This window comes from Perissodus microlepis, chromosome 2 (assembly GCF_051167445.1).
Source record: "Perissodus microlepis isolate ML-2025 ecotype Zambia chromosome 2, ASM5116744v1, whole genome shotgun sequence".
NCBI classification, from domain to species: Eukaryota; Metazoa; Chordata; class Actinopteri; order Cichliformes; family Cichlidae; genus Perissodus; species Perissodus microlepis.
Genome location: NC_140462.1, coordinates 25,824,376 through 25,893,860, shown reverse-complemented (window position 1 = coordinate 25,893,860; position 69,485 = coordinate 25,824,376). Strand labels below are relative to the sequence as shown.

The following is a 69,485-nucleotide window of genomic DNA, read 5'->3' as shown; positions in this document are numbered from 1 at the left end:
CAGTCAAACTTTAAACGATCTCCGTGTCGCGTGACGTGCTTCCACCTGCTGCTCTCAGCAAACCGTTATCTTATTAATATTAATTATCATTATAATAAAAAAAAAAAACTCACGCACGATCCCTGAAGCCATTGTCTGCGCCCGTGCACGGCGGTTAAACCCGGATTAAACTCAGATTACTGCAGCATATCTGCGCAGACTGAGGCTCGGGATCAAGGAGAAGCAAGCAGAGGCGAGTTTTATAGAAACGTTATAACTTTATTATTTAGTAGAAAAGTGGCACCAAAGCTCCAAGTAAATAGAATAAAATCTCTTTATGTACAAAATACAAATTTCACGTGACAAAACGAAACGAGTCGAATAAATAAAAACACAGCAGAGAGAGGGTGTGTGTGTGTGTGTGTGTGTGGAATACATAATGAATGCGGGCAGCTCCTTTCAGTCTATTGTGGGAGCGTTGAAACTCGATTTCCACGCTCTCTTTTCTGCAGAATCACTCTACTAATTGTAAAATTGACTTTTCACCTCGGACACGAAAACAGAAAAACTGAGACTGACTGTAACCTGCAGACTCTGGGGGAGAGAGGGGGGAGAGGGGAAAGTGCAAAGGTTTTTGGAGAAATTTACAAAACCCAAAACTAATAATAAAAAAACAGATCAAATTCAGTTCCTCTCATTTCCAGTCGATCCGTAGAGGCACGACGACGATGGTGATGAGGTGTGAGTAAGGCAAATAGCGGCTCTCAGTCTTATTCCAGCGGGACCTCCGGGCTCATGGATCAGTAGATGCCCGGCACGAAGCTGCGGAAGCCGTACAGCGCGTCCTGCCGCAGGTAGCTGTAGTCCTCGGGCGCGGCGGGGCTGCCCGGGCTGGAGGCGCAGTAGGCCGGGGAGGAGGAGGACGAGGAGCCGCTGGAGCTCCAGGAGCAGGCATCGCTCCCCGGGCTCGGGGCCTCGGCTAGGCACGGGCTGAGCAGCACAGGCGGCTCTCCAGCCTTGCCCGCCTGCAGGTCCGCGATGCGGATGGTCTCGGACAGCGCCCAGATGTAGTTGTGCGCGAACCGCAGAGTCTCGATTTTCGTCAGCTTCGTCTCGTCCGGGAATGCGGGCAGCACGCCGCGCAGCGCGTCCAGCGCGTCGTTCAAGTTGTGCATGCGGTTACGCTCGCGGTCGTTGGCTTTCAGGCGCCGGTTCTTCTTCACCACCTGCACCGTGGCGTCGCTGCGCGCGCGGCCGCGACGCCGCTGCTTCTTCTGCTGCTGCTCGGGCTGCGGGGACGCGCAGCGCGGGCTGCGGGACTCCTCGTCTTCGCTGTGCGGGAAGAAGTCGCAGCTGTTGCTGTCGATGTCGGAGTAGAGCGAGTCCATGACTGCGGGGAGAGGAGAGGAGGCGTGAGGGATCCACGCGAGAGGAATTCACCTGAAGTCTGTGTCAGTTCGGAGAGGCGCGCGTGTCTCTGCGTGTTTTCTGCTCTGGATCAGCTCGTGCGAGCCGGTGAGCCTGGCACACGACCGGCCTCAGCCCGCTTATATAGCGCGCGGAGGACAATGACCGGCCCCCTGCCCCCGCGCCCCCCTGTGACCCCCCCGGCCTGGCATCAGCGCGCAGGATGAGGGGATGAATGCTGCGGCAGGTCTGCCCCGTGCCGCGGGAGAAGCTCATTAACATAATGACGCCCGCGGTGTTTGTCCGCCCCGCACAGAGAAGCGTGCCGGTAATCACGGCCAGCCAATCAGAGCGCGCGGCCGGCCACGCGAACTACACGCAATGCCCCCCCCCCCCGCGAGACAGAAAGGACCAAACCCACTACGAGAGTTTAAACCAAAAACATGAAAAAAGGTGGAAGAAGAAAGCAGAGGCAGAGAGCCCTCCACCTCCTCCTCCCCGCCGGGCTGAGACACGCTTCGGAGAATCCATCCATCCATCCTCTGCTTACTGCTCCACAAACACAGAAAGAGGAGCAGCAGCAGGAGGAGAAAGGAGCTTCATCCTAACAAAGAAAACTAGTTCTTTCTACCCGGAAGTCTTCGTCAGTGCTCGGCTTTTTTCCTTAACGTGAAGGAAACACGTCTCAAAGTTTAACTTGCACCTGTTCATTCTGTGCACCTCAGTAGCCATACAAAAAACTACTGTTCACCTTTAAATCCGACAGACGTGCAACTATGAAGCCTTTCACAATAAAAGTCTGACCACCAACAGCTTTTAAACATAAGATTAACAACTAAAGTTTCTTTCCCGTCACAGAATATATTTTTTATCTTTACTGGGAAAATGTGAAAAATCAAACCTGATTTCTGCATAAATGTCAGTTTGGATAAAACCAAAAAGTGTATCTCAAGTTTGTTTAATTTCACCAGAGATCATTATATACCCTTGTGTCCAAAAACCTAAAAATATGTGAACAAAAATAATTACAGTCTCCACCAGAATTACAAACATGGCCTCAGAGCATGCAGAGACACTACATTAGCATCACACTCCACAAAATACAATCAAATCATCTCTCTTCTTAAACACTTTAAAAAATATAGAGAGTTTGGTTGACGGGGGGCTCTGCTAGGGGAATATTTGCACTTCTGACCTCGGTGTTTCTAAAACTCTGAATGGCAGCATGTAAAATAAAACGGGAGCTACAACAGCGCCCTGAGGTGCTCCAGAGTTCACCGGCAGACATCACTAAGAGAGCTGCTAGAACGCTTCTGTAAGAGATAAATAGAATGTAAACCACAACCCCAGCATCTGAACACAAGCGTTAAAAATGACCTCGATCTTTGGGTCATTTTTATCTGACATGTCAGGCTTCAGCTGAACTGTTTCACCTTATGAAGTCTGGCTTTTTTGTCCGTCTTTTCATCCCTTCAGGCAGCAGTAAACCCATCCAGCGTGAGCGCATACAGACCAATTTTCTTTAAGTGTTTTTTAAAGACATCTTTATGAGACAGGCATACAATTTTCCATTAATTATTCCATTTATTCAGTATGCAGTCCAGCGGAGGAGAAGCAGAGACCTGCAGAGTCTTTCTGCTGCTTTCTTCTGCATGAGGAGGGGGGGGACACTCATTTATAAATAATTACACAATGTTTAGAGTCTTCAGGCATGTATAATATATCAAAGCGATTATAAGGTGAATTGTTCCATTGTGGCTGTCCGCCCTGCACTTCTTTTCACTCCTCTCCTGGTTTGTCCCTGGTCCAAATTCAGCTCCTCTTGCCTTTTGTGCTGCTTTCTTTCTGCCTCAGCCACTCTATTGGCATCATTCTTATTCAAATGGGCCCCAGCAGGAACAAAACCAAACCCAGGCTGCACACAAATCATCTCTGCCCCGGCTGCAGGGCCGGCACAAGCCTCCGTGAGGCCCCAACAACGAGCCAGCAAATCCTATTTCACCCAAAGAGGATAAAGCACGCTTAATACAAGAAGAAATCCAGTTTTCTGCATTTTACTGAAGTTTAAAAACAAATGTTTCTGAGGGGACATGTCTGCAGAATTTTATAGACTTCATGTTTGCTTTAAGGTTGGAAACTCTTTAAGGAGAAAGAAAATAAAGGAGCCTTCAAAGGAAAGAAAGATGAACCCTTGGGGAAGGTTTTGTTGAATGCAGAAAGAAAGAGTTAAAGAAGGAAAGAAAGGGAGTGGAAAGTAGAGAGGAAATAAAGAAAGGTAAGATGAGTAGAAACCCATGAAGACGAATAAGAGATGAAATTCAGAAACAAACAATTGACTGCAACAGAGAAATAAATCTTCCAGAGGTTAGTTTTATGTCTGCAGAATACAACTCAGGGAAGTTTTTTTATGAAGGAAAGAAAAAAAGAGAATAAAAGAGAGAAGATGAAATATTGTCAGATCAAAAAGAAATAGTGAGAAAAAGGAGTGTAAGTGTACAACAAATCCCTTTCTCTGCAGAATTTGTCATGTTGCTTAGTTTGGTGCATGATTTTAATGAAATTTAAAATTCTGCAAAGTAGGAAGAAAAGAAAGGAAAGAAGGTTGAACCTTCAGTGCTGAAAGAAAAGATCTGAGGACAGAAAAAGGAAAAAGTGGAGTTAAGAAGGATTAAGAAATAGTGACGGAAAAAAGTAAATAATTGAACTTAAAAATAAAGAAGAAAGTGTGGGTTTGAATGAAATAAAAGCACCTGTTTAAGAAGAAGAGGAAAATGGTTTGCAAAAGAAAGAAAGGCTAACCCCTCAGTGAAGAGTTTGACTTTAGATTAACAGAAGAAAGAAAAAGAGTTAAAGAAGGAAACAAAGACAGAAAACAGGAAAGAAAACGATCCAGAGGAAAAGAACAACAAGGAAGGAAAGGAAGAAAGAGAGTCCGATTAATAAGAGATACAAACAGATGATTGTGAAAAACAGAAAGAAGAAATTCTTAAATCAAATCATTAAAACTCTTCAAATAAAATCAGAGGTCTGTGTCACTGACCTGACATGGACTTTATAATTTCCTCCAGGGCGCTAAACACCACCCAGACACCAGCTCTTCCCTGCAGACAGGAAACTCTCACCTTTATATTTTTTACTTCTGATTCACATATAGTCTGTTTAATCGCAAATCAGATTAAGATTTATTTGTTAAACATAAAAAACACTTTGATCCAAACTGAACACAGTTTCTAAACCTCCTACCTCTGAGTACACTCTTTGTAGGTTTCTAAAACAGGACTGTTATCTCTTTGTGGTTGGTACCTTCTCCGTAATGCTGAGACCAAAGACGGATGTAGTTTCCAAGTCTAAAAAGAGAAGCTAAGTGTCTTAAATCTGTTTTGTAGAAAGACTTTGGTCCTATAGAAGTCTGTGGAGAAAACAGTCCTCGGCGCTGACCTCAGTAAAACTTTCCTGATGAGTTTTTGGGCTCAGTCACTGAATAAAACATGAAGTCCATTTTCCACATTTTGGTCATTCGAAGTTTCAGAAAGGAGGATAATCCTGCTCGTTCTCGCTGGGTGAAGACTTTTTGACAACACAGTGGTGAATCTGTTTTTCATAGCAGGATGTAAACATGGCTGTAAATTCCTGTTAATACAATTTTGGAACCAGCGTCATGTGCATATTAGAGGAACTGCAGGGTCTGGGACATTTGGTTGGATAATTTGATAGAAAAAACTAACATCTAAGGTATCTGCAGCTCAATAAATACATATGAGAAGAGGAAACTGAGGGGGATCAGAGTGTAAAAGCTCACTATTGTCCCTGGAGGCAGCTTGACCAAATAAATGTACCATTTTCTAGTTTTTAACCCAGAGTCATTTCTAAAATGGTCTTTTTGATGCAGATGCTGCGCTGCCTTGTCTGAACCACACACAGAGCGGTCCTGCAGTGAGGAGGAGGAGCAGCTTAAACCCCAACAGACTGCAGAAGAAGAACAAGGTGGAGATAGTTTTTTTATTTTACAGCCTCCATCACTTCAAAGTGATCAAACAGCTTGTCGAGCTGCAGTTAAAGTGTATGGAAACACTTTACGGCTGACATCCTTTTGGCTGAGAGCTGATGGACACGTGGGTGGCACAGTTTAGATTTGCATGATGTGGTTTCTGAGTGAGGCTGAAGGATGAAGGTCATCGGTGTGAATATGGAGGGGTTTTTTTGGGGTTTTTTTTAGCTTTAAACAACCTGTTAAACAGCAGTCATGAAATGCAGAGAGGTGGGGAGGACCTGGGTTGACCAGTGACCTCTAAAGCTATACACCTGGAGCTTCTACAGCTCACCCTGGACCACTTCCCAGCTGGCTGTTGCTAATGCACTAATGTAGCACACAAAACACACCTAAAAAAGAGGTACAATGAAAACACTTACCATGCCCAGTGAGGGGATCATCACAGTACGCAGTATAAAGAAGTATATCTACTTCTAATGGGAGGAAACAGCTGTGAAAGTGACCACTATGATTATTTTATTTCAGCACACTTCAGTAATTATTAAAATACTTTTCTCTTTTCTTTCTTTAAAAAAAAAAACAACAAAAAACATGTTTTACAAAGGCTTGCTTTGTAAAATAACAACTAACACGGCTGCTGTAACCTGGCTGTAACTGGTATTTTGTCTGTATATCTGCATGTCGCTAAATGGTAATCCTTGACGTCTTTAAGAAATTAAATTCTCTCGATAATCACAGTAATGTTTTTTTTTAATTTATTTTTCATTTTTATCGTATGATGTGTTTTATGTAAAGTGTGTTTTTTATTATGAATTTGTGTTGATTCAGAAAGAAAACAACACGTACGTTGTATTTTGTGTTGTATTTTGTATGGGAAGGTTCTGTATGAACACAGATGAGGACAGGAGAACAAAAAAGACAGAAGAAAATACAAGTAAAAACAGGAGTGAATGAAAGAAAGGGAGCAGAGTGAGAGGTCCGTCTGGGGTGAAGCTCTGACAGGATTAAGTCTCAGCGACACGAGATGTGATTGAATTTCAATGAAGAGAAACACGTGAGAAAATGACACAGAAAGAAATGAACTAAAGGACCCCCCCGACTCCCAAACACCCTCCAAAAAAACAGAGAAGAGAGAAGCTGGAGGACTCTCGAGGCAAAAGAGGAATCAAAAACAAGTGATTGAGCTGAAGGAGAGAAAAAGTCTAATCTTCTCAGACTCTGATCGAGTAATCCCGTAACACAAGCAGAACAAAATCTATCACTTCACAAACATATTCTGGCTGAGAAAATCCTGCTCACACGACTGTGGAGATGAACACAAAACCTCTGTGTGAGTGAAAGCGAAGAGAAAGGTCGACATCAGTGTTTTTTATTTGTTGCTGCTGCTTTCTATTTTCAGACCGAGAGCTGAAAGGATTAAAAATAAAATCACACGGAGTGCCAAAAGTTTTCACGTGACTGAGCATCAAAACTGTAGTTCCTGGATTTGCCACTAGAGGCTCCAACAGCAAGGTTTCTCCCGTGACGTCATATGCACCTTGTTTGAGAGATATTCGCCAATATGGTTGCTAGGAAACATATAGGATATTCCCATTGTTACTGGTTGGGAGTTTGCGGTTGTACCTGGAGGTTGCTGGCTCTCGCTGGGTTAAATTGGTTTTAAAGACAGTCCTGCACCAAACACCTCACCATGATTGCCACAGTTGACAGCAGATTGCCACGGTTACCTGTAGTTTTACATTTTTGTCTGCAAATACTTGCTAACATCTCGTTGAGCGGTAGTACAGCTTAATAAAGCGCTGCATAAAAGTAGTATAAACTTGTGCCAGAATGATTCAAAGGGTGCAACTTTTACTTTGAAAGTAGATGGTCTATATTTCCGGTTTGCGTCATGCTTTTCACGCCATAGAGTGGACGTATAAACTACAGGCAGTTAGCAATTTGCTAGCAATCAATAGATCAATGATCTCAAGAAGGTTTACTCTGTTTCCCTCACGACAGTAGTTGCCAGATGGTCATGGACCAGTCGCTAGGCCTGTGTAAGGGTGAGGGTGGGAAATTTTGCTCTCAGGAACACAAATCGTAGGATTAGAGGTCTATTTCATGAACTGCTACTTCCTTCTAGTTCAAAGGTGCATCCACCTGCAGAACAAGAGCGCTTTAACCACCAGCAGTAGAGTTGCAACAAGTCATTAATTTCATTATTGGCTTCGTATTCAGAGCCACAAACGTGCTTTTAAATGTCTCCTCGTGTTCAGCTAATGGGGACGAACTCTTAAACATGTAGTTTGCTTTGTAAAATCACAAGAAAAAAGCTGGAATCAGAGAACAGTTTATTTTACTGTTGTTTTCACTTATTTCATCCTTCAGTTGATCTGCTCCAACTTTTTCATTGCAATTTTCTTACGACACATTTCCAACCTCAGGACTTTGAGTTGTAGCAGTCGAAGTGAGGGGAGATTAATTTTGAGCCTCTCATTTTTCAGATGTTTCCTGATACTGTTGCAGTTTCTTTTCTCCTAAAGAAAAAGAAGAATCTCGACAGCTGAGTGAAACAAAACAAAAAAACAAAACAACAGGAGCCACACATACCCTCAAACCTGATGATGCACAGAGCAGTGTGACCCTCCTCCTCCTCCTCCTCCTCCTCCTCCTCGTCCCCCAGCCTTCAGCCCTGCAGCTTTCAGATGCAAACGAAGCAGACATATGGAGAGGAGGTCTCTCTCCGCTGTGGCCCTCCTAAAGATTCAGATTGTATGACAAATCACGTCCAGGGCCGCTCTGCCTCCTCCATACTCCTCCACCCCCTGCACTCTGCAGCACACCCCCAGACAACAGCTTCATTAGCCTGAAAGAAGAGAGTTTTCGCAGCTTTGTCGAGTCAAGACTCACAGCTCCTTCTCCCCTTCTCAATTACTCCTTTGTTGGAGCAAATTCAAGTTATTGCACTCCAAACCATATGGCCTGCTCCTTCTCCCCCTCTCAAACCTCGCTTGTTTACGTTTAACTTCACGGTTAAAATCCTTAATATTGAGTTTGTATCTTCACTTTAACTTTTATTTCCTGAAATGATTAATATTTCAAACTGTTATCTGCGACAATTAACTTAAATATTTATAAGCAGTGACATGTACAAGCTCGTATTGTTCCAGGATTTCTGCAGTTATTTCTTAAAAATAATTATTAAAATACTCTTTCTGCACTACCTGAACAAAAATTTGTAGAGATAAAAAAAATAACCAGAGGGGAAAAGTAAGAAAATGTGTGAGGAACATGTGATTATCAATTACTTTTGATAAATGTCTGGTAAAAAACTGAAAGGTGTTTCCTCCTTCTCTATGTTTCTGCTTCTTTCAGTGCGTAAACCATTCCTATCTACATAAAAAAAATTAAGCTTATTTTTTGAAATGGAGCCTGATGAGTTAACACTTTGCATCTCATACAAATACAATGCTCAAACTGATCGCCACACCCCCAAAAGAGGGTGGAGCTTTGGGTGCCAGAAACAGCATTTGTTCCTGTCACCTTCCCCTCACTGCCGTTGATTCCCCATTAGCAGAACTTAACAGTGAGGCCCAGGAAGTGAAAATCCCATTCATATTCCCCATAAGGATTTTGGATATGATCCATAATGCTGTGACCATTCGGAGGAGACTCAATGATGAGAGAATGTGAGAGAATATTTGCATGGCATTCATTTTCATTCAGGCTTTCTTACTATAAAATTGTTCGAGGCATCTACACAGATGAGCTTCCCGGTTACGGAACAGTAGTAGCAGCACTTGTGGTGCACAAAGACTGAGCATAAAACGTATGGCACTCTTGCAAGACGTGCATATATGGTTTGGAATCATTGTGCATTGCCAGCACCTGCAGGCATTAGTAAAAGAATCGATGAGCTCAGACAAGTACAATTCCGACTCATTGGAAAATATTTATCTACTTCTCAATTTGAAGGGATGAGGTATAACAATGCAGAGGCATTAACAATATAGGTGGCACCATCAAAAACAATAGTTCAAAATCACAATTATTATTAAACCACATTATTAATTCAATATCATGAGAAACCAGCCAGTTAGCTAGATTTAGGCAATAAAAAACTTCTCATTAGGTTTGGTTTAACTCCACAGGTTAACATACATTTCAGTCTTTCCGTAGTGCGCTTAAATATTTTGGTTTCACAGTCATGCTGACTGTCAGGAAAGATGGAACAAATTAAGTCGATGAACATAAACAAGCATATATGGTATAAAGTTTGGGCTTTTATTGTGGAAGGAAGAAACCCATTTCGCACATGCATGCAACAGATTGATGTGTGATAAAGAAGGGACGGCTGCGAGATGTGATTTTCGACTTCTGCATATGCTTTGTCTTTATGTTTTTCACTACCTGACTCTTTATTAAAGACTCTCTATTAAAGAACAAACTGGAAAATGACCTGGTTTTGGAGGATCTAGCGATACAATCAGTTTATCTAGTTTTAATTATTAAAGTGTAATATTTGAAGATTTTTGGCTAAAACTCAAAACAACTGAATTAACTGAATGTATGGTGAGCTTTGGGTTCGGTTTGTAAAAGCTCTTTAAAAACATGCATCAGAACCTTTGTGTCTATGCTTATAGAAGCTCCAGGTCGAAGAGTGATGCTTCAGTAAACACTCTTTACACTCCTCCTTTTCCTCTTCCTCCTCTGCTCCTCCATCACGTCTCTGCGCACAAACACGATCAAATACAGTCCTTTGTCCCATCTGTCTGCTCTTATGAATATCTTCCCCTCTCCTCACAGCCGTCTTGTTGTTCAGGAAGGTTTTAATGTAATGGAACGCCGCCGTGAATCAGGCGCATGAATGCTGCTGCCGCCAGCGCCGCGCGGCCTCCACCTCCATCAATCTGCTGATGCATTCTGGGAGCAGCTTCCCTTTCACTTGTCTGCAGGCTGTTTGCTCAGGGTTATAATTTACCTCTGCTTTAGCAGCCACAAAGGGAAGCAGTTTGGATTTATCTGCGGCTGCCCGGCGTCATGACAACGTCACGACCAGAAAACACAGCACCTGAAAAGAGTCACCGGGCTGGACACCAACTCATCATGGAGCCTCCAATACAGAGTGTGAAGACTGCAGGTTTCCATAAAGAGAAGCCTTCATTTAGCATCCCAGCATCAATCAAACAGAAACACGTGAAAGAGATGTCTAATGGGTCAAACCGAAGCTCTGACGGTTATTTATAAAACCCAGTCTGCACCACACACATTATTCAAAGATGCACGTCAACACTCAGACGTCACCCTTTGGTTTGTGAAGCTTCAGTGGGAATATTTAAGCTGCACCCATGTTGGTTTTTTTCTGAAGCCAGAAGGGACCATAAGTAGAAAAGAGTGCAGACTGCTAAGTTAGCCCCACAATTACCTGTGACATATGGGTAATGGTTGCTGTGGTGACGCTTACAATTAGGCTCTTTCGGTACAACAAGATGCCTGTGAGTCACATAGGCCACACCCCTAAAATGATATGAACTTTAAACTGGAATGCCATTTAAACAGGTGAGTTATAAAAGCATTCGGCCATTGTACAGATGTTATGAAGGGGAAATTGTCCGTGGAGAGTTTTTTATCAGGCTGTAAACATATTTATTTGTGCTGTAAAGTTTTATTTTAGCATGGGAGTCTATGTGGACTGACTCACTCCTGGAGCCTCTAGTGGACATTTGAGGAATTGCAGTGTTTTACAAACGTGTTAATAAATTCTCAATGTTAAATTGTTTTCTCCAAAGTTTGAGTCAGTATTTTGAGATAATAACCTGAAATTTCTAATTATGGATGGCAAAAAAATCCACAGTTTTGATTTTTTTTTTTTTTTATCCACTTTTTTTATCCACTATGTCACTTTTAGAATCATCTGCACTGATAGCTAAGCTATTTATTTCTCAGGATATAGTTATATTGTTACTTGTTACAGTTATTTGATATTATATTTTGCACTATCCTACTGTATATTACTGTATACTTGTATTCTATTGTACATATTGTATATCTTATTCCTCTGCTCCTCTGTCTCTCTTGCTGCATTGAGCATGTGTATGACAAAAGAATTTCCCTCGGGATAAATAAAGTTCTTTTTATCTTATCTTATCTTATCTTATCTTATCTTATCATGTGAAGTTAAAATGGATGAATCCAGTTGTAACTATAGCTGATAAAGTAATTTTACAATGGACAGCTAAGTGACTAAAACAGTTCCGGAGTTCTGAATGTTTACGCCAACCCTCATACACTCAAGATAACATTTTACTAATAAAACCTAATAAAATCTTACAGTTTGACCATGTTAGCAGGCAGGCTAGCATTAGCTTAGTTTAGCAAGAAGAAATATTCTTTCTTTGATCCTGAAAACAGAATAATTCCTCCACGACTTCAGTGTCCTGCTGATGTTGAACCCCGATGTACGGTAAGATGGTTTCACTGGATAGAACAACTTTTTCTTATTATTTCTGCTGCACAATTAATTAAATATAAATCTTGATTGTGATTTTCACTTGACACAGTTAAATTAGCATGACTGTGCAATGTTTAAAGTGTGCGTTTTACCAATTAACACGCAAAGGAAAAGCAAATCAACCGCTCCCCAAATCAATGCTTGATGGTGTGGCTGCATGAGCCAATGACAGCTGTTCTCTGCAAAAGTTTTATTTCCGGCACAGCTTTGATTTTGGGTTTAGGTGCAATTTTTTTTCAAATAACTTCTTTTAAAACCACAGCAGGTAGCTTCCCGTACTGGAGTTGTCAGATTTTCTTAGGCCCATTTACCCTAAAAGAGATTTGTTTTTCCTTCCTTTTTCTCATTGGATGATTTAGGTGAATGAGGATGACCGATAATAAATGGAGTCAACATGAGCACTGAGCATCGCAATGTCCCGTCACTAGAGTCTTTCAAGAAACTTCTCAAAAGTCACCTCTGTGTATTCAGTACTCGTGCTCATTTTAAACTTCAAGTGCACTTGTTGTCAAATGCAGTGATCTGATTGGTCCGAAAAAGGTGAAAAATATTTTTAACGCATTAAATATTCTCAGGAATTTTAGGCGTCCGGTGTGTAAAGGCTATAAGAGTAATTGGAAAGCATGTAACATGAAAAAAGTAACTTAAACCATGTTTCAGTCTGGTCCACTAAAGTTTGATCTGTTTCGTGTTTTGGCTTTTTTGTGGCCCAGATCTGGAATGAGAACCACTCCTTCCATGCGGCGAAAAGGATCACGCCTAACGAATGTAAGAAAAGGTCTCATCGGGTGTTTCTTTGACCAAACCCAACCGCCACGGTTCCTGAACCTGAACCTTCGTCTCGGAGGTGAAGAACAAGCAGCATGATGTTCAGACTCCTCCTCCTCTTCTACCAGAGGAACAATGAGCCTCTGTTGAGGACTCCCAGTCGGACGCTCCGATGGAGATGATGAAGATGATGCTGAAGGTGATCACATGCAGATGGATGGGTGGGGATTGGGCGTCCTGACACCAACATAGGGGTCATGACCTCGCAGCACTTTGCAGACATCTGTGGCTGTTGCACATTCCCCAACATCTCCCTCTGACCAATCAGCACTCGGCGAGAATGTGTGACCTGCCACCCCTGAGGCCACGCCTCCTTTGATACACACACCCTCATCAGCATGCATGGCTGCAGTCCTGGTCTGTATCTGACCTGTCGGGCAACAATGGGGGGCTGCAGCTGATCTATGGCCACCGCTGCTTTGTGCCTCTGTCACAGAAGAAGAGAGAGCAGAGCAAGCAGGAGGAACTTCCTGTCAGATAAATTAGTCCTCGCTCTAAATTCCTGCTCAGACAGCAGCTCTGGAGGTTAGAAACCCTGCTGAGGGCCTACAGGCTGGGCAGACTCTGTCGCCTCCTGCAGGCAGAGCTGCAAAACTCCCTTAAAACACAAGTTTTTAACTTTCAGTGAACTATTCGAGGTCAAGTGTCTAGCATATAAATAAAATATGTATATTTATTTTTAAAAATTAGTATTTAACAATTTTAAAGAACATTCTAAAAAACGTAAAAAATTATATATTTTTTACTTTATAAATGACCATACTTACATAAATCATATACTGCATCTCCATGTATGTTTACGTTTCGCTTGATCGCTGCACTTTTGGGGTGGTTCAAGACTTTTGCCCAGTCCTTTTTGCTCTCCTAGCTGTGTGGATGCTTTTTATTAACAGACAAACACTTTTTTTTCCTTTCATAAACATTTATTTCAAGTAGTATAAGAAAAAATAGATTTTTTTTACATTGTTTTTGTTTATATGACTTTTTATACAGTACTTTCTGTGCATTTAGAAAAAAAGTCAACACGAGTTATTTGATGTAGGCAGCAGAGCGAAGACAAGTCAGAGCTGACAGAAACGCCAAGGATGCTGGGAAAAAGAGCAAGAAACAGCAGAACAGCCAGCTAAACAAACCACGACCGGAAAAGTGCTTTTAGACGCCACGAGGCGGCGAAGGCGACCCTCTGAACAGGAAGTCGAATTTAAAAAAAAAAACAAAAAAAAAACAAACAAACAAAAAACAAGCACACAGTTTGATTTCAGGTTTTATAAAAGTGCCCCAAAAATAATAATTAAAGTGGAGACAGGAAGCAGTTTGTTCTGATTTAGAGTCATACAAACACTCCTCTCAGCTGATGTACATTCAGAGAGTACACACACACACACACACACACACACACACACACACACACACACACACACACACACCCCTAACTGTAACTGTGAAGACATGCGAGCGCAGAACTTTGGCAACACGTCAGGCTGAAGGTCGAGTGGCAGCTGGAAAATACAGCAGACATCTTGGTGATGATGTCACAGTGCGGACTAGGGTTGGGGGGAGGGAGGAGCCTAGCCGGGTCACATGGCATGTTTCTGGATGCCTGGGGTGAACTCCTTGGCATTGGGGTTCAAGCTGCTGGTCACCTGAAGGAGAGAAGAAGAAAAACCGTCATTGTTATTTCTGTGAAGAAAATAAAGAAACAGTGACCTCTGCTGGACAGATGAGGGTCAACAGTCAGAGACTAATTTAATAATCAACTAATTGGGAAGAAAAAAACCTGAGAAACCAATGAGTGTGGAGATGTTATCAGACACGTTCAGGCACTGTGCTGTGTCTCACTCAGCAGCTCTTTCTGTATTATTGATTTCATCCTTTTTTATTGCACTATTTTACACATTGTTGTATCATATTCAGCTTTACACGTTTCATTCAGATTAAACGTGTTTCAGATTTTTACTGAATTAAAGGTCATTTGTCTTTTTCCATTTGGCTATACTAAATTATTTGTGTAGTTTTTATTCTATTTTTCAAACTTTATTTTATTTTATTAGTGGTTGTTTTTAATGTTTTGGCTTTGGAGTATATTTGCTGTAATCCTACATTTTTTTTATAATGTGTTGGAATAATGTCAGCTGACAGGACGCCATCTTCTGGTGTCCTTTTATTCTTATGGCCAAAACACGAGTTTTCTCTGTAACCAATGGTAAAGGTGATAAACTCACCACCACATCCAGGTCTTTGTCGCCATCGAGGACCAGGAGGCTGATCTGCTCTTGCAGCTGGCTGACGCTTTGAGAAGGGAGATCTCTGGACGGGATGAACCACTCCCACTCCTCCTCCTCATCCAGCATCTCCTGGAAACAGCGCTCGATGAACTCCTCCTCCCACAACTCCTCCTCCACCTGCCGAAAACACAGGCAGAGAAGCAGCAGTCACACGTTTGTTGGACCAACAAAGAACCAAAACTTTTAACATGTCGTCCAACCCGAGAGCGAACATCACACAGATAACACTTTAAGGAGAGATGCTACAATGTTCTTCAGGGGAATCTGCTCTGCACCCCCTTCTACTAATCCAGTTATCCTTGTTTCCTTCTCTGCCTAAGATGATGCTGGTTAGCAGCTCAATAAGTAAGCCCAGGCTTTCCTAATCTAGCAATGAGCGTGTTCACATGTCAGAGGCGGGGTTTGCAGCACCTGACCAATCACAACGAGACGACTACTCGAAACAGAGCGGCTGATTTTACAAATATAAATCGGAAACAAATTTTAAGAGTTTAACACAGAACAGAGTTAAAGTAACACAGCAGCTGCAGTCCTCCTTTCTTTGTGAAACGTAACGCTCTCTAAAACACAGCTCCACAGACTCTTTTTCCAAACAAAACATCCTTATGGAAATTTCCAACCGGACGCCTCCCACCTACTCCTCTGTTAACCGACTCCACACGCTGTCAGCTGATTGCATAATCAGGCCACTGCCTGACCTGAATTCCAGCTCAAGGAGCCACTGCTTTGTGGTGCACACAGGCTTCAGCTGCTCAGTGTAATTTTCCTTCAAACTGTAAATTTCCACCTTAAAATCACAGCTACTTTTAAGAATGCACAATTTCTAAATGTTAACCTTCTTTTAATCTGTAAACAAAACCCTAGATTTCCACCTTAAAAACGTGAATCTGTAGGCAATGACCTTTGTTTTCAGTTGAACAACACAGGTGTTGGAAATATTCTATTTAATCATACTTTCACCTTAAAGTGCACATTTTTGCTGTAAAAATCACAATTTTTGAAAAACAGATTTCCACCTTAAAAACCAAAATCAGCTGAGTTTGTACGTAAACATACAAAGTTTCTTTTTATCTTCAACTTAGAAGTCCAGATTTTTACCTTAAGATTTGTCATCTGTATATACAAGATGTACAACAGCACAATTTCTGGATTTAGCCTGTAAAGATAATTACAGATATCCACTTTAAAAAGTCACCCATCATGCTTTTGGATACTTTCCCTGCCTTCAAATCAAATCAACCTAATTTCACTTTATCTCTCTTAATCTCAATAAACTACAATTTAAAATTCACATTACCACCTTAAAAATGAATATGTTTCTAGATACTTCTCAAATAAATAAGTCCAAGTTAAGGCTATTTTTTCTTGTAACATAAACCCCAGATTTGCACTTTAAAAGTCTATCTATGGAAACTGATCTTCCAAGCAAAGCAGATTGGAATTATACTGCAACACTATGACTAAAACAACAAAATTCTGACATGTAGTTTCCCTTAAACCTCCAATTCCAACCAGGAAAGTCTGTCTGCAGAAATCTACACCATAACATACTGCTTTATCCGCATATGGGAGCTTCACATCAGAGCAACGTGAGTGTAATCTATAAAAAAAAGAACAGATTTCCTCCTTAGAAGTTGACTGAGTCTGTTTGAAAATACTGATCTTTGCTTACAACTAAAAACAACCGTTTAGGTACAACTTATCTTAATCTGCAGATTTCCACCTTAGAAACAGAGCTCACTGAGCTCATATAAAAATTAACAAATCCGCAACTTCATCTGTTTATTCCCACCTTAAAAATTAATCTTGGAGTGTTTTTCAGATGCCTTGTCTGTCTCCCAAAATAAATCACCCTCAAGTCAAACCTTAAAGCAGTCAGAGGAGTCCGTGTGCAGATGCTGATCTTTCATTTTAAGTAGACGAATACAGAATTGAGGTGTAATCTGTCTGGAAAATGACAGATTTCGATCTTAAAGGGGAAAGCTATATTTGTCTGCATACACAAGTTTTAGAGAACAATTTCTGGGTGTAAGGTGTAAGGTGAAAAACAGATTTCCACCTTAAAAGTTATCTGAGTCCACCTAACATTGGACATAATGTATCTATAAAACAATAGTTAATAAAAAGATAATTAGTCTGTAATCTCAGGCAATAATTACTCTTTCAACATATTATTCAAACATTAGATTTCCACCTTAATAGTCAACTGAGTCTTTCTGTAGCTACTGGTTTGAGGTATAACTTCTCTTTAAACGCCAGCTAAATCTGTTCTACCTTAAAAGATCAGCCTGCTTTGTTTTGGATGACTTTTCCTCCTCCATAATAAATTTAATTTCAGACTCTTTAACCATTTTTCCGCCTTAAACGCAGATTTTTTCACTTGCAGTCCAGGTCATCCTCGTCCCAGCTCCTCACCTGCCTGTTGAACTCCTCCTCGTTCTCCATCCACATATACTCGGCGAACGGGTCGTCCTCGGCGTTGAACTGGCTGGTGAGGATCAACTCGGTGCCGGTGGTCATGTTCGGGCCCCCGCTGCTGATGCTCGGGTCTTTCATGTCTGCAAGGAGAACCAGAGGACACAGTGAGGGAGAGGGACAGGGGTCAGCGGGAACAAACACGTAGCTTCGGCCGCTATAATGCTCGCCGTCATGGCCGCTGTCTGACGGACAACAATAGCAAGCAGCTAGCGAATAATTTTTGGCGAGAACACAACAGAAACAGAAAAATATCACCGCGAAAACACCACCGCGAGCACCCAGCCGCGTTAGAGGAGCACGGTGGAACGGGCAGCTGTGTTTTTATGAAGCACAATACCTTCGGGGGTGATTTATTCGACGACAGAGAAGACAAACGGTCAACTCGCTGGAACTCGGTTGTTGCTGTAATGGCCGCGCTGCTTCTGTTTGTTTACATCTCCACCGTAACCGTCACCGTGCGCTCGCTCCTCATTGGTCGTTGACGTGTTGCCTTCATGGGCCTCGTGGTTTAACATCGGAAAATAGGAATCTAACAAGAGGACCACATAAGGTAAACGTTATTTATACCAGAGGTTAAGAATCTCCTCTGGGTCTCTGTTTCATTTTTTTATTCATTCACTAAATATCACAGTTGGGTACAGAACTTTATGTCTGGATACACATTATAATTGACGCTACACTTTAGCTTGTTATTTTTTTATATTTAGTCATCAATGTAAGTAGATCACTGGACATCATGAATAAATATCAGCTTAGGTATTTCTCTGAATTGATGTAGCTACAGTTTCCATTCGAGAGAACAGTCATGGGTCTCTGTTGATTATTATGTTTACAGATGACATTGTGAACTGCAGAGAGCAGGTGGAGGAGAGGTAGTCTCTGGAGAGAAGATAAGTAAAAGTCAGTAGAAGCAAGACAGAATACATGCATATGAGAAGGAAACAGGTGAAAAGGTGTACATGAAAAGAGCTCAGGTTGAAGGTTGATGAGTTTAATTAATTGGAGTCAACAATCTAAAGCAATAAACATTGCACAAGGGGAAGAAGAGCGTGCACACTGGGTGAGGTGGAGTGGTTGGAGACGAGTGTTGCGGTGACCCATAAAGGGAGCAGCCAAAGTATAAAGGTTCAGTAGGTGTAGGTGTTGTGATTCTTTTATGTAGAACGGTTTCAGTGTTGTCTGGATTAAAAAGCAAACAGTGAGATAACTATTTTGTGTGGGTTTACGAGTAGAGTAAAATGTTTGTAGATCTTTTACACAACTATAATCTGCCTAGGATAAGAAAGTCCATGTTTGAGCAGTCCTTGTGTAGCTGTTTTTTTTTTTATCTGGACATCCACTCACACCCAGCATATTTCTTTGTTTTGTAATTTGATCTAATTCTTTCAATTTGATCTAATTCTTTCAATTTGAGAAGGGCTTTCATCACGTTAGGTGCTGGCACCTTTTCTGACCTTGAATGCAGCACTGTAGTCCAAACTCTGAAAGCCCGCCTTCCTCCGAAAGTTTATAAAATCCACTGATTTAACAAGCCTAAACTCATTTTTTAAACAAAATACATATCCTCTATAGTGATAAGAGAACCTGAGAGAAATTATTAATATAGAGGAGCTAAGTGTGTGTTGTGTTAATAGCTATTTTCATAGAAAACGTTTAAGCAGCGAACAGAAACAAAAACACCGCCTGATGCAGGAGGAGAGGAAATATCGCGATACTTCACATCCTCTAGTTTGGTCACCTGTCTCGTGCTATTTACTAATCAGCTGCGATCGGGTGTTGGAGAAAGGGTAAGAGTGTCCGTAATTACAGATAAATCATATTATACACGTAAATGCACAGTTAACAGCTTCATGCACAGTTTGCACGTTAAATATCAGATAACTTAAGGCTGTTAGCTATGCTAGTGTTAGCAGGTAGGAGGACATGTATGTTAGCAAAGTTAGCTGCGCAGCTTATCTGAGTCGTTTTTGGTTTCATTTTTCTCATTAATGACAGTGTACTTAATCTTTTAGTTAACATGTCAGGTTAAACAACGTAGACATCATAGCGCTGTTAGCTTAACTGTTAGCTCGACCCGTAAAGCGTGTTTGCTGCAGCTTTCCTTCTCCTCTCACTGTACCTGCACAGATGTTACTCCTGGTCTGTGTCAGGCTGTGATTCACTTAGGGGCTCGCTGTAATCTCGCAATCTTATTGATGTTTCCATGGACTCAGAGTTTCTCTTCCTCAGTGAGGAGGTCTCCGTCACTCTGTTTGCATCAGGTCATGTTCCTCCTGCTGGGCTGAGGTGAATCTTTCTCTCTCTCCTCCTTTAACCGCCTCCTATGTTCCCTTTGCAGTAAAGATCAGAGTCGTGCTCCTCCGTCTGTTGCTCAGGGCCTCCACTGGCTCCTGTTTTCTTAGGAGAGGCTTTGTTTGAAGCTTTTTCTACCTCATTGTGTCTCAGCAGAAATAAGACTTGCCACCACAGAAGAAAAGGAGCTCCTGCTCACTTTGACCACATTAAGTTCCTGTCATCTTTGAAGACCTTTTCCAGTGCCTGTTTCCTTCTTTATCTTGGCTCTCTGTGCTGAATCCAGAGAGCGGGACAGACTTTTTGATATCATGTCTCAGAAGACGCAGGCTGACGGCGCTCAGAAACACTTCGCTGTGGGTCGGGGGCTCCTGGCCGCTGCAGAAACCTTGAACTTCAACATGAACGAGCAGCGTCCCAACAGACCAGTGGGGGTGGGTGTGGGGGTGGGCATGGAGTGCCAGGACGGCAACGGGCAGATGCCCCAATGTGGCGGCAGCACTAGCAATCTTGGCAGCACCATGAAGCTGTTTGCCAGTTTGGGGCTGTCGCCCTCTGACCTGGACGCTCTGGCTGAAATCCCTGAGGAGGAGATCAGCGTGGAGACGCTGCCACACATCCTCAGACAGCTGAAGAGTTGTAAGGGGGAAGCAGGAGAGCGGCGGGCGGCCATGTCCTCTGATGCTGTGTATCGAGGAGGAAGCTGGGAAGAGGGGCACGTGGGGAGGATGGGCGGTTCTTCTCTGCGACAAGGTTCAGCCAAGTCCTCCACAGACTTTGGGTACAGCTCCCTGCAGGACGTCTCCTTCGGCCGGGGCTACGGCTTAAATTACAGCGGTGGAGGTGGAGGTGGGAGCAGAGAGAGGCCATACTCTGAGCTTTCCCACCACAGTGGGTTCGGCATGGGCCCGTCTGAGCCCGTCTTTATGCAGAGGAGGATGGGCTCCCCGTCAAACGGAAAAGTCCAAGACTTCTTGGGAGTCATGCCCCCCATGTTCCCCCACGTGTGCTCTCTTTGTGACTTTGACGTTCATTCCACCATGGTGAGTACGTCCAACCTGCTTCCTCTTTTCTTCTCGGACTAACTGTAAATGTTTGAGCTCCAGTCTTCCTTCAGTCAGTGACAGGCGCTGATTCAGGTCCGGTTTACTTCATATAATTTCCTTGTTGTATCTCCTCACAGCATGTTCCCTCTCTCCATTTTCTCAGCTGAAGCTCTCCAGCATTGAACAATTAGATTTGGATCTTTCCAGCGGTCATCCAATCAAACCAAAAATCTCTTTTTATAATTAGTATCTGTTCACATGAGCTGGTAAAGCTGTTAATGTTACACATTCAGTCTGATTTACTTGATCTTTTCACTTCATTAGCTTTAACAAAGTCCTGGGAGGATCTTGATTTGCTCCTTGTGTCTCCAACATGAAACATTTAAAGCTCCTCACACATTCATGGAATATCGAATTGGCAGCTTTTAAACCTGTGAGACTTTTGGCAGCTGGGGTCTTGTGTTTGTTTTTCTTTAGTTTGTGGTGTCAGGAGTGAGAAAGAAGGATCTAATCGATTATCACTCGAATTTGGAAATTTAAATTCTCTCTGAGAAGAAATGTACACTTTTTGGCTTTAAAGCAAAAAATTTTAACATGGTTCTTTTCAATGCTGACAAAAACATAATTTACCAAAAATCAACAGGAAGTTAGTAATCTACTGATCAAAGTCACACAGTGAGCAGGTTTGAAGATATGCGGGTGAGCTCTTCTTGCCTGTATGACTGTCACTGATGGCTTAAGAAAGCATCAAATACTGTCTGTTATAGTGATTATTGCACACAAAATATAATGAATTATTCATTTTTGTAGGTCTTAAAAAGATCTTAATCATGAATTTTTGGTTTTAAAATGGAAACCTGATGAAGTGCATTTAAATTCTTAGTAAATCTGGTCCTAAGTGATTGTCTGGGTGACGCTATGAAGGTTAATAACTGTGTGAACTGTTCCTTTAATATACAGGTTGTATTTTAGGAGAAACGGCCTGTTGAGTGTCAGTAATGCTCTGTTTGTGTTTGTAGGAGTGGAACCAACACGTTAATGGACTCCGCCATGCTGAAAACAGACGGCACCTTCTGGACATGTGAGTCGCTCTTAATACACAACAGTGAGCCAAAACAGATTATGTTATGAATCTGTTAACAGCATGTTCACATCAGAAGAAATTAGGTTGGTTTTTAGAGTTTCAGTACCCAAACCAACGCAAACGTGGTCCTGTGCAGCCCTCCAAAATCCCAGCACTGGACGGGGATGACTCTGGCGTTAGTCAGATTAGTTTATGACGTACCTGGTAAGAAGTAAACCGACCTTTGTAGTACAGAAAATTTAAGGTTAGCCCTGAAGTTACATGAATGAGATGAAATCCTGCTCCGTAGTACCGATCTCTGTTTGACCTCAGCAGGAGGTTGTAATGTTTTAGCTCATCGTTGTTGACTAAATGTTCCTTTGAGGTCTGTTCCTCTTTATCAGATGTGTAACACTGAATGTTGTTTTTCAGGTATCCAGAGTGGGACCCTGGTATGGGCCCAGGCAGAGGGTAAGAGATGCTAACATTAAGCTCCTCCTTTAGTGTTTGAGATGTTAGATTTAGAGTCCTAAAGGACCTCGACGTAACCTCGGAAAAGTGTTATTACTGACAGCCATGCCCAAACAGATTGTCCTGCACTGATTTGTCTTTCTGTTGTTTGCATTGTATGTCATGTATGGTGCACAGCAGCAGAGAGAGCAGCAAGCATACTGTACACCTGACAGGCAACTTCCTGTTTGGTCAGATGGGCTTCATTAGATTAGATAAAGATTCAGAAACTCTCCTGCCTCCAGAGGGTTCACACACTGTCTCTGTGGCTTGGTGTTAACAAAGCTTTGTGTTGTGTGTTAATAATCCTGGTGTCTGATAACTGACAATCACATGTTTTTAATTCTAGTGGTCGTCCCTGGGAGACCCCCAACCTGTCTGCAGGACTGCTGGGACCAGCCCCCATGTCTTCAGGACCAATGGCAGGGATGTCCTCGAGCTGGGGTGGAGGTGAGGGACCCACAGATGTCTTATTTTATCACTATTAATACTATTAGTATTATTTTAAGTCATTTGTCACTTTCTCTCTGTGCGGGGAGTCACTATTTTATTCATAAAGATGGTTTCAGACAGCTGACGTCAAGTCTTTAACTTCCAACTGATCAAGTCGGGTTCTCCTGTGAGCTCAGTGTTACATTTATGTGCCACGCTTGCTGACTTTGGGATAAAAATGGTTAAAAAGCTCAGGTACAGTAAATACAGAGAGCCATTAAAAAGAGTGGGTGAGGGTTAAGAGACCCGGCTGTTTAGTGCCCTCAGAAAGCTGCAGACACTTTTTGAAATCTGTCTTTGCTCATGTGCGAACATCGGTGTGTTTGTGTGTCAGGAGTAGGTGGAGGACGTGGTTCCGGTCCATTGGGACAGAATAAGGTGAGTCTGACCTCCTCTGTCTCTCTGCTGTGTCTTCCTGTGGATCAGCTCATTTCTGCAGAGCTCAGCTGGTTTCAGTAAAGACTGTGTGTGTCGTGTCCTCAGCTGAGGAGCAGGGTGGTGGTGGTGAAATATGAAAGGAAGCCTCTCAGCGACAAGACCCTGTTCGCCCTCGTTGAGCGCTTCGGCTGCCTGAGGGAGCACCTCATCCTCAAGAACAAGGTAGGAAAACTCACCTCGCTGTTTCCACCTCAGTTACTTCTAACTTAGATGTAGACATTAGTTAAACTTTCTTCTTCATAAATGTAACTGAACAATACAATCAGCTGCCTCACACTCTTTCATCCTGCACATGAACTCCATCTCCTCAATCTGAAACTGCAGCTGGTAGTCCTCATTCTCCTTCGCAGCCTCGCTGAGCTGAACCCACTCACAGAGGATCTCCACACCAGGAGGAGGACTGCTGGCACCAGCTGCAGTCCAAGATGGTAGAAATGGAGTCAGACTGAGCTTGTGATAAGAGACTATAGATAGCTGGGGATTAAAGAAGTTTAAATATAATCCAGTAATAACAACATTAAATACGTGGTTGTGAAACTTAAAGAAAACCTCTCTGAGGAAAACTGAATTTCAGCATTGAAGTCTAATCTTTGTGACCATCAGGCTTTTCTGGAGATGAGCACACATGAAGAAGCTCTGGACGTGGTGAACTACTACCAGCAGCATCCACCGTCGTCGTACGGCAAACCCGTCACCTTCTACCTGTCCCAGACCCTCATGTTCATTGAGGTAACATCCCCTCGCTTGCTAAATAAAACTCACCACTTCCCCACAGACTCAGATCCTCAGAAGTTTCTGTTTCTAACCTGCAGAAAGACGAGCGACCAATGGATCGACTGATGGACCGACTGACAAAGCGGCCGGTGGACCGACCAGGGGACCAACCGATGACCCGGCGGGTGGAGCGGCCGATAGACAAACCTGAGAAAGAGGTCAAAAGTCAAGGCAGCAAGGTGGTCTTCTTCTACCATCTGCCCCGAGAGGACGAGAAGAAACAGGAGCTGCTGACCCTCGCCGAACGCTTCGGTGTGGTTGAGAAACACCTCTTCTTAACCGACCGGGTAAATAAACCAGAGCAGGAAACTCCAAAAGTTGATTTTGTTCATCTGGACGTAGCGTTTTGAGGGAGAAACATTTCGTCACTCATCCAAGTGACTTCTTCAGTCTCAGCTGACTGCAGGTTTCCCCAGCCTTATAAACAACCTTATACATCAGGGGAACCAAACAACCTCTGGCGAAGCGGATGGCACATCACAGAAGAGCTACCTCGTCAGGCCAGGACTCTGCAGTCTATTTACACCTACAGGCCAGTGGACACTCTTTCAATGATGAGGATGTACACATCCTGGACAGGGAGGAACGCTGGTTTGAGCTTGGAGTCAAGGAGGCCATTTACGTGAAAAGGGAAAAACCATCTCTGAATCGAGGAGGGGGCCTAAGGGTACATCTTTCACCATCTTACAATGCTGTGATTGCAGCCATTCCCCAACTCTCTGTGAATGGTACTCATGGCCATTGATCAGTGGTCTTTGATCAGTGAGCTTTGGTCAGTGGTTGTAGATCAATGGTCATGAGAATTTGCATAATTAAGATTAAGGAACTGACCTCCCAGCCCATTGTTCCTTCAGTGGGCTGGTTTCAGTCATTATGCAAATGTACTGTTTATAAGATTGGGGAAACCTGCAGTCAGCTGAGACTGAAGAAGTCACTTGGATGAGTGACGAAACATTTCTCCCACAAAACGCTACGTCCAGATGAACAGAATCAACTTTTGGAGTTTTACTTACCTGGATGATTGAGCGTGCATCAAGACAGAGCAAGAAACACTGCTACTCTTTGAGTGCTCATGTGATGCCAGCATTACTACAGAAAGTGTGGAGATCAGATTTGGCTGAGTATAGTCTGTGATAAGGTGAAATAAGTTTGAATGATGGCTGCTTTTGTGTTCGTCTGTGTGTCCAGGCGTTTATTCAGCTGGCAACTGTGGAGGACGCAGAGATGCTGGTAAAGCATTACACCCAGAACCCCCTCGTCTTCAATGGGAGAATAGTCCGTCTCAACATCTGCACCAAATACAAAACCCTCAAGTGAGTACCCGGCTTCAGACACTGCTACCATGACATGGTGTAGGAACTGTAAACACATACATGAATGAGATGCAGTGAAAGGGACAGATACACCCTTTGACTGGAGGTTGTGGGAAATAAATGAAATAAAAGACAGTTACCTGACCTGGTGACTGGAGGTTTATTCTACTGAAAGAACTAAAAGTGAATGAAACTATTAACCATTGGAGGTCATTTTATTTATTTATTTTATATAAGACATGTTTATAAACTCTTTCATAAGCTCCCTCAAGACCACTCAGTTATTATTTTGGACAAACACTTTAGCGTATTTAATGAAAGTGTGAATATTATGAATATTGTCAGAATTAGATGCCCTTTTATTGAAACAGACGGAATTGAAGCTAGAGGATGAGCCTGGTATCTGTCATATGCTCTAAATCAGAGATGTCAAACTCATTTTTAATCTCAGGCCACATACAGCCTACTTACACGAGCCATAAAAAACTCTCCTTTCTGCCGGTGTACAGAACCATAACTATGTATCTAATCCATGAGATATTTTAATATAAGAAAAATGGACGGGTATGGGGAGCATCTGTATCAGTAGTTAAAGCTGCAAAACTTATGAAAAGACACTTAAAGATCTTCCTCCAGATGTTCCAAAGCCATCCAGTGGGCCAGATTGGAGTGTTTGCCAGGCTGATTCTGGCCCCCAGGCCATATGTTTGACACCCCTGCTCTAAATTGTGGTGACACGAGCTGTGAAAATGTACCCAGAATGCATTTTTTTCAAGTTCTGTCAAGTCAAATATAAGAAAACATGCAGGGTACCAATGGTTGTTCCTGTTCCTTTGTGTCACAGACTTTAAACTGGTGCAGCACAGCTGATCCATGATATTTCAGCTTTCGTAGATCCTAGCAGACGTCATGTTGAAAACAGCAGGGTGTCAGCAGAAGTAGCTCCAGATTAGCCAGTGAGCAAACCCGACTCTTTATTAAAAGTTAGAAATTGAACATCATCTCTGACCTCGTTATGAGAGGTGGTGTTAGCTGGCTAACTGCTAACACAGTGTATATATGTCAGGATACACACGGAAGCTTAAACTCATACACACTCGTTCATACAGTGTGAAGCACAAACAGGGCGGAGGAGACGGTTCGAGCCAGAAGAATGGCAGAGCCGAGTCCTCCAACTCCAAAACCTCCTCATCCAGCTCCAGGAGCAGACAGGAAAATAAGGAAGAAAAGGAGAAGGACAAAGTGAAGATGGTAACAGAGGAGGAGGACGAGGATGAGGAAGTGTCAGGAGTGATGGAAGGAAGGGAGGACGGAGAAGAGCAGCAGGCACCTGATGGCGAGGAGGAGGAGGAGCAGGCACCTGATGACGAGGAGGAGGAGGAGCAGGCACCTGATGACGAGGAGGAGGAGGAGCAGGCACCTGATGACGAGGAGGAGGAGGAGCAGGCACCTGATGACGAGGAGGAGCAGGAGCAGGAGCAGGCACCTGATGGCGAGGAGAAGGAGGAGCAGGTACCTGATGGCAAGGAGAAGGAGGAGCAGGTACCTGATGGCAAGGAGAAGGAGGACGAGCCTAAGGGAGCAGAGTCTGTGAAGGAGACGGTAAAGGAGTCTGAGGATGCTCGACAGGAGGAGGAGGAGAAGAAAGAGGAGGAGAAGGTGAGAAAACAAAGTTGAAACAAATATTAAAGCCAAAAGTGATTCCTGGAATTAAACCGAACTGCACACAGGTTACCGATGATGTCACTGATGACACACCTGGAGACATGGGTGAGGTCAAGCAGGAGGCGGAGTCAGAGCCACAAACTGAAGCGGCAGAAACAGAAACTTCGGCCGAGGAGCACGAGAGCAAAGAGGAGGCAAACATGGAGGCGGCAGAGAGCTCGGAGGCGCCGGAGGCAGTGGAGGGAGATCTACCCGAAGAAGAGGTGACGCACCTGCTCTGTCCTTCAGTCTGTAATCCAGGAGTGGCACAGGTGTGTTAATGATGTCTCTTCCAGCAGGACTTCCCAGAGAACATGGAGGACTTTGTGACGCTGGACGAGCTGGAGGAAGACAACGACGAAGCCCACGGAGAGTCGGATGACATCGGTACCTGATCAGATCAATATTTAGAGATCAAAGTTAACACTTGTACCTGTAATGTGCTGCAGCACCAGCTTTTCCTTAAAAAAGTCATTTTCCTTCATGGATGTGAGGACGATGTCTTCAATTGAAAAAAAGGTGTTTGAAATTAACGCACATCTTCCTCTCTGTTTGTGTCTCCTCTTCTCTGCAGACAACACGAGGCGAGGGGTACGTACCCAAGCGCCGTCGCTCTGATACCTTTAATATTTGACTTCATGTTTCTGTGGATCACTGCATCTCAGCTGCATGACACTCCCTCTAAATCTGATCCTCTGAGGTCACACTGTCACTCTAACTCTATTTAGTGCTTCGTCAGACGCGTTTACTTTGATAAATACTCTGAGTTTATAATAATCAATATGTTTATAATGGTGTTTGCTCAAACCTCCACACAGAGGAAAATTTTGCATTAATAATGATTTTTGATCCATAATATCTTTGCTTTTGTATGTAATTGCGCTAGCTTCAGACATTTTGAGATTTCCAACATAACTTTTGTTCAGAAACCTGTTTTCATTCACTCTATTTCACTGGAATTCCTCAATTCTTGCTCCTCCCATCAGGGTATGAGGGTGGTGAACATCGTCGGCTTCAGGCGAGGGTACCAGTACCTCAACGAGCTGCTGAAACTCGCCCAGCCTTTCGGAAAGGTGGTCAAACACCTGGTGCTGGACCTGAGACCCGAGGTACTCTGTTCAGTGTTAAGTGAAAGTTTAATCCTGGACATTTGTATCACTGCAGTAAAGCAACTTTTTCAAACATCAGTTGAAAAATGTTCCAAATGCAAATTTGGAGAAGTGGTAAATATAGAAGTGGTAAACGAATCTGCATCCAGTTGAAGTAGTTGGATATTTCCTGAAAAGTATTTTTAAATATCGCATTGTCTCCTCTCCCTCGTCAGGCGTTCCTTCAGTTCGCCACGGAAGAAGAAGCACGGGCAATGGCCAACTTCTACAACGGGAACATCACGGCGTCAGTGTGCGGGCGGACGGTGAAGATCAGTCACTCCATGAGCTACCCCACCATCCAGGTGATTTATTTAAATTTTTTTAACCTCCATGTTATGTTTTCATCTGATTTAGTAATTTCTACAAAATTTGAAACCTGAGAATAAGGTTTGTGTCTAAAATGTTCTAAATACATACACCTTAGCCAGACTGCAGTGGTCATTGGTTAAAGCTAAAATATCAAAAATAAATAAGTAAAATTATCTTTGAGCAGTCATTTAAAACAAACCCCAGATTCAGCTGTTCCAACGTTTACGAGCTACAACCTCGAAGTGTGATCGGCTCTGGATTTACAATAAGATCATGGATCAATTAAAAGATTCTGATCAGATGATCAAACTGCTGTTTTAAGGTTTCAGCAGGTCTGCTACATAAGCAGGTGCCTGGCTGTGGTGGGCTTTATGTTTATAGTAAAACTAAAATGAATTGTGACTTACACTGGAAATCGGTGACAGGAAGCAGGATCAGAGAAGATGTGGATGTTATTAGTGTTCCAGATTATTGTGGGCCAGTAAAAATGTGATATTTGTGACATTTGTCAGATAAAAGAAACACGACTGTATGAGGACATGTCGGTGTTTGTTTTCTTCTTTGTGGGCTCATTTTCTCTGTGTTTGCTGTTCAGTCCGGTTCCAGCAAGGTGGTGTACATCGGGCAGATCCCCAACAGCAAATACACGGACGAGGAGGTCCTGAAGCTCGCCGAACCATACGGGAGGGTCAAGAAGTACTTCCTGAACAGGATCCGGAGAGAGGTACGGAACTGGGACAAATGCACGTCCGACCTGAATCCACATAACTCCTGCTGCTTTAAAGCCGTCCGATGCTTGTCCTCAGTGTTTCCTCGAGATGTGTAATGCCGAGGACGCAGAGAAGATGGCTGCCGATTATAAAGCGAAGCCACTGAGATTCAGCGGGAAGCGCCTGACCCTCTACGTGAGCAGGAAGTACAAACAGCTCAAACACGGGTGAGTTTCTTCTTTTTCTTCTTGTGTGCTCACTGCACGAGTTTGATTTATTAGTTTCTCTTCACAGCAGCAGTCGTCTTCAGGCCTTTTATCTAAATGTAAACCTGGAGATGACACCTGTCTTTTACAGCTTGTGGATGTACTTTGCTTTAAGCTGAAGCCTCTGAACCCCTCAATCACGTCTGTCCATTAAGCCATAGAGTGCCAAACACCAAGAAGAGAGCGAGCGAGAGCCCGCCACTAAAATCCTCCCATGACAGCGAGGAGCCTCCAGGGAAGAAGCCCAAAGAGGAGGTCAAACCAGAGGAAGAGGAGAAAAAGGAGGAGGAAGTGCAGAGCTGTGAAGTCAGTGGTGAAGAGACGGTGATGGACGAAAATTTGGGTGCTGAGAAGCTGAAGGACAGCGAGGACGTGAGTCGTTTGTACAGCTCGTTATTGAAACGTTCAATCAAAGACGACTTCGGTGACATTGAATTCATTTAAACATCTTTCCATCAACTGACCAGAGATTGGAGCTAATTGCTAACATGCTAACAATGGGGAAACTTTGTTTTTACACATTTTAATTATTTAAATAAATTTTGATTAGAAATAAAACAGGTAAACAAGAGGAATCTTTTGTTTTTCTCTTTTATTTTCGCAGATGGAGACATCGACTAATCAGAATGAGCAGACAGAGGCTGTTCCTGTCGCTGCGAACAAAGCCAGCACGGCGTCTCTGCCCCTGCCGCTGTACGAACCCTCCACACCCATCGGTGAGAAAGCTTCGCCAGGTCATCGTCAGGTTCACGTCAAAAAAAACTCGCCGTCATCATCGTCATTGTTACTATTTCAGGTGTCGAACACGTGAAGGCGGGGTTTTACTGCCGCATCTGTTTCCTGTTTTACTCCAACGAAGACACGGCGAAGAAGATGCACTGCAGCAGCCAAGCTCACTACAACAAGCTGCAGGTGCCCACATAATGATACACCTTAGACCTAGCCACATTATAACATACCTGAAGTACATATGCAACACTGCCCCGCCCACATTACAGCATATGTTTGTTTTCAGAAACACCTGGAGAAGGAGCAGAGCAAAGCAGAGAAGAAGGCGCTGCCGACCTGAGAACACTTGAAGCTGAGGAAGAGGCATGAATGTCAGATTTTTTTTTTAAGGTTTTAATTTTGTTAATTTTGCCATTTGTGAAACACACATCTGAGTGACTTCCTGCTGCTGCTCTGTGGGCTTAAAGCCTCAAAGACTCTGGTCAACATTTTGTTTTGTCTAATCAATAACAAACAGTATAAAAACATTTTGCCTGTGCAGGTTTTTCCTTTGATTTTTGAAACATCTGGTTTTTCAAACTAATATCTGAACAATAAATTATTTTTTTAAGAGTCATAGATGTGAATATTTGTTTAACGTCTGAAACAGACTTGACTTTGTTCTTGGTTTCTCAATAAAATGTGTTAAAATTTTGTTAAAATAGACATTTTTATCTTGTATTTTTATTTATTTAGGGTTAGCCTTTTTGTAGTTTTTTGTTCCAAAAATAATAAAAAGATTTTTTTTTCATTCAAAGACATCAGTTTTTCTTTGATAATTTTCAGTTTCAGTACCACATAAAGGGAAAAAATTGTACTTCTGCATGAGGCAGCATGTGGTTGGCCGGGCTTGCACTGTAATTTACCCGGTTGATCAGGTGATCCATCTACCTGGATTATTTTCTGCCAGGTAATCAACCTCACTCTCTCAACAGTTTTCCTCACTACCTTCCTCTAGTTTGACTGATGCTGCTGTACAGAAAAACAAGATGTTTAAGCAGAAATAAGTAAACCTGTGAAGCAAAAATAAATGTGAACGAAGGAGATTTATTTCCTTTCTCCTCTTATTTTTTATTATCCTAAAATTACAAAAAGATGACATTCAAGATGAGAGTGTCAAGCAAAATCAAACAAGCTTTCCCCCTAGATACTACACTAACATGTTAGAGATGTTTCTAGAAATAAATCTTAATTGCCATTTATTAAATATATATTACATAAATTAATATATATGAATATTAATTGTATTTACATACAATTCATTCTAAAATGTATACTTGAAATATTAAAATAAAACTACTATTATATTTTATAATAATAGTTATACAAATATAAATGTTTTAAAAACGTTAAAATGGTTTTAGTATAAATTTGATTTTTTTCCTGTTGCGCTGATATAGTTATCAGTTGTCAGGTATTATTTTTTGACACTGTATTTAAAACTAGCTGCAGATTTTTGAGCTTTCATGCAAACTGAACAGACACCTTTTGTTTGATCGTTACATTCAGACACGTGATCGTACTGAGACGTACCATTAAACGGAGCACGGGGGGAGAGTCCATTGTTTAAACTTTATTCACAAGGCCTAACTGTCCTTCCAGCTCTTCGGTCTTGCTGATGATAAAAGAGTAGTTTAATTAACTAGTAATAAAGACAGAAGAACTTGCCGAGCCCTCTATTTGCTCTAGAAAGAAGAAAAAGAACCGCGAAGAGCAGAGAAACCTCAGTAAAACCCGCTGTGAGTTGAGACGAAATATCGCGATACTTCATAGTGTGCGGTTGTCTCTCACGCAGGCTCATAAATAACTGATCTAAAAGGTTTTGGAGAAAGGGTAAGAGCGTCTGTGTCTACAGATTAATCCTCATTATACACGTTATATATTAACAGCTTCATGTACAGTTTGCACGTTAAATATCAGATAATTGAAGGGTTTTACCTATTCTAGTGTTAGCATGTAGCAGGCGACGTGTGTTAGCAATGTTAGCTCCCTTAGCTACACAGCTTGTCTGAGTCATTGTCGGTCTGCTTTTACTCACTTTTGGACGCCTAGTTTTAATTATCTATGCTTTTAGTTAAAACATGTCAGGCTAAACAGAGTAGTGTTTATGGATGATATTAGCGCCCTTAGCTTAGTTTAGCTGTTAGCCCCTCCCCCGTAGGCGTGTTTGCTGCAGCTTTCCTTCTCCTCTCACTGTACCTGCACAAATGTTACTCCTGGTCTGTGTCAGGCTGTGATTCACTCAGAGGCTCGTTGTAATCTCGCCTCTTGTCGATGTTTTCGTGGACTCAGAGTTTCTCTTCCTCAGTGAGGAGGTCTCCATCACTCTGTTTGCATCAGGTCATGTTCCTCCTGCTGGGCTGAGGTGAATCTTTCTCTCTCTCCTCCTTTAACCGCCTCCTATGTTCCCTTTGCAGTAAAGATCAGAGTCGTGCTCCTCCGTCTGTTGCTCAGGGCCTCCACTGGCTCCTGTTTTCTTAGGAGAGGCTTTGTTTGAAGCTTTTTCTACCTCATTGTGTCTCAGCAGAAATAAGACTTGCCACCACAGAAGAAAAGGAGCTCCTGCTCACTTTGACCACATTAAGTTCCTGTCATCTTTGAAGACCTTTTCCAGCGCCTGTTTCCTTCTTTATCTTGGCTCTCTGTGCTGAATCCAGAGAGCGGGACAGACTTTTTGATATCATGTCTCAGAAGACGCAGGCTGACGGCGCTCAGAAACACTTCGCTGTGGGTCGGGGGCTCCTGGCCGCTGCAGAAACCTTGAACTTCAACATGAACGAGCAGCGTCCCAACAGACCAATGGGGGTGGGTGTGGGTGTGGGCATGGGCATGGGCATGGAGGGCCAGGACGGCAGCGGGCAGATGCCCCGACGTGGCAGCGGCGGTGGCAGCAGCACCAGCAATCTTGGCAGCACCATGAAGCTGTTTGCCAGTTTGGGGCTGTCGCCCTCTGACCTGGACGCTCTGGCTGAAATCCCTGAGGAGGAGATCAGTGTGGAGACGCTGCCACACATCCTCAGACAGCTGAAGAGTCGCAAGGGGGAAGCAGGAGAGCGGCGGGCGGCCATGTCCTCTGATGCAGCGTATCGAGGAGGAAGCTGGGAAGAGGGGCACGTGGGGAGGATGGGCGGTTCTTCTCTGGGACAAGGTTCAGCCAAGTCCTCCACAGACTTTGGGTACAGCTCCCTGCAGGACGTCTCCTCCGGCCGGGGCTACGGCTTAAATTACAGCGGTGGAGGTGGAGGTGGGAGCAGAGAGAGGCCATACTCTGAGCTTTCCCACCGTAGTGGGCTCGGCATGGGCCCGTCTGAGCCCGTCTTTATGCAGAGGAGGATGGGCTCCCCGTCAAACGGAAAAGTCCAAGACTTCTTGGGAGTCATGCCCCCCATGTTCCCCCACGTGTGCTCTCTTTGTGACTTTGATGTTCATTCCACCATGGTGAGTACGTCCAACCTGCTTCCTCTTTTCTTCTCGGACTAACTGTAAATGTTTGAGCTCCAGTCTTCCTTCAGTCAGTGACAGGCGCTGATTCAGGTCCGGTTTACTTCATATAATTTCCTTGTTGTATCTCCTCACAGCATGTTCCCTCTCTCCATTTTCTCAGCTGAAGCTCTCCAGCATTGAACAATTAGATTTGGATCTTTCCAGCGGTCATCCAATCAAACCAAAAATCTCTTTTTATAATTAGTATCTGTTCACATGAGCTGGTAAAGCTGTTAATGTTACACATTCAGTCTGATATACTTGATCTTTTCACTTCATTAGCTTTAACAAAGTCCTGGGAGGATCTTGATTTGCTCCTTGTGTCTCCAACATGAAACATTTAAAGCTCCTCACACATTCATGGACTTATCGAATTGGCAGCTTTTAAACTTGTGAGACTTTTGGCAGCTGGGGTCTTGTGTTTGTTTTTCTTTAGTTTGTGGTGTCAGGGTTTCTTCTGGGGCATTAAGTATGAACTTTTAAAAAAGGAATTAAGGTCTTAAAATGTTCTATTTCCCAAGCCTTTGCTAAAGATTTGAGAAATATACACATGGTATTTTATAACCTTCTTAAAATCAGTGACACTTTTAAAGGTTATTGTTTTGTCTAGCCAGTTTAGAATCCAAAAAGATCCACATTACCCTTTTCTTTTCTTGGAAAAAAGGCATCAAATGGTGTTTTTCTTTTCTTTTTTTCTTTTTTTTAAAATCTTTTCTAAAAGATCTTAAAAAGCACTATTTTAATTTTTAAAATGGTACAGGAACCATTATATCATACCTTTTAAGTAACAGGTGATAACATTTTTTTTTTACTTTGTTTTTGGTTTTTAATCTATTCCCTGGGTGCTTTTCTGAATGAACCACTTAAGGTTAATAACTGTTTGAACTGGACCTTTAATATAGAGGTTCCATATTAGGAAATGAAATGGTTTGAGCGTCACTCATTCTCTAGATGTGTTTGTAGGAGTGGAATCAACACATTAATGGACTCCGCCATGCTGAAAACAGACGGCAGCTTCTTGACATGTGAGTCGCTCCTAATACACAACAGTGAGCCAAAACATTGAAACCATCTGCAGTCAGTCAAGATGTGTCACCTACTTGGTTTATGCTGGATTGAACTCAGAGGTCTTTCCCTCTTTAATAGATGTTTAATATTGTGTGAATGTTTTTTTGTTTGTTTGTTTTTTCTTTTAGGTATCCTGAGTGGGATCCCGGTATGGGCTCAGGCAGAGGGTAAGAGACACTGCTACTCTTAGCAAAACAGTAATTATAGTGTAGAAAATAATTCATCTGCTGCTCTCTGTAATCATGACTGAATTGTGGACTCCATTTCTAAGCTAAGTGATAGCAATGATAGCACTAGCATTTCTAAGTTAGCTTGTGCTGTCATTGAAGCACTCAGAAGTGAAATCATGACATGGACTAGTAGAGTCGGCCCACATGCTGCTACAGGCAACTGAGGGGGACATTACACTTCAGTCTGTTCACACACTGGAAGTAAAAATACTTTAATACTTCAAATTAAAGTAAAATCTGTGATAGACTGCAGATGAGAATCAGACATCATATCATAAAAAATCTAATTCTGGGGTTCACAGACTCTTTGCAGCTTCTATAGCTTGTTTGTGCTAATTGAGTAATTTTTATATTGTATTACATCATATTATATTTTGTTCTAATAATTCAGATGTTTGATAACTGACTCACACCCTAGTTCATTTATTTCCAGTGGAGGTCTCTCAGAGACCCCCAACCTGTCTGCAGGGCTGCTGGGTCCCGCCCCCATGTCTTCAGGACCAATGGGAGGGATGTCCTCGAGCTGGGGTAAGATACATGCAGATGCCTTTTTCTTCTTCTAATTATTACTGTTATCATTATTGCTGGAGGTTTTAGTCCACTCCAGGACATAAATCAGTCTTAACTTATCCTTATGTATTTTTTGAAATTCTAAATTCTAAAGGGCTGATCGTGATATTTTAAATCCATCATTTTTTAAATATAATGAACGTTTATTTGTTCATTTAATGTACTGACTTCACTTGCATCCTTAACTTAGTCTTTTTACTCAATTTAATTTAGTTACTCTAGCTTATTATAATATACTCATTTAATTACTATGCTTATGTAATTAAAGGAATTAAGTAAATTATCTTTAATTTTGTTTCAATACTTAGTTGTCTGTCTTATTTACTTTACTTATCTTACTGTACATACTGTACTTACTTTACTTACTTACCTAGTTCTTATTTTCCCTCATTTACTAGCTGTACTTGCTTTACATATCTTACTTTACCTTCTTTAGTTACGCACATTCTTTTCTTACTACACCTAGTTTTGTTACCTACTTTACTTATCTGAATAAATCAGCCTAACTTTCTTATTTTTCTTATGGACTTGACTTAGGTTTGAACAATTTGAGAACAAGGTGACGCAGGATTTTGAAATTCATACCATAGGTGCATCTACTAGGAGGCTGAGAGGTGGCAGAGGCTGCCGCCAGCATTTTCTTTAATTTAGTTTTACTCTTACCGTCCTTTACTTACTGACTTTAACTCTCTGTACTTTTATTAACTTTACTTTCTTTGCTTACTTTTTTCAATTTACTCAGTGTACTTCTATGTTTATTTAGTCTACTCGTCGTACTTAATTACTTCATTATTTAACTTTACTTTTACTATTTCTGTTTATTTACTGACTGTACATACTTACTCTATTTAAGTAAGATAAGTAGCAAAACTAAATTAACATGTTTTACTTTTGCTTTTCTTCCTGTAATTTGTTTTCTTCCTTGTCAGACGTTACTCACTTTATTAGCTGTACTTACTTTACCATATTTTCTTTACTCTTCTCACTTCATTTACTGTTTATTGTACTCACTGTATTTAGTGTACTTTATTTACCTGCTTACTTTACTTACTGTGATCACTTTAGTGAGTAAAATAAATAAACTATAGTTGCTCTACTTGGCTTACTTTACTCAGCTTTCTTACTTTACTTGTTATACTTACCTTATTAATTTGGTTAGTGTACTTACTATACTTTTGTTACTGTACTTACTTATCTTACTTTATTTACTTGCTGACTTACCTTACTTATTAAACTTAATAATTCCTCTGAAAATGTTCGGGCACAAAAACCATCACAGATAAAAAAGAGACGTCAGGTGCTCAAAATAATCTTTAGACTCAAACATTAGAACAGGCTTTTCCCAGCAGCACGCCATGTAATAAATACTCACAATGAAAATGGCAGGCATTACAGCTTCTATCTAAAAATGTATAGATTCAGGCGTCGTGTACTCCAGGTACACTTCACGCAAATCAAGTTGCCCGAGATTCACAGCATTTACAGAAAATGCGCTATTTTGTGATATAAAGTGTTATCAGGATGGGAAATGTTTTTGATCAGGATATGAGATTTTGGTCATATCGCACAACCCTAATTTAATATAATCAGAGCCTTTAAAAAGTCTATTTCTGTATAAAATATAAAAAACCCTGCACGGTCATTTTGGTCACTTAAAAGACCCTAAATTGGTGGCCTAAACATTGTGTTTTTCTGTGTCAGGTGGAGGTGGAGGTGGAGGTCCTGGACAGCTGGGTCTGAATAAGGTCAGTCTGAACGCTTGTGTCACCTGCTGTGTCTCTGACCCTGTGGATTTCAGAGGGTTTCAGTAAACATATTTCCTCCCTCCATGCCAAACACATTGTTTAAAAGTTCACATCATCCAGAATATCTTTGAAAAGCTTTGTGGTGCTTCAGTGACGGTGCAGCAGTGTTAAATGTTGTGTCCTCAGCTGAGGAGCAGGGTGGTGGTGGTGAAATACGACAGGAAGCCTCTCAGCAACAAGACCCTGTTCGCCTTCGCTGAGCGCTTCGGCTGCCTGAGGGAGCACCTCATCCTCAAGAACAAGGTAGCACAGCTCACCTCGCTGTTTCCACTTCATTCATTTCAAATCTGAGGAAGGGAAAAAAATACCTTTTAATAATTTTTAAAAATCATAGGGAACAAAAAAAAAACCCAACAGATTTTGGCTTTAGATTTAGACATTTACATGAATTTGATGTGGAAACCAGCTGTACTCATGAAATTAAAGTAAAAATAATAACACAAATTAAAAGTGCAAAGTTCTGAGCACCCCTATGAACTCTGAGGGGCTGTAACTGGAAATATTCATTGTGTGAAGGTAAGATTTTGCTGGGCTTTGCGAGGTTAGCTGATTCTGTCGGGATTTGGTCGGAGGTAGCAATTGATTTTAAATGTGACGACTCATGTAATTTAATATAAATCAGAAAGGGAAGACTAATGAGTCGTAGGAAGGTCAGTCAGTCTCGAAGATGTGTCAGATGACTGGACTTTTTTTTCTTTCTTTTTCTTTTTAAGAAAATGCAAATAATTTTTTTCTTTTTTAAAAAGGAGAGAAAAAGAAATATCACGTTAGCGCATCTTAAATAAAATGGTGTAATATAATAATAATAGTAATAATATATGCCTTAATAATAATAATAATAACAATAACAATAATAATAACAATAACAATAACAATAATAATAATATATGCCTCAATAAAACAAAGTGAGCTTAATAAAAATCAAACTAAAATTCAGTATAAGTTAATAACGTACTGACTGCAGCAAGTTAAAATCTACATAAATGGCAAAAAATGATGTCTGGATCAAATATAATCAAAGTTTAAAAAAGAACAATGTTAACTACAAATTTTATTTAAATTAAGCTGAATATGTCACATAACTCATAAAGTTAAACGGGTCAAATAAGGGTTGATTTTTCAGAAGGATTTTTAAACAAGCGCACCAAATAAACCAAAAAAGAGAAGGGTGACTTGAGGAGAAGCAAAAACTTCCCCAGAAAGTCTGTATAGGGGAAAAACTTTGACCATCGCTCAGTCCAAGCCCTCACACTTTACAGAAACGAGCCAAGCTTCAGTATCGTCGTCCTAAAGATCACAAACCACTGGATCTGACCTGTTTCCCGTTTCACGGTAAGACCTGAAGTCTAATTTCTGTGTCCATCAGGCTTTTCTGGAGATGAGCACTCATGAAGAAGCTCTGGACGTGGTGAACTACTACAAACAGCACCCGGCATCTCTGTACGGCAAATCCATCTCCTTCTACCTGTCCCAGACCCTCATGTTCATCGAGGTAACGTTGCCCTCGCCGGTTAAATAAAACTCACTGCTTTCTGACACACTCAGACCCTCACAGGTTTCCGTTTTTGACCCGCAGAAAGACGAGCGATCGATGGACCGACCGATGGATCGACTGATGGACAGACCTGTGAGGGAGGTCAAAGGTCAAGCCAGCAAGGTAGTTTTTTTCTCCAACCTGCCCCGCGAGGATGAGAAGAAGAAGGAGCTCCTGACCATTGCTGAGCGCTTCGGCGTTGTGGAGAAACACCTCTTCTTAACAGACCAGGTACTGGTGCCATCGCTGACTTTAAGCTTTAGCAAAAAGGAAAGTTTGACGCCTTAAAAGTTGAGCAGGGATCTGTCTGGATCCAAACTTCTCATCCCTCGACCACCACCCCAAAAATTTTCAAAGACACCAGTGTTGCTTAAACCTGGCATGTCAGCCATGTGGTCTGGTAGTTCTAACTAACATTCAGTTGTTCATTAATGTTTTTTCAATGCTGCTTTTCGTGATTGCGGATAGTGTGGAAAGTGTGGTTTTTATTGGTCACAAAATTGGCCTGTACGCCCTCCATGAGCTAAAATGAGTCTGACTTTCCATGTGTGCAGGCATTTATCCAGCTGGGAACTGCAGAGGATGCAGAGATGCTGGTGAAGTATTACACTGTGAACCCCCTCACCATTCGAGGAAGACGGATCCGCCTCAATGTCTGCACCAAGTACAAAACCCTCAAGTGAGTACCTCAGACGTGTGATGGCCGTGACATGGTCTGTGACCTGGTGCAGGACTCTTTCCTCTTCTGTGCAGTAGGAAACACTAACAGAATTTTGTAACTTAGATTAAGTTAACAAAAAGCAAGTAAAGAAAATAAAGTAAATTTGACAAAAAAAGTAATCATAGAAAGTAAATAAGTAATAAAGCTAACTTGAGTAAGAAAAGTTAAGTCAGTAATGCATTAATGCTTCTGTGCTTCACGCAGTGTGAACGCAAGGAAGGGCGGAGGAGACGCTTCGAACAGGAAGAGTGGCAAAGCCAACTCCACCTCCTCCGGCACCGGAACCAGGACCTCCTCCAAAACCACCTTATCCAAATCATCCACCTCCAGGTCCAAAGAAGACAAGAAGAGGGAGGAGAAGGAGGAGGAGAAGAAGAAGGAGGAAGAGAAAGAGGAGAAGAAAGTGAAGGCAGAGCCAGAGGAGGAGGAAGAGGAGGAGGAGAAGGAAGTCTCAGGAGTGATGGAAGGAGGGGAGGATGGGGAGGGGGAGGAGCAGGCAGCAACTGATGGAGAGGGGGAGGAGCCAGAGGGAGCAGAGTCTGTGAATTTGACGGTAGAGGAGTCTGAGGATGCTCGACAGGAGGAGGAGGAGGAGGAGGAGAAGAAAGAGGAGGAGAAGGTGAGAAAACAAAAAAGATGAAAAAAAAATATTAAAGCCAAAAGTGATTCCTGGAATTAAAACGAACTGCACACAGGTTACCGATGATGTCACTGATGACACACCTGGAGACATGGGTGAGGTCAAGCAGGAGGCGGAGTCAGAGCCACAAACTGAAGCGGCAGAAACAGAAACTTCGGCCGAGGAGCACGAGAGCAAAGAGGAGGCGAACATGGAGGCGGCAGAGAGCTCGGAGGCGCCGGAGGCAGTGGAGGGAGATCTACCCGAAGAAGAGGTGACGCACCTGCTCTGTCCTTCAGTCTGTAATCCAGGAGTGGCACAGGTGTGTTAATGATGTCTCTTCCAGCAGGACTTCCCAGAGAACATGGAGGACTTTGTGACGCTGGACGAGCTGGAGGAAGACAACGACGAAGCCCACGGAGAGTCGGACAATATTGGTACCTGATCAGATCAATATTTAGAGATCAAAGTTAACACTTGTACCTGTAATGTGCTGCAGCACCAGCTTTTCCTTAAAAAAGTCATTTTCCTTCATGGATGTGAGGACGATGTCTTCAATTGAAAAAAAGGTGTTTGAAATTAACGCACATCTTCCTCTCTGTTTGTGTCTCCTCTTCTCTGCAGACAACACGAGGCGAGGGGTACGTACCCGAGCGCCGTCGCTCTGATACCTTTAATATTTGACTTCATGTTTCTGTGGATCACTGCATCTCAGCTGCATGACACTCCCTCTAAATCTGATCCTCTGAGGTCACACTGTCACTCTAACTCTATTTAGTGCTTCGTCAGACGCGTTTACTTTGATAAATACTCTGAGTTTATAATAATCAGTATGTTTATAATGGTGTTTGCTCAAACCTCCACACAGAGGAAAATTTTGCATTAATAATGATTTTTGATCCATAATATCTTTGCTTTTGTATGTAATTGCGCTAGCTTCAGACATTTTGAGATTTCCAACATAACTTTTGTTCAGAAACCTGTTTTCATTCACTCTGTTTCACTGGAATTCCTCAATTCTTGCTCCTCCCATCAGGGTATGAGGGTGGTGAACATCGTCGGCTTCAGGCGAGGGTACCAGTACCTCAACGAGCTGCTGAAACTCGCCCAGCCTTTCGGAAAGGTGGTCAAACACCTGGTGCTGGACCTGAGACCCGAGGTACACCAGAACTCACTCACAGTATTTAAAATATTTAAAATTAGAGATTAATTTTGAAAATCAGTAAAACAAAGGAGAGCTCCTTTCAGTCGCTTGTGAAGCATCTTTTAAGGTTAAGGTGTACGCGTTACAGACATTTGTTCTGCGCCGTTTAAACACCTCTTTGTTTGTCTCCCCTCCCTCGTCAGGCGTTCCTTCAGTTTGCCACAGAAGAAGAAGCACGGGCGATGGCCAACTTCTACAACGGGAACATCACGGCGTCGGTGTGCGGGCGGCCGGTGAGGATCAGTCACTCCATGAGCTACCCCACCATCCAGGTGAGCATTCGGGCTGGTTTTATTTCATTACGCCACGCGACTTTGTTTGACTTTGGCAGACATGTTTGAAACCTCTATGTGACGTTCATGTGTCTGAGTCTGCTCTGTCACAGAACTGAGTCACGAACAAATGAAATGCACTGCGTGAAACATCGGCCACCTAAAATCCAAAAAACTGGCGAAAATAAAGACAGCCCCCAGTTTTAATCTCCAGCGTATATTTCTGAGCTTCTCGTAGGGCTGTGCGATATGACCAAAATCTCATATCCCCACAGAAGACAAAGCCTGTTAATGGTCCCACAATCTCATTTTAACCCCAGATTGTGGAATGCCTTACCTCCATCTTTGCACTGTCTTGATTTTGTTGATTGTTTAAAGAAGCAGCGGAAGACTCATTTGCTCAGAGTGGCTTTTAACCAGTTTTAAACTACAAAAGCAGGCTGATGATCTGACTGTAACATGTTAAACTTTTAGTATGGAGTGAGAAAGTATTTAAGGGAACTGAACTCCTCATCTTGAGTTTTAAGGTAATTTCTGATCCCTGTAAATACAGACGAGGTCTGAAACATTGTAAATCTCGAAGCGAGATGTTTGACCTTCTGCACGAGAGTCTGTATTTTTCACACTCTTTCCCTCATAACATTTGAAACATGACAGCAACTACTCCAGTTTAGAAAAGGGTTTCAAGGATTACTCCCAGTATGCTTCATGTTGGTAACAATGGACAACAGGGCAGTGGATGAATAGTCAGTTTTGCTTAGGAAGGTTCCTGACTGCTTGAAGTGACCCTGAAGTGTCTGAAGTTAAATTCTCCACATATCAAAAAAAATAGCTTCAATGCTTCCTCAATAAATCTACGGTCTCTCTGGATTAAGAGATTTATATAAATACCTTTAATCCAGATTATGAGCTAGATTAACTGATTCAGAGTGTATTTAAGGTTCTATAAAGCTCAGTTTGCATCAGTGATGTCTGTTTTACGGCAGCCTTTACGATTATAATGAATTAATTTTGAGACCTTTTGAATTTCCCCTACTCCTTTCTTTGATTTGATCACGTTTTCTTTTCTGCTTGCTGTTCAGTCCGGTTCCAGCAAGGTGGTGTACATCGGTCAGCTCCCCAACAGCAAATACACAGACGAGGAAATCCTGAAGTTCGCCGAGCCATTTGGGAAGGTCAAAAAGTACTTCCTGAACAGGATCCGGAGAGAGGTACAGAACCAGGGCAAACACACGCCTGAACTGAATCTGTTTAATTACTGCTGCTTTAAAACCGTCCAACATTTTTCCTCAGTGTTTCCTCGAGATGTACAATGCCGAGGACGCCGAGAAGATGGCTGCCGATTATAAAGCGAAGTCGCCAAAGTTAAACGGGAAGCGCCTGACCATCTACGTGAGCAGGAAGTACAAGCAACTGAAACACGGGTGAGTGTCATCGTCGTCTTCTGTGGCCCCAGGGTGCATAAGTCACCGCTAACGGCTGTTCGACTGGCGACCAAATAAAAACTACAACCAATCTAGAAACACTCTTTTACCACAAGCAGCAGGAACTGTCGCTGGAACATGTTTCTGCCATTAACTGCTGGAAAATCCTGTATTTCCAGAATAATCTCCAGGCTGACATCTGAGTGCATGATGTCATCACTGTGCAGGAAACAAAAAAAAATTAACACAAATCTTAAAAAACATAGAAAACCTCCAAGTAAAAATTCAGTCATGAAAACTTCGACTTGTTTAAACTTTAAATACTGTTTTTATGTTGAAGTGTCCCGAGAGCCTGCCCTCTAATGTCGGCCAGGGTTTTTCACTCTTTGGTTTGCTAATTTTGAGAAAAACGTTCGATGGTGAAAAGTCAAACAACTCTTTCTGATGTTTTATAAGCTTTGTTGAGGTTCTATGAAAGCCTTGGGACCAGCTGACTGTCGGGTCAGACGACTATTCTGTAGTGTTGATGAAACATCACATTTTAAAGCTTTGACCAAGCGTCACACCTTGTTAGTCCAAAGGTTCTGTTCAGTTTTATCTGTACTCCTGTTTTTGAGGCTGTGGTGAAGAGCATACAGAGGTGCATGCTGGGAGTTTGTGTTTGTGTCACATTAAACGCTCTGTCTCATCTCACTGTGTTCGCTCAGCCATCGAACGCCGAACACCGTGAAGAGAGCGAGTGACGACTCGCCACAAAAGTTCTCGAAAGATGCCGAGGAACCACCGGCCAAGAAACCTAAAGAGGAGGCCCAACCAGAGGTGGAGGAGGAGAAAAAGGAGGATGTGGAGAATCAAAAGGAGGAGGAGAAGCAGCAGGAGGAAATGGAGACCCCTGATGTGAGCGAAGAGACAGCGGTGGAAGAAAAGTCGGCCGCGGAGAAAGTTCCTGAACTTTCTGCTGAGAGGAGCAGCGAGGACGTGAGTCGTTTCTGAAGATCTTTAATGACCGGTAACGGCGTGATTATTGATTACTTAAAATACAGTTGGATTAAACAAATTCTCTCCCCTCAGGAGAAACAGGAGGAGCTGGTGGAGCAGATGGAGACATCGACCAATCAGAGCGGGGAGACCGAGGCTCCTCCTCCTGCTGAGAACAAACCCAGCGTGGCGTCTATGCCGCTGCCACCGTACGACCCCAACACGCCCATTGGTGAGGACACTTTCTGATCGCCAGGCAGTTGGCTGGTTTATGTTTAAAAAAAAAAAAAAAAAAAAGGTGTCATCATCAATACGATTGTTGTTTTCCTGCAGGTGTCGAACATGTGAAAGCAGGGTTTTACTGCCGCATCTGTTTCCTGTTTTACTCCAACGAAGACACGGCGAAGAAGACGCACTGCAGCAGCCAGGCGCACTACGACAAGCTCCAGGTGAGAACCAGCCCCGCCCCACTCATAGCTCCACCCACACATGACCTTTGAGCCTGAATCAACTCCACACATCTGACACACGGCTCCACCAAACAAACTGAAGTTTGTTTGTTTTTCAGAAATACCTGGAGAAGGAGCAGAGCAGAGCGGAGAAGAAGGTGAAGACGACAACGCCGTGAGAACACCTGAAACTGAGGAAGAAGTGTGGATGGACTTTTTAAAAAATCTTTGTTTCTGTAGCAACGTTTGAAGCACACATCGGAGCGACTTTCTGCTGCCACTCTGTGGCATTGAACCCCGAAGGACTCGCTGTTTGTAGCCACGCCTCCTTTTTTTTTTTTTTTGCTTTATTTCTGCAGGTATTGATTAGCTTTTATTGGTTCTTCTTTTGTCTAAACGGTCAGGAAAAGGAATACTGTGTTTAAGATCTCAATTTTAAAACTAAACAAAAAACTGATACTGTACAGGTGTTTACACAGCTGTCAATCACTTTCTTTATTCATCTAAAAACATCGGATCAACAGAATCATCAGGCGACCCCAACTCCCCCTCTGCTCAGATCTTTCCCATAATTAAGCTACAGCGTCCTGAAGATGGACTCTCCTTACACATGTCACCTGAGTTCACGCAGGTCACATAAAAATGTGATTTTACTCCAGATTACCTCCGTGATCTTAAAATATTCAGAAACGTTCTGCTCCAGGCTGTCAGACACTATAATCTGGTTGTTTTCAAAATAAAAGACCCAGTGTTTTGTGCTGTCACCATTGGTCTCGTGCCATTTAGTCACGGCTCGATTTTCATCTCTTTACCGCAGTCTCACCGCTACATCAGTGTTACGTTTGTAAACAATGAAGCGACAGATCAATGGCTGTGATCGTGAACTAGTCTTTGAACAAATCTATGACGGCGTCACGACTTCCTGGGTTGACATGTTGAACTGTAAGTCTCACTTTTTTTGGAGTTTTCTGTTGATGTTTTAGAAAAATAAAATAATAAAACCACTGTTGTTCACGTGAGATTATTTATTTGACAACACCACAGATTCTTAAATTACATAGCTTCTGTGAAGGTGCGGCATGAGTACAATTAGACAAAAACTGATTAGAGCCCAGGGAGCTGTTAATATTCTGACATTACAGCCTCTTTAAGACATTTTTCTTAATCTAACAGCACCTGAACCTGGTGTTTGTTTCTAAATCTTCTGGGTTGACCAATCAACACCTTTTAGGACCAGAGCACGTGAGTAGGAGAGAGCCTGGAGCTTAACAGAAATCTAAGCAAGTGGCTTTTTACAGTCACATCTCACTCTTTCTCAAACATACAGTTTCTGTTCTGCACGACATAAAACTTAAATATTTATACATTTTTGGATTTTTCAGCAGAAGCTTTTTAAAAAAAAAATAAAAAAAAAATCTTTGTACAGAAACTCAAAGTCCAGTGGAGAACAGACAGAAATCAAATCATGTTTGGGATCTCAGTCCCGTTTCAGCTCTGATAAAGTCAATTAATAAAATCTGAAGGTAACCAATTTCTCTGCAGATGTTCAGCTCGTCCACGGATCCCTCCCAGTCTTCTCCTGAAAAAACAAAACAAAGACTTAATTTAAATTCAGCTGAAAAATAAAAACTTAACATTAAAACCTTTTTTTTTTCCTTCCACCTGGTATTTGCTGTAATGCGACAGGCTGCTGCAGTGCTGCTGTTTGGCTTCATCCTCTTCAGCGAAGATCCGCTGACACAGGTTACAGAAATAACCGACGACCGGTCGCACGAACTCCGTCCCTACAAAACAAACACAAACAAGCGACAGTGAATGCACCGCTGCACACGTGTTTAAACTTACTTATTATGCAACAGGAAGCAACAAACTAAACTGTAACTAAATGGGATTTCAAATAAGCTCAGAAACTTTCTTACCAACAGGTTTGGTGGGTTTCTGAGGTTCAGCAGCGCCCTCTGCAGGTCCAAACTGGGGCTTCGCGTCCTGAAAGTAACAAATCAGTCATGAGCTTTAATCCTGCACTTCAGAGCAGATTTTCATTTATTTATGGCCAAAAATCTTTTTCCATCATTAACCGTGTTTTTAACTGCTTCGCAATATATTTACATTTAAAGTCGATTCATCGCACAGGTAATTTTAATAAGAAATATTTCATGGCTGAGGCAATTTGAACAAAACTACATATTTAAGACTGAACTGCAGATAAAATAAATGGAGCTATTTTAACAGCTGATTCAACATTTGAGATCTGTTAAACACGATGGGAATGTCAGCCTTTTTAGAAATTTTTATGAACTGTTTTGGCGTTTTTTTAAACTACATGAAATAGCATTTAAGACTTTGATGTTATCCTGGGGAAACTAATATTTCTGTTGAGCTGGTATCACACCACCTTCGGGCTTTCAGTTATACCTGTTCAGGTGGTGGTTTTGAGGGCTCTGTAGAGGAGACTGGTGAATCTGTACTCTCTGTATCTTTCACATTTGGTCCTGCTTCCATACAAACGTCTATTGGTGTTTCCTGCTCCTCCTGCTTGAATATGTGTGGTGTTTCCTTTTTGATATAATCTTTTTCAGGTGGTGCTTTATCAGCTGCTGGTTCCTCATTTTGTTGAGTATTTTCTTGCTTTAGTTCTTTCTTCACAGTTGTCTGAGGCACTGAATTATTGTCAGGAGCTCCTTTTGGTTCCAGCGTCTCGCTGTCTGGAATCTCTGCACACGATGACCCTTTCTCAGGAGTCTTTCTCCCCGCGGATTCCTTCTCCGGGCCGTTTTTAAGGACCTTTTCTGGAGGCTCTTTGTCCAACGATTCCCTCTTTGGAGACTTTTTGGACTCAGACTCTTCTTCTGAAGTTTCTCTGGATGCGGACTTTTTCGCTGGAGTCTTTTTTGTTGTAGAATCCTTACCTGAAGTTTTTTTAGATGGCAAATCTTTCTCTGGAGTCTTTTTCCCAGTGGATTTCGTTTCCAATGTGTTTTTGGCATCTTTTTCTGGAGACGTTTTGGATGTGGACTCTTTCTTTGGGGTCTTTTTCCCTGATGAGTCTTTCTCTGGAGGCTTTTTTGACCCAGAATCTTTTTCTGGAGTCTTTTTGCCTGATTTCTCTGATGTCTTCTTCGGGGACTCCTTCCTCCCTTTAGACCTCCTGTCGGTCTCGTCCTGGTCTGAGGTCTTGGATTTGCTTCGTTTCTCGCGCTTCCTGCTTCGACTGTCCTTGTCATCGCTGCCGTCCGAGTGAACAACCCATCTGCAGGAAATTGGTAAAGTATGAATTTCATGATTAAAAGTTCACAGAAAAGAAATTAGGAAGAGTGAAGAGGCGGTTTCGGACCCGTTGTCAAGTCTGTAGTATTTGGTGGAGATGCGGGCTTTGAGTTTGGGGCAGTTGTGGATGGCTGGTTTGCTGACGAGCTCTTCAACAGCTTTCAGGGCCGCTGAAGAACTCGACATCTCAATGAAACCCTGAAACACAAAAAGAGTCTGAAAATGGTCCCAAAGGTAAAGAATCCACTCAACTCTGAACTCTAAGGGTCACAACATAAACAGGATCAACGTAATCTACTACAACTCTTGCTGCTAGTAGCAAATACCAAAGCCAACATACACAAACACAGCAATGTAAGATAGCCTCAAGCCAACTTGGCTGGCCAATCAACTTCCATATTATTATTTTTTTTTTATCCAATAGGATGGAGGAGCCTGATGATGCACAGGGATTATAATCATCATTCCTATTGCTGGGCTGAATCAACACAGTTTGGATTCCTCTATCAGCTGACAGAGGTCATGAAAATGACTGTGATGAATGATGTATATGATCAATGTATCCTTTATGCAGTTTGTATTCAGGCTCATAACTGTATCAAATTTGATTTTCATTTACAACGATATTCACTTTGTATCATGTATTTATAATCTGTATTTAAATTTTAAAAAGCTAAAAAATTATTATTATTTTTTTTATCTCATCTCATTTTCTTACTGACCTCTCGTCGATTGCCAATCAGGTAATAGCGCACCACCTTCCCAAAATTTCGCAGCAGTTGGAAGAAGTCAAAGAGGGCGTAATTAGGTGGCAGGTGGCCGAAGTAAAAAACCCTGCTGGATTTCGATGTTGACTGCAAGAAAAGAAAGAACAAACTGTTAAATCAGCAACATATCAGACAAAAACTCAGCCGTTATATTAAAGGTAACACTTACCTTGGGCTCATCTGCCGATTCTCCACCTGCAACAAGATCAAACAGGAAGAATATCAGAAACTGAACAGTGAGCTTTAAAACTCAACCAAACGTGCTGGTACAACAATATGTTATTGTGTGCAGCATCACAAGACTTCCAGGTATACCTTGGTCGTCAGAGTCATCTTCTTCCAGTTCATCCAGAGTGATGCAGTTTTCCAGGTCTACGGGGAAGTCCTCCTGAAAAAGCACATCGCTCCAACTGAATCCCTTTTTTCCACTTTAAAGCTTAAAATATGTCCACACTAACATGTTTATCTAAAAAGTCTTTACCAAATCCTCCTGTAGAGGAGTCTCTGTTGCTTCCTTTGACTCCTCTACTTCCTCGTTCTCTTCCTTCTTTATCTCCTTCTCCGACGCAGGTTTCTCCTCATTGCCAGGCTCTCCACCTATCACCTCCTTTACTTCATCTGTAAGGGAGGGTTTTTTTTTTTTTTTTAAAAAGTCAAGCATTTCCTTTGTTTTCCTTTAAAGCCAGCTTTGTTGTGAAAGCTCAGCTCTCATTTTCTACCTTTTTCAGGTGCTCTCTCTTTAGGACTCTCTTTTTCCTCTTCCTCTTGCAGAGCCTCCTCATCGTCATCTGCCAGATTCTCTCCATCCTCAGCAATCACCTCCATCCCCTCGATGTCGCTCTCCTCTCCAGGCAACCTGAAGTGGCATCTTTAGTTAAGACTGTTCTAGTTTCACTTGCAGAGGCTTTTCTGCAAACAAAAAAAAAACCCAAAACAAAAAACAGCAACATGAGGAACTCACGCTGCCTCCCCCTCCACTTCTTCTGTGTTTGAAACTTCAGGTTTGGAGTCTTCGAGAGGAGACGGTTGTCCTTTGGATGTGGACTCTGCATCTGTGTAGAAAAGAAGATTTAACACCAGCCTGTCTGGAGCGACTGGTCCTGGCATCGTGTTGCATTTTCTTACCTGGTTTCTCTGGTTCTGCCGTCTTTTCTCCGTCCCGTCTGGAGGACTTGTTGCTGGATCTCTCTCTAGACCTGGATTTCTTATCTCTGCTGGATTTTTCCACGGATCTGGATTTGCTCCTGCTTTTTCTTTCTTTGCTTGACTTTTCTTGGGTTGTAGACTTGGTTTTTGTCTCTCTGCTGGACTTGTCTCTGGATGCGGACCTGGTCTTCTGGTCTCTGTTGGATTTTTCTCTCGATTCGTCTGGCTTCTTCTCTTGGGACCCTTTCTTGCTTTCCTTGTTGGATTTTTCTTTTGTTTTTTCTCTGGACCCTGACTTAGACCTGGTCCTGGTCCACTTCTCACTAGTGGATTTATCTCTGGACCTGGACCGGGTTCTGCTCTTCCTTTTTCTATCCAACTTGTCTTGGGACCTAGATCTAGTTTTGGCATCTCTGCTGGATTTTTCTTTAGATTTATCCCTGGACCTGGACCTTGTTCTGGTCCGTTCCTCTTTGCTGGACTTGTCTCTGGATCTGGACCTTCTTTTCTTATTTTCTGTCGTTCTGTCTCGGCTCGAGCTCCTTGTCCTCTTGGTGGTACTCTTCTTCGTACTTTTGTTTTCTTCTTCGTACCTCTTGGCTTTTGAAACCCGCCTACAGGACAGACCAGACAAAAGCAGGACCATTATCACTGATCACCCCCTGGATGATAATCCGCCAGTTACCTTCCTATCGGGTCGGTCGTACTCACATGAGAGTCTTGTACTCTCCAGAGAAGGAGACACAAATCAAGTCACTGTTGATCCTCAGAGTGTTGGACAGATAATAATCCACCAGCTTCTGAGCATCAGGGGCGTTCTTCATCTCAACGAACACCTGAAAACAAACAAATAAACAATGTGTTTGTATGTGTTTTCTAAAGTCTTTTAAAGTGATTATTTAAGAAAAACAATGAAACTGTCTTCCTCTTCGGTATAGTTTTTTGGGCTGAGCCTCACCATTGACGGCAGGAACAGGGTGTAGAGCGGCGGGCCGAAGCGTTTGATGATATTGATCAGGTCGGATTTTCCGTCTTCTCCTGATGGAGCGGGCGTGAAACTCACCACCCGGGAGCTCTGAGGCGACATCAAAGTGTGAAGAGACTTTATCAACAATGAAAACAGACGTTTTTCTAAATATTGAACTGTACAACGTCACAAAGAGGGAATACTCTCATATGGCCCAGCTGTAACACAGAAGCCCCACCTGCCTGCAATCAGGGATTTCCCTGCATGTAAAAAAAAAAAAAAAAAAAATATGTTGACACCTCTCGCTGTGTTTGTGAGACTGGAGCTTTTCCAGACTGAGATATTTTTCTTAGTAATAACCAAACGTTTGACACTGGGACTTTCTGTACTTTTCGTATGCAGGAAAAACTGGACACTGGAAGTGTTTCTCTTCTACCTGGAGAAAGTTGAAGGCGTTGGAGACGCTGAACTCGATCTGCTCTCCGTTCACAGTTGGAGGATAATTGCTGTGAAACTTCACCAAGTCTTTGGCCTGATCAACCGAGCCCATCTCCACGAAGCCCTGCAGGGTTTAAACCCACTTTAATAACGCTCAAGTGCAAAAAAGAGAAAGAAATCTGCTGCTCGTCTTTAAATGAACGAACATGCAAATATCATCAGTGTGATGATGAAGAACCTCGCAGACTCACCAGAGACGGAAACATGATGACCTTGATGATCTTCCCGAACGGTTCTGCAAGCTTCCTGAGGTATTTCTCATCGACAGACTGAGACGGAAACTTGACGCACACTACCTTCCCTTTCTCCAAAGTCTGACAGGAAACAAACACAAAGACTTTCAGCTGATTCAGGAGGGGCTTAACCGAACCTCATCGAGATCTTAGACACGTGTCTCTACCTTCTTTACCTTCTTCTGCTTCGACTTGCTATTCGACTGCGATGCTGCCAAACAGAAAGAACAAGTTTAAGCAGAAAAACTTAAACGTGTAAACACAAAGGCACAGCCGAGTGAGGGAGACTTACTTTGAGTAGCTGCCGGGGCGCCTTTTCCTCCATCTTTCTTCTTCTTCTCCGATTTATCGTCCCTAAAAATGACAAAAAGAGGACGATCAAACAAATTCAAAACCGAGCCACTGAATGAAAAACAAACATCTTATCAATAAATAAAGCTGATCGCAGCAGCTTTGGATCAATATCAGGACCGCTAACATCTGGACCAAAAACCCATCCTTCAATTATTAGAAAAATAAAAAATTGATTGATTTTTGGCTGGGTCACAGCTTTTTATTATTTTTTTTTCCAGACTTAGTTGGCTGTGCTGAATGAACATCGCTCATATTTGCCATTCTTTCTTTTTTTTAATTTTAGAATTGTTGTCTCAGTTCCTTAAATTAGTTTAAAATAGCTAAGCTACACAAAAATGGCCACATTTCATCCTGGAGCCAAAAAATGCTCAATTGAAAATCACTGATCCCACATTTATCTTGACATCAACCAAAGCATTTCTTTAATGTTGGATCACTCGCCTTCAATTTGAAATTTTTATTTTATTTGTCCGCCAGGTGGCACTACTTTTTACTATTCAAAGCATGGACACAGTAATTCGGTGGTCATTTTCGGTGGTCACAAGTCAAAAAGTTAATCAATTCAAATCTGCTGGCTGCTGCTGCAAGCCCCTCTCCTCAGCAAACGTAAGGGTGGTGTGAGTTTTGCACGAACAGAAGGAGAAGAGCCAGCAGCGCCACGTGGGAAGCTTACACACAATAACCAGTCTGTCCATTTGCAGCCTCTGCTCCACCTCAGCTGGGGTCCCTATTCTTTAAAGAACTATATCATTAATACTTGACATTTATATTTCAGGCTGAAGTAGTTTTAAAAGATCGAGCAATTTAAAATGGGAAACTTACTAAAAAATATTTTTACAGTCGTTTGTTGAAATGTGGCGCTTTGGTTAAATTATATGTCATATCCTTGTAATTTGGTCAACGTTTTTCAGGGTTCATTAACATCCACGTTGTTCAGTTGATCATGTTTCTGGCTCGCTGATTATTTATTCACATCAAAAAAACAACATTTCATCTTTGAGACATGCCAAAGTTTTCCACTTTGATAAAATTCAGATTTCTGTTCAGAGGCGTGAGAACGATGATGTGGTTTCGGTCACTGACCTTCGGACCGTCTGCATGCGACAGTCCCAGTTAGGAAACCTGTGGAGGAGATGGGAGAGTGTTATTAAACCCTGCAAGCAGTAGATGGAGAAACTTGGCGTTGATGTGAAGTAAACTCACTGCTGCAGGAGGCTGAGCTGTCCATCTGCATGGTGCCTGCCGGTCACGTGCTGAATCCAAACCTAAAAACAACAGGAAGTAAACCCGTTACCATCTCTCTTTGTGGCACTCCGGTCTCGTAGGACACGTGCAGCTCCCATCATCCTTTGCTGCTGAATGCAGACCCTCACACCACCCACACAGACTGCAGAGAGAGATTCGAGGACAGGTGCACTTACCTTCTGCGACAGTACAGTGATATCACACAGCGAGCACGAGTACGGGAACGACGGCGGGACCTTCCCGTGGAAATCCAGAGCTTCTTTCCGTGTAGGCATTGAGGGCGAGGACTGACTGCTCCTCGTGGAGGACGTGTCATGGCGGCTTGCCAGAGGTTTGGACTGGTGCTCGCTAGGAAGAGGAGAAGCCGTCACCAGCGCTGATGACCTGTAATCAGCTGGTCCAGCCTCGGAGAATCGAGATGACGGCGCTCTATCTCCTCGCCTCGCTGGGCTGTAAGAAGGAACTGGACCAGCCTTACCATAATCAGAGGGGCCCTGCCTGCGGTGGAAGTCCACCGTGTACCCCAACGACGATGATAAGGATGATGATGGTGGCAGCTCTGCTCGGCCGGAGCTCACGGTAATCGGATTATTCCAGCGATCCATGAGCTTCTCTGAGGGAGGAGGTGGTGGTGGCAGGTGGTCCAGCGGGTACTGGACCGACGTGCGATGGAGCTGGTCCCAGTCTCTAGAGGAGGAGGAGCTGCTCGTGGCGGATCGATGGGTGGAGCTGGGAGGGTAGGAGGAAGAGGAGGAGGGAGACGGAGCCCGGGGAGGGAAAGGTTTGACGGTCCCTTTCTTGCATTTGATCTGTCTGAGGATGTGTGGCAGAGACTCAATAGTGAGGACGTCTTCGGGCAGCTCGGCTAGCAGCGCCAGATCACTGGGCTCCAGACCGCAGCTGCTCAGGATGCTCAGAACATTGTCCTGCGATGACTGCAGCACTCCAGAGCCCCTGGACGAGGACGGGCAGGAGGAGGAGACAGAGAAGGAGTCTTGTGGCTGCCTGTAAAAGTCACGGTCCACTGAGGAGTGGCGGTAGTCCACAGATCTGTAAGGCCCGGGATCAGTTCTGAGGTCGGTGTCAGACGGCGGCTTTCTGTACGGGTAATTCTGAGACATGATGGCGAGCTGTGGAGAAACGCTCTGGGCGTTTCCTGCAGACAGAAGGTGTCAGGGAAGACAGAAGACGTAAAAGGTGATGTGAAGGTGGAGGACGAGTTGCCCTGAGAGAAAACACTTAAGAGTGAACACCACGTGCTCAGGAAGTGAAGAAGGAAAAAAAACATTATTTTCTAGATGGTGTCACGTCTGCCTCGGCTACTTTATGATAGGAAATTGCTGATAATGTAAACGAAAACATAAAAAGTGTTCATCCTGATACAGTTTTGGTGAAAGATGAAGTACACCCTCTTTCACATGTAAGGTTTTAAGTTGAGGACATGCAGAAGCAGCGTGTGAAAAACGACACACCCAGCAGCAATAACTGAGTTATCGCAGTGGAGGAGTTCTGGTCAAACTCTTCTTGCTTCAGTTCATTGAGGTTTGCAGCAATCACTCATGCACAGCTCTGTGAATGTCCCACCCACAGCATCTCAGTCAGGCTGAGGTCTGGACCATTGCAGCATTGGGATTATTTTCTTTTTCAGCCACTGTTGGAGATTTGCTTCTGTGCTTTGGATCACCGTCCTGCTGGACAACTGAACATCAGCTGAGCTTTAGCTGTGGGACAGGTGGTCTCACGTTTGACTCAAGAATACTTTAGTAGAGAAAAGAGTTCACTGTTCACTCAGGGACTGCAAGGTACCCAAAACATGAACCTTCCACCACCGTGCTGACAGCTCGTTTGAGGCGATTGTGCTTTGCAAACCTATGTTGTGCTGCCATGTTCTTCTCAGAGAGAAGAGGCTTTCTCCTGGAAAACCTTCCAAACAAGCCACACCTGTTATTCTAATTGTGCTGTCATGAACTTTAACATGTTAACTGAGGCCTGTAGTCTGACACGGAGCTCTTGGGTTTTCTTGTAGTTGAGCATTGCACGGGCTGAGCTCGGGTGAATTTGCTGGGATGTCCCCTCCTGGGAAGATTGTTCTGTTAACACACCTGAGTAATCCAGACCACCATAATTCCGCTTCGATGAAGAACAACTAATCAATGCGTTTGATTACCAGCACCCGGCTGCTACTTACCCTCTTCATTCCCATGTAAGCCGTAAGGATGAACTTTCTTTTTCACACTCTGCTTCTGTCTAGGTTTTTGTGAAATAAATAATGACATGTGTAATATGTCATCTGTTGCTGTTCATCTGAGGTTGTATTTAAATGATTTTAAGGCCTGCTAAGAATCAGATGATTTTCATTACATCCTGATACTGAAAACCTTTGAATTTGAAGCAGGTGTACTTTTCTTTTTAACCATAGTTGTACACAGGTAACGTAAAATCACGGCTGTTCATATAACGATATATATCGGATGACGATATAAAAACATCTATCGTTTCATTTTACGCTATTGTTTGTTTAGTGGTGTCGCAAAATAAACTGTTTACGGCAATATTTTTTTCATCGTTTTGATGGTCACTGTAGTGGCTATATTAATTTCTTAAAGTTCTCCCTTTCTCTTATATTTAATATAACCACACTACAGACGGACAAGCGCCTGCTTTATGCCAACAACGACGGTAAAACCATCGCGTGTCCGCTGGTTTACTTTGCACATAAACCTTTCACAATAAAGCTCAAGATCCTGTTGAGACTTTTCAAAATAAACTGAATCACGTGAAAGAGTATGCAGAGTATTTACGGATGAGAAGCCAAAAAGAGCCGTCAGGTGCTAAAAAATAAACCTTGGACTCAAACGTTAGAACAGGCTTTTCCCCGCAGCACGCTGTGTAATAAATACTCACAAAGCAAACGGCGGCCGTTACAACTTATGTCTAAAAAATGCATCGTTTCATGCATCAGTTAAAACACTCGACTCCAGGTACTAGAAACGCTTCACGCAAGTCGAGCTGCTCGAGATTCACAGAATTTACAGAAAATTTTAAATTTTGTGATTTGTATCGTTATCGGGACGATAGATGTCTTATATCAGGTTATGAGATTTTGGTCATATCGCACAGCCCTACGTAGTATTATAGAAAACCAGAAATGTGATAAGAATATATCCTGCTGATCCCTAAATGCTGTTAGATCAAGCTTCAATAAAATAAAGAAGAAATTAATAAAAATAAACAGTTCTTCTTTAAACTGCTAGCTTTAGAGGTCTGTACAACAGATTATCTGCCATCATCTTCTCCTATCCCAGCACCCTCCTCTGTCACACCAACTCTCTGCATGTCCTCCTTCCTTAAATCCATGAACATCTTCTGACGTCTTCCTCTTTTCTTCCTGCCTTGCAGCTCCGATATATCCACTCTCCGTCCTCTGCAAATGTCCATGATACCAGATATTCAAACCTATCTAAACTTTTACTCTCTCTGCTCTTCACACATGTATTCTGTCTTGCTTCTACTGACTTTCATTGCTCTTCTCACCAGAGCATATCTTCACCTCTCAACACTTTTGCTAGAGATCACAGTGTCGTCAGTAAACATTAACGTAAACAGAGACTTCTCCCTGAACTCATCTGTCAGCCTGTCCATCACCACTGCAAACACGAAGGAGCTCAGAGCAGATCCCTGATGCAATCCCACTCCCACCTTGAAACCATCTCGCTGTCCTCATTTATATCCTGCCCTTATACCTTCACTTCTCAACCACTCCTGACTTCCTCATGCAGCATCAGTTTCTCCTCTGCCTACCATATTCTAATGTAGAGCAGGGTTTGTGCAGGATTGGTGTAACCCGAATTAATCCTCTCTGATCAGAGATGTGTTGAACGTTCAGAGAAAGAGGCTTCTAGGAAATTCAGCGCGCAGTGGTTTCATTATGGTCGAACTGAAAGTGTGATCTAAGAAAATGCCGAGTTTCAATCAGAAACATCGTCGAACAAAACCGAACCAAAAAAACCGTCTAATTTCTAACCTGTGCAGAAAAGAGCTCCGCTAACAGTTAGCTAGCGGCTAATGTAGAGGAGGAAATAAAATCAGCGGCTCACCTCAAATCACCGCTGCACCCTCTCAGGTGATCCACGCAGCTCCAGGCAAAAAAACAACTCGTGGACCTTGGACCTGCCGCTGGCTTCGTTTTCCACGAAAACAGATGCAGAAAGTCGACGATTGAAAGCCGCAAACAACCTAGCTGTTTCGTCTTCTTCTTCTTCTTCTTCTTAGGTTTACAGGGGTCTGTACATCGACGCATTCTCGCCCTCTGCTGGTGGGGAAAAACAAGTTGAAACAAAATAGACCAATTAAAAATTTTGTCAAATTAAATTAAACCAAAATAAAATAAATTTCGAGGAAAACATATTTATTATTAAAATATAAAATAAGCTAATATATTAATATATTACACTTTAAATTATTTATTAAAGAAAACATTAATAAACATGAAAATAATGCATAATATATACATAAATTTAAAATTCATAAAAAATATATTAGGTTAGTAATATATTATATATATATTGAATATTATATTAATTTAAAGTACAATCTAAATTAATACAATACAATATTTTCAGAGATAAAAGTAACAAAAACTAAAATTTATAAATAATGAATAAAATTAAGACATATTTATAGATTAAATGTAAAATGACATGATGTAAAAAATGTAAGTAATAAAATACAGTACATTCAAAAATGTATGTACTAAAATAATAAAGTAATAATAAAAATAACAAAACAATCATTTGAGATAAAATTAATGGAAATTAAATAAAATGTATATGATAAAAATATTAGAGAATATGGATGTAAATAAATGCTAATTAATCAAAATAACTAAAGTTACTTTATAGCTTATCAACATTTTCACACATGTCACACATAATGTCTGAATTAACTATTTTAAAAAATAATGAAAAACAAGGAAGCTGAATAGTATCAGAAAACTAATTTTAGTGGACGCAAATCATGTTTTGATTGCCCCACTTGGCCTCTGTTTGAGAAGCACTGGTCTATAGAAATATATTTATTGTATTTTACTGACCTTTTCACTCAGTGTTTTACTGACCTGCTATATTTTACTAAAGCGAACACTTAATTTGTTGTAATTTTATGTGTTGAGCTACTTTATTTGTTAGAGGGACTTATTCTTTTATATTCTTATGGATTGTGTTTACTGTTTATATACAGTAAAAGTGTATATGATCATATATGATGTATATTATCAAATCTACCCAAAGTGATTCACCATTTTGCTTTTAAGTACTTTTAATGTACTTTGTTTTTGTTTTGTTTTTTAGTTTATTTAATTAATTTGTTTAGTTTCAATTTCTGTCCTCCAAACTTAAAATCTTAACTTGTTTTTTCTCCTACTGGTGCTCATCTGATAGATAAATGAAATGTTTTGGGATAAATTTGTGGAATTATGTTTGAGAAGTTCATTTGCAGTAATTTTTTTGTTGTGTTGTTGTGTGTAACCACAAGGTGGCGATCTAAGACTTCGGTGAGCTTGTTAAACGTTTACCTCTCCTCCTCCTCCCTGTGTGGATTTTTGGAAAGCTGAGGCAGATGAAAAACACAACATTCAGATTCAGAGCTGACAGTAAAAAAAAATAAAAACACGATATACTTTACATATGACGCTCGCACTAAATATAACAAATTTAACTAATAACAAAAACATTTATTCACAGAAAGGATTAAAAAAAAACAAAGTGATGTTAATAAATGTATACTAATATACTGATAACCAGGCGGTCTCTAATGAAACACACCAAAAATTTAAAATCATTTTTAAAAGCTAAATTTAAAAAGAAATCAAGAAATAAACAATAAATAAATAATAAAATAATAATAATAATAAAGGAAATTTGTTTTAATGCAGTAAATATATGACAGTTACAAAATATAAATAATTGTAAAATACTGCAATTAAAAATAAAATGATCACTGGGTAAATTAATATAAATAAATATTTAAATATTAAAACATGTTACATGTTTTACAAGTTAAAAAGGAACAAAACAAGGATCTATACATTTTTGATAAAACAGTAAAATATTTTAATAAAAGGTTAACAAGATAAAATATCAAAATGAAAATAAAATATAAACAAAAACGTAATACAATAAATATAGTAACAACAGAATAACATAACTGGTTTAAATTCATTGAATTAATAAACTATATAATATATAATAATATATATATGTGTGTGTATTGTAATGATCCAAGACAAATCTAGATTTCACTTCACTTTCACTTCAAGATTTCAAACCAGGAGAAGAAATACATGAAAATTATAACACTTACAAAAAAAGGAAGAATCGTAAAAAGGAGAGAAAGAAAGAAGAAACTGAGCCTGTCTCATTTTTGTTGCCTTAAAATCAAAAACAGAAAATTTCCTGTTAAAGACACAAATATCATAAGAATAAGGACAATTTATTCAGCAACATATACATTAAAAATATGACAGTAAATTATGTTTCAGCTGAAACAAATGAAGGTGAAACACAATAAAAACAAAAACATCTCACTGAAAAATTGCTGAAATAAAAGTAAACTTGTTATTATTAGTATGAGTCATACAGCAGGTGGAGCCACAGACCACATGTTGTACATCACTGAGGCCGCTATCAGAGCTGTGAGTACAGCAGAATGTGTACTGTAAGTACCATAAGTATTTGTACTGTTTCAAATAACTCAGTAAAATACTCTTCTTTTTGTGTCTGAACTACGCAGTAAATTCATACACAACCTCAATAAATTTCACAATCAGTCCATTTATCAGCGCTGCTTATCGACAAAATCGGAACAATTTGTAATTTGTAAAATTTGTAACAATTTGTAAATGTAACATAAAACATGCAGTATTTAAAACATTTCAGTCACAAAACTTTGCATTCAAACATTCAAACAAAGGGAAAAATCTGTCTTTAATATATTCAGATTTTCAGGATGCATTACTGCTAAATTAATACCAGTCTACATATACATTTATACATAAATGATATATCAAGAAATTCTTCATTCATGGAAATGGTGATGATATAAACAGTATTGATACTAGTCATAATAGCTGTAATAATTTTAATGATAACACATACAATTTCAACGATTATTATTATTATTATATTATTATAAAAATTCTTCCTTTGATACAAATCCTTTCCTGTGTATATATATCACTGTGCAGCAGTGCTGCGGGTGTAGTTTAGTTGTGTGTTGGTTCCATGCAGAGTCATCAGCCCATCAGTTACATGTTGTAACTATTTATTGTCACCAGGTGGAAACATGACAAACAGCCATCCTTCAGCTGCTGGAAATTTATACAAAGAGCTTTAATTAAGTACACACTGTAATGAACTTTAATTCCAATTTTGATAGCAAAGTACTCTGAGGTACCTTTCTACAGGAGCCTCGTCTTCTTAAGTCATTATCGGTTTCAGCAAATGAAAGTATTTATTTAAAGAACATAATATAATATAATATAATATAATATAATATAATATAATAATTAGTAGTTTTTTATGTAATATTCTTGCATTCTTTAAATAAAGTAAACAGGAATAAAACATTGTTTTGTAATTATACAGCAGCTAAGTATATATTTGTCCTTCTCTTGAACTGAACGCTAACTGGAGGTAAACAGTTGTGCTTAAATGAGCTGTTAGCCAGTGTAGGCAGCTTACCGAGCTAAAGCTACATCTGCTTGGTGTTTGCCAGCCTAATGTGTTTTAAAGCTTGAAGCTGTTTTTTCCAACTGAAATAAAGTGATTATTACAGCGTTTAGCTTTTCTAAGTGTTTTATGTTATTTTTGGTGTGTAATGATGTATTCAGCTGTTATTCAAGGGGAAAATGTTGGAGCCCACAGTGAAGGCTTACGCTTACTTGAAGTTTAATTTATTTATAATGTAAAAGAAAAGAAGCTGAAAAATCTCCACAGCCAGCCTCATACATGGAAACAGATAAAAATATCCAGCAGACACTCGTCCATTGACCGATTACAAGAAGTTTGTGTCTTTAATCAGCTGATGGGGTCCAACATTTGGTCCTGAGGGGATAATTAAGATCCTGCTTCTCTGTTAGTGGGAGTCATATCTGACAGCAGGTGCTTTTAAAGGAACAATCCCTCCAAAATTAAAGCTGACTGTGGGACCATGTTGTGCCCTCTCCAAACCCCCCTTTAGATTTTTATTCTGTGATAATGACAGTAATGAGGTGATCTTTGTTTCTGCTCTCTGTCACACTCAGAGATGACAAATGGATGTTTCTACATTATGCATGGCTGTTTTGTTCGTCGGAGCACTTACTGTCCAAACCTGATGAGATCCTCTCCTTCAGGTTTCTGCCCCATTTCCCTCCTCTGGATATACATCTGCAGCGGCATTAATGTTTAAATCAAGTGTTTTGTCATTAAAATGGAGGAGCAGCTCACATCACTTCTCTCAAACACAATCCTGCTAAGTGAAATTAAAGTAAAATATTCATCAGTGAAGTTAATCTGCATTTGTGTAACAACAGCTCGAGCTAAAGTGGCTCCTGAACATCGAGGCGAGTTTTTAAACTGCTCCGAAAACCATAAAACACTGTTCAATGATCCATATTTTATAAAAATAAATTAGCTTTAGTTTAGCTATTACAAAAGCAAGCCAGCAAACAAAATGAAAGTGCTACTTCAATAACTTTGCCTGGACATCCTTGTTAAGAGTTTAAGAATTGATGTATACGAGCTTCTAACTAATTGGAAGAAAATACCCCCCCCCCCAACCTACAACTTTCAGGCCCATATTTAGGTTCACCATGCAACACATGAGTCAGAATTCACAATAAATAAAAATAAATGGCCTGAAACTAATTTAAAAATCATGCTGCACTGTGACCCGTATTAAAACAAAGACACATGCATTCATCTCGTTTTTGCAATAATCTCGTTAATGTTTGGACCTGTACTACATGTTAAAACATCAGCATCTGTCCAGTGTAGTTTGCGCTGTTATACCGCACGAGATTACGCTGCTAGTTCAACCGGGTTTCCTCAGAAAGCTGATTTAAGAAATTTAATTAACCATAATAGACTTTAGACAAACTTACAAACAACCCTTGTGCTCTAAGAACTCACCCTGAAAGTTAAATCACGGTAAAAATAAATGTTAATCAGAAGTCATCTGAGGAGTTCTTATTGCTTAAAGGTCGTTTATGAGCTTTGTAAGGAGCAGAGACCTGAAATTACATGACATAACATCCTGTTAATCTTCACCTTTAAGCTTCAGGGGATCCAATCATGACATCCAAGAGAACCAATAAAAACAAACTGACTGAACAAGGCGGAGATATTCAAGGTGGGTTAAGAAACAATGGAGAGATGGCGACTGTTTCTTGACTGCAGTAACTACATTTGCAGCCTATTGTTTTCTGTTTTCATTGATTCCATTACTGTAGAAAGGAGTCGGATTGTGCATCCAGGTCTCCGCTGATTATAATGTCACATCATACTCAATGACAGGTTCACCCACACTGGATTCTAGTCTTTTTAAACCACTGTGAAGGGGCGTCCACACAAGAAGCAACCAGCAGCGAGGTGATGACCAGAGACCACAGAGAGTCACTGACATGTCTGCTGAATGCTTCCCATGTGGGCAGAGCTTTGAGCTGGGAATGCTTGCTGATATTTTTAGGGTAAGCTACAAGTTCTCTGAAAGTTTGTAAATGCAGGACCAGGTGATTTTATTTCAACTTGGCAGGTGCGATGATTTTGCAACAAAAATATGACTATCAAGGCAAAGTCATGCTCCTCCCACACCTCCCTTGACCCCACCTTTCCATCCTTTTTTAAAAGCACTTCTAACTGTTAATCTAAGAAGATTTTAATGATTGTAACTGCCTCTCTACACTCTGTTAAATGTCATACCTCACTTTAATCTGCTAGCTTTAAACCACCATCGAAGGAGGCCCTCTTAGAGCGGTCTCTTATTAGCTGCTACAGAAGAATCTCCAATCCCACTGTGCTCAGCAAAACCACTAAAGAAGCTGTTCACAAGCAGTTAATGGAGTCAGAACAGGGCTCGTTTCTAGCTCAATATTTAGTAAACAATCCCTCTATGATGTCACACAGAGCCAAAATAAACAAACAGTGAAACAGTGAAGTCTGAAGGCTGAGCTTTCAACTGTTGGATCTGTATGATGCCATCAGTGATGTCAGGCACAGAAGCCCCACCCACCTGGTGTTTAAACAATCTGTTTCAGAAGGGCAACCAATCAGAAGGAAGTTGATTGAGAGGAGGGAGGAGCTAAAACAGCATTTTTCATATAGATAATGAACCAAAACCTGATGTAACGCAAAGAAAGAACTGAAAATCATAGTTGAAATGTCAGCTATTAAGCACTGAGGCACTATACTGAACAACAGTGCTGATATGTAAAGTGTAACATGACAAAAATGATATTGCATCAAAACATAAAAGCAGAATTAAATACAAATGTAAGTGGATTCTCTGCTGTTTAAACACAGTGACATTTACCCAGCAGCAGCAGCAGCTTCTACCCGACAACAGGCGAGTCATCAGCGAACAGATTTACTGTCGACCAAAGTTTTTACAGTGCGACATAAAAACACGCTAAGGTCATGTTTTATTTATTTGTTCCATCATAATTAGCAATTTAAATAACCCTGCTACATTCAGGAGGACTATTACACTGAATCCATCCTCTGGGACCCATCAGGCCTCAGAGAGCCCAGCAAAGGGGTCCAAACTGAGGTCTGCAGCCCTCCAGGAGGTCACAAAGGACTGATGGAGCTGTTTCCTTATCCCTCTGTTTGATAAGTGTAGTTAGTTTTATTTTAATACCAGATAACAGAATGAATGAGCCCTATGAAAACTTGCATCATAAAAAAGCTTCAACTTTTAACAATCAGTCCACCTTAACACGGATTAAGGTGGACTTTCTGGATTTAAAGTGTTTGTCACGAGCTTCTTATAACAAACCCAATAGCAAATTTTTTAAACTCTCAAAAAATGTACATCTCATACTCAAAAAGTTAAAGACGCTGCACTTGGGTGGAGGTCAAAGGTCGCTGCACCTCATGAATGATGTGAGTTTTATGCTTTCGCGGTTCAAAGTTGCGTTCTCCGATCTCCTTCACGGCTTCATGTTTCCTCCATGTTCGACAACCTGATTATTTAGTCTGATCTTCATCAACAGGGCCGTGATCAAAGTCACGTCTTCATCACTTTGAGCTGCCGTGAAACAAGCTCAGCATCATCCCCTTTGCAGTGTGACACTCTGCGGGACGGCGGCAGATCCGCCAACGTCACCGCTCGTCCCGCAGGACCACAGACGCTCCGAACACAAAGACGACTGTAATTACAGCGAGTCTCAAGGGTGAGCCAGCGCTGACCTGACAGGAAGGTTATTAATAATTTTATAATGAGAGGCATCAAAAAATGCCACCTGCTCTTACATCAGTGTCATTTAACTCATAATATTTACAAAGGAAAATACAGGTATAAACATACTTCAGACTACAGCTGATTTTGAAGCCTGGAGAACATGTCAAAGCGAGACGTAACCAACAAAACGAGCACAAAATTAATAAAATGTCCTGAACCTGCACTTTTTTAATGACCAGCAGGGGGCGACACACCCGCTGATCAAAGAAGTGTGATTCTATAGAAGTCTATGAGAAAATGACCCTACTGCTCACTTGATTAATGTTTTCAGTGAATGTTTTAGTGATGACTTTATGGTCTCAGTTGCTGTTTTTAACTCTTATTAAATAAAAAATAGTTTTCATTTTGTAAATTTTCACATCACTAGAGTAAAAAAAGACGATAAAGTCGGGGACGAGCTACAGTGTCAATAAAAGGTCACTGCCTTGCTCAGTTTCTCAGTCAGAGCCATCACATCCTGTTTAAAAACACATAGCTGACAGCACAGTACTCTGTCCAACTTTTATAGTCCGTCTGTCGTGGGTTTTTACCTTTTTAATAAGGTAGCGACACTGCAAACAGGTACAAAATGAACTGTAGCAACTGTGAAGTGCAGTGGTTTCTTTATCTTCAGTTGGTTTTTATCAGGGGAAACGAGTGCACATAAAAACACACAGATTTAAAAACAAATAAATATATCATCATACAGAACAGAACTTTTACCAGGAGTATTAAAAGTTAAGGAGCTGAGCTTCTACACGTCAAACAGGAAATCTTTCTTCTTCTTTCAGCTGCTCCCTTCAGGGTCATCTTCTGCCATCTCCTCTTATCCCAGCATCCTCCTCTGTCACACCTCCTTCACTACATCCATGAACCTCCTCTAAGGTCTTCCTCCTCTCCTCCTGCCTGGCAGCTCCGGTATATCCACTCTTCCTCCTCTGCACATATCCAAACCATCTCCGCTTTCTTTGACTCTGAGCTCTCTCTGACGGATGATCTTCAACTCTTCCACCTCCATCTCAGTCTTCATAGCAGGTCTTCTAAACATTCATGGTTGTATGAGTGAAACCCACTTTTGATTCTTAGTTAGCTTTAATTATGTGACAGATCTGAACCCTACAGGCTTCATCCCTCATCTTCTGCTTATTGATTATCTTTGCAGCTCATAACTTCAGTGTTGTCTGCTGAGTCCATCTGCATTTACAGAGAAAAAAAATCCACCATCATGGAAAATTTAAAAAAATGATAGATCAAATAAAGGATAATTTATACACTATAGTAAACAATTGACTCTAATTTGATGACTTTTGGAGCTACAACACAAAACCCTGCATGCAAAAACAGCCATGCAGGAAAACTGTACTGGAGTCTGAGGTCCTGCAGAGGAAAGTTTTGTCTTTTTTTTTTCTTTTTCCAGCAGCGGAGAGGTGTACTGAGGATAAACTCTTTCTTCTTTTCAAACTTTCCTAAATTTCCATGAAACAAAGAGCAGAAATAAAAGAGTGAAGCGAGGCAGTCAATGTGGCGCTCTGATGTAATATTGATGACCCTCCTCCTCTCCTGACGACCTCTGTTTGGTCGTCTCATGTTTTATCAAATATTCATGAAGCTCTGCGTCCCCTTGCCCTCCTCCCTCAGACCCCATAATGCATCTGTAATGTTCTGTCAGGTGAGGCATGATGGGAGAAAGGATGATGGAGCAGAGATCCTGGAGGGATGGAGGAGGCTAATTCCTGATCACAGGCAGTTTTTTCTGTCTTTTCTTCTCTCAGTTTAAAATTGCAGAAGTTTGAGGAGCTCGATGTTGAACCCAGAGGAACTCTGAGCTTCTTTTTATTCTTTTCTCTCCATTTCTCTGTCTCTGGTTTTAATCGCCGTCTCACTCTTTCTTTCTGCCTCTCCAGCTTGGGCTTTCTGAAAAAACAAAAAAAAACAAAAAACATTTTTCATCTGCTGTCATCTCTCAGAACCACCAATGGGAGGAAACCTAACTGTGACCAGATGAGGAAAGGTTGGTAATGATTTGTTTGGAAACATGTTCACACTGAATTTAAATGTTGGCACTTCATACTTGGAATTTCTGAGTTCCCAGTCAGAATTTTAATCAGGAACAAATCCTGTTTTGTGTTTTTCGCAATTCCAAATGTATTAGTTCGACTAATGTGACATGAATCTTTAGCACCAAAACCACAATGAGTAGTTGTTAGCACCTAAACATGAGTGGTTTAGGTGCTCTTTTCAGGGCCTAAACCTAATCAAGTAGTATTTATTGCCTAAAACTTTCAGAATAGTTTATAACATCTAATTCTGTGTAGCTTTAAGTACATAATCTTAATCTGAACATAATCCTAACTGATACGTTTTTAGCGCCCAAAGCTAACTGAGTAGATTTTAAACACCAAAACTTTTCCAAGTAGTTTATATCAACTAAAGCTAACTCGTAGATCGTTGCATGTAAATTTCCACAAGTAGTTTTTAGCACCCAAAACTTTTAAAGTAATACATGACAACTACAGTTAACTTTAAACCTAGTGCAGACATTTTTAGTACCTAAAGCTAACTGTCTTGTAGCATGTAAATCTCCCCGAGTAGTTTTTAGTGCATAAACCTTTCTGTGCCTTTCTTGTAATACCAAAGTCAAAGTCAAATTTATTTATATAGCACATTTAAAACAACAACCATTGACCAAGGTGCTGTACAATTAAGATAATTGAAAGAAATGAAAACATAGGGAGATATGATAAGAGTTAACAAAAAGAATCATAAAATTAGAAGATTTGAGTGAGATATAAGACAAATAAAAGTAATTCAAACTCATTCTGATTTAAAAGCGAAGGAATAAAAGTGGGTTTTCAGACGGGTTTTAAAAGTGTCCAATGTTGGGGAGGTCCTGATGTGAAGGGGCAGTTCATTCCACACTTTAAGAGCAGTTACAGCAAAGGCCCGATCTCCTCTGGACCTTGGGACAGCCAGGAGCATTTGATCTGTAGACCTCAGTGATCTTGCAGGAGTGTACCAATTTAAAAGATCAGAAAGGTATGAGGGTGCTAACTCGTGCAATGCCTTAAAAACAAATAATAAAATCTTAAAATTAATTCTAAAACTAACTGGCAGCCAGTGTAATGATGCCAGTATGGGGGATATGTGGTCTTGCCTGCGCGTGCCAGTTAGTAACCGTGCTGCAGTATTTTGGACCGGCTGCAGACGGCTAACTGATAACAGACTAACACCAGAGTAAAGGTTAGGTTAAGGAAGTTTAAAACCATCCATGCCTTAATATGTAAACTTAATGGAGAAGTTTTAAGCACCTAAAGCTGAGTAGTAACAAAGTAGGCTAGATATCAGTACGTCAAGTTAACAACTGTTTTAGCCTGTAAAGCTAACCAAGCAAGTTTTACCGTGTAAACCTTTTGAGCAGTTTTTAGAACACAGACCTAACTTGGACGTTTTTAGCACCAAAACCTAATTAAATATTTGTTAGTGCCTAAAATTAACCAATTTGTTTTTAGCACCTAAACCTAACATTGGCTTTCAGTGCCTACAGCTAATCGAGTAGCATTGATAGCCTCAACCAAAAGAACGCTAGTTTTTAGTACCTAAATCTGAGCAGTTTTTCGTGATAAAACCCAACTGTGTACTATGTGGAGCCCAAACATAACCAATATTTGATTTCAGTGTGTAAAAATAACCAAGTAATTTCTAATTCCTAAACCTGATTTTGTGGGTTTTTTAGTGTGAAAACGAAAAAGAAAAAAACCTAAATGGCTAAATTAGGTGTAATGAAGCCAAACAAAGGAAAAACATGAAGGTCCAAGGACCATGGAAGCTGCAATAATTCGGTAACTTCCACCACCCCTTTAACCTGCCTACTAGCATTGATTATGTTGGACAAGAGCATGATACTCCCACAGATACAGCAAAGACACCTTGTGTTTAATGCAGAGATGCAGGCAGCGTCTGACAAAACGGCATTATGGGATGAGAATTCGTTAGGTTTTGGCTTTTTATGGGCAGATCAGCAGAACTTTGGGGGCAATAAAATCCACAGAAGAGAAATCCCAATAAATGAAAAGGAAGGTGAGAGTATGATAATTAAGCACTAGCACTCTCTTATAATTGTTCGTGTACAGGTGGTGTTTAATGAGGAAGTTTGGGTGCAGATGCAAACAAACTGAACAAAACAAAGCAGGAGAGATGTCCAGGAGGAGAAAATAAAAATGTTCCTGGGGGTTTGGTGAGAAATACAGATCATAAAAATGTGAAGGTTTTATTGGTTTTTATTAAATACATGTTGGGAGGATTGTGCAGCCTGGTGGAGGTCTGCATGGTTCAGTCTCTCTCGTCTTCTTACTTTCTTCTCTTGTTCGTCTTGCTGCATCATCCCTTCTCTCTGCCTCCTGTTGTTTTCTTATTTATCACCATCACTATTATCTCTCACCTTGCTCCCCCTCGTCGCCCCCTTGAGCCTCACCTCACTCCCTCACTCGCCCTCGTCTCCTCATTAACAGCGAGCCCTGACGGATGTCGAGGCGAGGCCGGGCTCACCCTCATTCTCGCCCCTGTTGCTCAGTGCCGGAAACCCCTCACCTCTCGGCGGGGGCGGGCAGTCGAAGTGGCCGTTTGGTTCCCTGTGGGGCCGTCGGCCATCTGCCGCCACACACCTCACCGCAGCCGCCGCCACAGAGCCCGGTGACTCTTGATGCAGCCACCACACCGAGGTGATGATGGGAGGAAGACCTGCTGCTGCATTCAGGGCCCACTGGGAAGATTGTAAAAAATAGTTTTCTAAGCTAAGAGACGCTAAAGAGCAGAAACACTGTTACAGATGTATTGTGACATATTTACTAATAGTGTGTACTAACCCAGAAAGCCTGTT

General features: G+C 41.6%; 5 protein-coding genes across 17 annotated transcripts; 2 read left to right on the top strand and 3 right to left on the bottom strand.

Moving 5' to 3' along the window:
- Positions 1–237: 237 nt before the first annotated feature.
- neurog1 (neurogenin 1) lies at positions 238–1,569 on the bottom strand. Its single transcript, XM_084953532.1, has one exon. The coding sequence runs from the start codon at positions 1,365–1,367 to the stop codon at positions 780–782; it is 588 nt and encodes a 195-aa protein (XP_084809658.1). The 5' UTR covers positions 1,368–1,569; the 3' UTR covers positions 238–779.
- Positions 1,570–13,599: 12,030 nt separating this feature from the next.
- On the bottom strand, positions 13,600–17,539 carry LOC146392798 (polyadenylate-binding protein-interacting protein 2-like). Its single transcript, XM_084953520.1, has 3 exons — positions 17,399–17,539; positions 14,921–15,100; positions 13,600–14,341 (listed from the first exon to the last, which is right to left on the bottom strand). The coding sequence occupies exons 1-3, from the start codon at positions 17,537–17,539 to the stop codon at positions 14,276–14,278; spliced, it is 387 nt and encodes a 128-aa protein (XP_084809646.1). The 3' UTR covers positions 13,600–14,275.
- Positions 17,540–17,899: 360 nt separating this feature from the next.
- On the top strand, positions 17,900–31,347 carry LOC146392797 (uncharacterized). Of its 7 annotated transcripts, none has more exons than XM_084953457.1 (22): positions 17,900–18,011; positions 19,910–20,796; positions 21,819–21,880; positions 22,295–22,333; positions 22,722–22,822; positions 23,199–23,242; positions 23,348–23,464; positions 23,906–24,031; positions 24,115–24,363; positions 25,265–25,389; positions 26,499–27,048; positions 27,120–27,317; positions 27,390–27,480; positions 27,668–27,684; positions 28,080–28,202; positions 28,418–28,546; positions 29,149–29,277; positions 29,360–29,490; positions 29,685–29,901; positions 30,134–30,245; positions 30,326–30,441; positions 30,545–31,347. In XM_084953457.1, exons 2-22 carry the CDS (start codon positions 20,065–20,067, stop codon positions 30,596–30,598), a joined length of 3,462 nt encoding a protein of 1,153 aa, XP_084809583.1. In that variant the 5' UTR covers positions 17,900–18,011; positions 19,910–20,064; the 3' UTR covers positions 30,599–31,347. The 7 variants fall into 7 exon arrangements, with proteins under 7 accessions (XP_084809583.1, XP_084809557.1, XP_084809564.1 ...); XM_084953431.1 differs by lacking the exon at positions 17,900–18,011 and adding an exon at positions 18,695–19,248; XM_084953438.1 differs by lacking the exon at positions 17,900–18,011 and adding an exon at positions 18,695–19,248 and having other exon boundaries at positions 19,907–20,796.
- A 548-nt stretch (positions 31,348–31,895) lies between these two features.
- Positions 31,896–45,659, top strand: LOC146392796 (uncharacterized). Of its 4 annotated transcripts, none has more exons than XM_084953484.1 (22): positions 31,896–32,130; positions 32,825–33,735; positions 34,744–34,805; positions 34,977–35,015; positions 35,512–35,606; positions 37,350–37,393; positions 37,580–37,696; positions 38,820–38,945; positions 39,030–39,218; positions 39,542–39,666; positions 39,913–40,327; positions 40,404–40,601; positions 40,674–40,764; positions 40,952–40,968; positions 41,364–41,486; positions 41,675–41,803; positions 42,886–43,014; positions 43,097–43,227; positions 43,935–44,205; positions 44,299–44,437; positions 44,539–44,654; positions 44,774–45,659. In XM_084953484.1, the coding sequence occupies exons 2-22, from the start codon at positions 32,980–32,982 to the stop codon at positions 44,831–44,833; spliced, it is 3,372 nt and encodes a 1,123-aa protein (XP_084809610.1). In that variant the 5' UTR covers positions 31,896–32,130; positions 32,825–32,979; the 3' UTR covers positions 44,834–45,659. The 4 variants fall into 4 exon arrangements, with proteins under 4 accessions (XP_084809610.1, XP_084809627.1, XP_084809619.1 ...); XM_084953501.1 differs by having other exon boundaries at positions 32,029–32,130; positions 32,822–33,735; XM_084953493.1 differs by having other exon boundaries at positions 32,040–32,662.
- LOC146392795 (uncharacterized) lies at positions 45,660–57,404 on the bottom strand. Of its 4 annotated transcripts, none has more exons than XM_084953404.1 (22): positions 57,229–57,404; positions 53,308–54,287; positions 53,090–53,151; positions 52,970–53,008; positions 51,825–51,886; positions 51,700–51,743; positions 51,491–51,613; positions 51,238–51,363; positions 50,793–50,909; positions 50,546–50,670; positions 49,814–50,448; positions 49,650–49,740; positions 49,408–49,544; positions 49,170–49,306; positions 49,004–49,076; positions 48,858–48,883; positions 48,644–48,775; positions 47,989–48,119; positions 47,070–47,904; positions 46,574–46,640; positions 46,317–46,438; positions 45,660–46,233 (listed from the first exon to the last, which is right to left on the bottom strand). In XM_084953404.1, the coding sequence occupies exons 2-22, from the start codon at positions 54,250–54,252 to the stop codon at positions 46,201–46,203; spliced, it is 4,062 nt and encodes a 1,353-aa protein (XP_084809530.1). In that variant the 5' UTR covers positions 54,253–54,287; positions 57,229–57,404; the 3' UTR covers positions 45,660–46,200. The 4 variants fall into 4 exon arrangements, with proteins under 4 accessions (XP_084809530.1, XP_084809545.1, XP_084809537.1 ...); XM_084953419.1 differs by having other exon boundaries at positions 51,709–51,743; XM_084953411.1 differs by having other exon boundaries at positions 53,308–57,404.
- Between the last annotated feature and the right edge of the window lie 12,081 nt (positions 57,405–69,485).

Bases quoted from the DNA above. Each gene is read 5' to 3' on its own strand.
- neurog1 (XM_084953532.1), bottom strand. From the start codon at position 1,367: ATGGACTCGCTCTACTCCGACATCGACAGCAACAGCTGCGACTTCTTC.
- LOC146392798 (XM_084953520.1), bottom strand. From the start codon at position 17,539: ATGAAAGACCCGAGCATCAGCAGCGGGGGCCCGAACATGACCACCGGC. The intron at 15,101-17,398 runs GTGAGGAGCTGG...TGTTTTCGGCAG, and splicing joins AGGAGGAGTTCAACAGGCAG to GTGGAGGAGGAGTTGTGGGA. The intron at 14,342-14,920 runs GTGAGTTTATCA...TCTCTCCTTCAG, and splicing joins ACAAAGACCTGGATGTGGTG to GTGACCAGCAGCTTGAACCC.
- LOC146392797 (XM_084953457.1), top strand. From the start codon at position 20,065: ATGTCTCAGAAGACGCAGGCTGACGGCGCTCAGAAACACTTCGCTGTG. The intron at 23,243-23,347 runs GTGAGTCTGACC...TCGTGTCCTCAG, and splicing joins GTCCATTGGGACAGAATAAG to CTGAGGAGCAGGGTGGTGGT. The intron at 28,547-29,148 runs GTGATTTATTTA...TTTGCTGTTCAG, and splicing joins TGAGCTACCCCACCATCCAG to TCCGGTTCCAGCAAGGTGGT.
- LOC146392796 (XM_084953484.1), top strand. From the start codon at position 32,980: ATGTCTCAGAAGACGCAGGCTGACGGCGCTCAGAAACACTTCGCTGTG. The intron at 37,697-38,819 runs GTAGCACAGCTC...TGTGTCCATCAG, and splicing joins ACCTCATCCTCAAGAACAAG to GCTTTTCTGGAGATGAGCAC. The intron at 40,602-40,673 runs GTGACGCACCTG...TGTCTCTTCCAG, and splicing joins GAGATCTACCCGAAGAAGAG to CAGGACTTCCCAGAGAACAT.
- LOC146392795 (XM_084953411.1), bottom strand. From the start codon at position 54,252: ATGTCTCAGAATTACCCGTACAGAAAGCCGCCGTCTGACACCGACCTC. The intron at 53,009-53,089 runs GTGAGTTTACTT...TCTCCTCCACAG, and splicing joins CAGCTCAGCCTCCTGCAGCA to GTTTCCTAACTGGGACTGTC. The intron at 46,234-46,316 runs GTGGAAGGAAAA...TTGTTTTTTCAG, and splicing joins CGCATTACAGCAAATACCAG to GAGAAGACTGGGAGGGATCC.